This window comes from Durio zibethinus, chromosome 17 (genome assembly GCF_047325235.1).
Source record: "Durio zibethinus cultivar Kanyao isolate XHJ-2024 chromosome 17, ASM4732523v1, whole genome shotgun sequence".
Classification (NCBI taxonomy): domain Eukaryota; kingdom Viridiplantae; phylum Streptophyta; class Magnoliopsida; order Malvales; family Malvaceae; genus Durio; species Durio zibethinus.
In genome coordinates, this window is record NC_143178.1 from 21,291,552 (window position 1) to 21,363,640 (window position 72,089).

Genomic DNA, 72,089 nt, shown 5'->3' on the forward strand with positions numbered 1-72,089 from the left:
ATTTAACTTTTTAGTGTAGGGAATATGGCACTACGCTTACCATATGGATCCATGGCTTTTCCAATAAGTAGTTATAGCATGAGGAGATATCCATCACTTGAAATTTAATATTAAAAATACATGACCTAATCTATAAGGGCATATCAATATCTCCTAAGACCTCATGTCTAATCCCATCAAAAATTCATATGACCATATGGCTACTTTTTATATATGAATAATCAATAGGTAACCTTGCCTAAGTTGACATAAGCATGACATTAATGGTAGAGACATTACCAATGAGAACTTTGGCTATGATATGGCTCTTTCACTTAACAATGATATGCGGAGCCTTAGTACTTCTCTTTCCTTCTGGAGTAATCTCATCATCGCTAAAAGTTATATAATGTGGCACCATCAAAATTTTTGCTAGATGATTCATATATTCTACTAATACATTGTGGGTTACATACACTTAGTTCAATAATCTTCAGTAAGACATTCTAGTGTGGTTCATAATTCAACAATAGCAATAGCAGTAAAATCTGAGTTGGCATCTTATTTAGTATTTAATAATAGAGTACTCACTATGCTTCACCAGCTTCAAAAATTCATAAGCATTTTTCTTTGATACTGGCTTTTGACATTTTTTTTCAGGCACTACTTCTAGTTTTTTTTTTTGTTTTTCTCATATATATGCCTTTCTTTCTCATTTTCTCCAGCATCTTTGAAGTATGGCATCTTTCACTTCAAGTTATGCCACCTACACCAGTTATGTTGGTAGCATCAGTCTTGGACATAGTCTTCATTTGCCTTTGAATAACCACATCACAACCATATCTCCATGGCACATATTTCTCATCTTTGTATGGAAATGAGGTAGGAACTTTAAAAGTTACTGGCTTGGGAATAAGCTTGTTTATGATTGATTTTAGTTTTTCCCCATAGTAGATCATTATTTGTTTCAAAACTGACTTTGATGTTTTATCAATCATAAACACTTCAGCATTTCTTAAAGTCTCCCTCTCTTTATAAAGCTCAATTTGGTATGAGTCTTTGAGTTTCTGCACTTCTTGACGAAACTACCTATAAATTTTAATTGAATGGCTAAAAGCCTCGCTGTGGTGTTTGCATGTCTTATTTGGTACACATCTTTTATGATAAGTATGTGGATCTACCGGCTGTATCATGTCAGCTTCATACAAGGCATCAAATAATTGATTGAGAGAAGTCTTGATCTTTTCCACTTTTTTCTTTACATGATGCTCCTAATCTTCACTCAAAACATTAACATTATGATTGGGCAATAGATTGCCACTAACATTAAGTGCTGCTACCTCACTTGTATCAAAGTTGATCATCCCATCTTTAATCAATCATTACACCTTATGCTTTAGGGCAATTCAATTTTTAATGAAATGACCAGCATTCTCATAGTGATAATCACAATGACTTGTAAGATCATACCACTTGGGATAAGGAGCTTAAGTGGTTCCAAATGGATGGGGCAATTAGGTGGTTATTAGAAAGCACTTGATACAACTTTATATAAGTCACAGGAATTGGGTCAAATGTGGGCTTTTTTTTTTTATTTCGTAGCTCTCACGAACCAACTATTAGGTTAGTAAGATGGATTTGGAGTCTTATAAGGGGTTAGGGGTTGAGACTATATGTGTGAGTCGATGGTCTAAAAGTTGGCTAGTATGTGGGTTGATAGGGTGGTTGTGGGATTAGCTGGTTTGGGTAATGTAGACACCCTAATTTTTATCGAGGGGTTTACTTGTGATTTTTGCTAATAAAAAAAATAAAAAAAATAAGTAGTTGAGTTTGTGTGAAATTATTGGAACTGGTTTGTAAAGTTAAAATTAGGTTTAAGGTTAGAATTCAAAGGAAATTGATATTCCTTTTTGGATTGGAGTTTTCAGATTCATAACCTTATAAATACATGCCCATACAAATCATACAAAGATACACAAAAAATAAGGAAAAAAGGCAAAAATCAAATAAAATAGTCAAAAAAAATTTTCGAAGATTTTTTGGGATTTAAAAAAAAATTTGGAAAAACTCTGAAAAATTTCCAGATTTCGATGACTTTTTTCAGTCTTTGTCTCAAACCGAGCCAAGCGAAGCCACTATTTAAACCATTCTAGCTTTTTCTCCTACAGTCGAGCAGCACTGTAGCCATTCGAGTTGAGCTGCCTCCTATTTTGGGTTTTTTTCACTTTATTTATTTATTTATTTTTGAATATTTTTGCATGATTAAATTTTAGAAAAATAAAAATAAAAAAGGTAAAAAATAAAATAAATTTTAGGAATAAATATTAATTATCCAATGATGAAATTTATAAAAATTTCAAATGATAAATTTTTATAAAATTTCTAAGTGAGAAATTTTGTCTAAATTTATCCCAAATTGTGGAATAATTTAGATAAAGTTTTAATAACAATAATTAATATTTATTTTTAAAAAAAAGAAAATAAAAAATAAAAAAATATTGCTAAAAATTTTAGAATTAAGTACAAATTACCCAATCATAAGATTCATAGAAATTTCAAATAGCAAATTTTCAAGAAATTTTAAATGATAATTTTCAAGAAATCTCTAGGTTAAAAATTTTCTCTAAATTTGTCCCAAATGGTGGAATAATTTAGATGAAATTTTAATAAAAGTAATTGTATTCTTTTCCAAATTTTGTTGAAAATATTTGATAATTATCCAATGATGAGATTTTTAAAAATTTCAAATGGTAAATTCTTAAGAAATCTCTAGATGAGAAATTTCTTTAAATTTGTCCCAAATGATGGAAGAATTTAAATGAAACTTAAATAAAAAATAATTGTCATATTATTTTCCTTCCGAAGACAAAAAAATAAATAAAGAAAAAACATTTCTAAATTAACCCAAATGGTGAAAAATTTAGAAATCCAACAACAAAGGAGAGAATTTCTAAATAGGCCCAAATGGTGAAAATTTAGAAATTTCAAAAAAAAAATTCTAAATTGACCCAAATGGTGGAAAATTTAGAAATCTAATGAAAAAAGAGAGAATTTCTAAATAGGCTCAAGTCGTGAAAAATTTAGAAACTCAAAAAGAGAAAATATTTTTAGTTTGACCCAAATGGTAGAATAATTAGATATATTTTTTATAATAAAAATAATTAATAAATAAATCTTTTTTCGATGATAGAGCCTTTTCAATGAAACAAATAGGATCCTTGAATACTCTTGAGGTAAAAAAATATTTTTAAGAGTTCTACCAGATTGATGGAAGAATCTTATAAATTATTTTTAATATTTAACATAAAAATTTGAAATCATTAGACTCAAGACCCTAGGATAAATTTAAAATAATATGGTACCATCCTTTGGATGGGTATGTGGGGGTACTATAACCTTCCTCATATATAACTGAACTCTCGAACCCTGTTCTGGTTAGTAGACCCAAACCTATTCTTTTAGAGACCCTTAGTCAAGCTTAAAAGTTCCTTAAGATGATAGATTCCCTAGGTAGCCAATCACACCTAGATAAAAAAGATTGGTGGTGATTTCATCTATTTGTTAAGTCTAGCTATAAATTTACATATTTATATCACCCTTCACGTTGGGGGGTAATTTTTTAAAGAAAAGAAGCAAAAGGTCTTAAAGATAAAAGCAAAAAAAAGATAAGCAAAAAAAAAAAATGAATACCACACATGATTTGAGGCAAAGTAAGGAGATGCCTTTTAGGAGGAATGAGATGGATGAAAATGAAAAAAAAAAAAAGTGAAATGATAGGGCAAAATGCCAAATAGTATCAAGTAATGAGAAATGATCCTTTGGTTTTGAACCCTTTAAACACATCTTTTGAGCATATTTTATCCATTTTTTTCATGTCCTCTCACCATAGCCTACATTACAACCTTTAAAAGTTCATTTGGATCAAATATGAATGCTCGAATTGAATGATCATATGTTAGGCTAAGGTATGCTCATGATGGAACAACGAAATCCTACTACATTGTTCTAGAGATTTATGGGTGAGAGATATCACTAATGGATGAAAAAGGAAAAAAGGAAAAAAATAAATGAGAAAAATTAAAAAAAATGAGAAAAATGGAAAACGAAAAAAAATAAAAAAAATAGAAAAAATGAAAGAAAAAAAGGATAAAAAAGAGAAAAAAATGAAGACTCAAATTAAAAACTCGAAAAGATGATTTGGGTAGATAAATCTCTGAGCTAAAAGTTGGATGAACAGTTTAAATATATAGAATATCAAAGATATCTGAAGATCTTCCAAAGCTGGAGCAAAGTTTGATAAGCTCAAAATGATTTTGACAGTCAATGGAATGAGTTTTTAAAAAAGAATCCTAGATTAATGTTCAAAATTGTATGAATATTCATTGTTTGGATACACCATTCATCCCAATGACATGCATCAAACTTGTTTCTTTCTCCATTTCTTTTGGTACCAAACTTATTTCTCATTGATTACCTTTCTTTCAATTCACTCTATGCTCCCTTATTATTGCATCCCCAGTTTAAAATCAAAGAAATGTATGATTGCATTATAGTTATCATGATTTGACATGATAATGAATGAAGGAAAAGGTGTTTAAAATATTCTTGCATTCTTTTGAAAAGAAATCCAAGATGATAGGAGGTAAAAAAATGAAGAGATGGTAAAAACCTAAAAAAGATGATTTGAGAAGGCACATGGTGTGACCAAATGATGAATATGGTGATGGATTGGTCAAAAAAGAAGAAGATAAGGTAAAATTTAAAAAGGTGGTATGACCAAGTGATGGATATGGGGATGAATTGATCAATATAACATGTTAGTTGCAATCGAATGATGAAAATAATGTAAATCAATAGACAAAATTTATTTTGGAATAGCTAGTGCTGAGAAGCCTGTCAATGGTGATCAAGTGATGAACATAATGAGAATCAGTGGACAAAATTTATTTTGAAATGGCTAGTGTTGAGAAGCCTGTCAATGGTGATTAAATGATGAACATAATGTAGATTAGAGGGCAGAATTCATTTTAGAATGGTTACTGCTAAGAAGCCTATGAATGGTGATCAAGTGATAAATATAATGGGGATTAATTGATAGAATTTATTATGAGATTGCCAATGCTGAGAAGCCTGTGATTAAATGATATGGGGCAATGGACGAAATTTGTTCTGAAATTACTAGTGTTGAAAGGCCTATGAATTACGGTCAAGTATTAATTGACAAAAATTATTTTAAATGGTTAGTACTGAGAAGTTAGAAAAGAAATATGAGAGATGGTGGAGTCTTGAAAATCATATTACCATAATTAATTAGAATTTCATGACATAGACATCCGTATTACATGCATTACATTTACATTGTTGTTTGAAGAATATTTGAAACTTTGGTTTTGCTATACATTTGCATTATGCAACAAACATTTGAATCATGGTTGAGCATATGGCATTATGAGAATCTAGATTGTTGCATTTGCATCATTGAGAAAACACTTGCATCATTAATCATGACATTCATTGCATGTATAATTTTGAGTCACTTAAAAAAGAAATTATGAATCTTTTAATGAGAATTTTTAAGTTTTCAAATGAAAATCTTTGAGATGTGAAACCAAAATTTGTTGAATGAGAATATTTGAATTTTAAATGAGAATCTTTGAGGCGTGAAACTCAAAATGTGTCGAATGTGAATTTTCGAACTCAAATGAGAATCTTTGAGGGGTGAAACCCTAAAATTTGTCAAATGTGAGCTTGTGGTCTTGAATGAGAAGCTTTGAACTTTTGGATGTGAATCTCTAAAATTCAAATGAGAATCTTTAAATGTTGGATGCGAATCTTGCAATTTGCAAATGTAAATCTTGAGATCTTGCAAATTTGAATCTTTATGAAACTGAAATTTTGAAAATCAAATTTCAGTGAATTCTTGCGAAGCTGAAAGGTTCTTGCGAATCTGAACCTTTGATTTTTGAACTCAAATTATAAATCTTTGAGTTCCCATTACAAATTTCATAAGATCTGATATATGACTCCTCTAGACATGATTGTCAAGGAGTAATTTTATTTTTTAAAGTTATGGTGCCTCTGTTTAGAGGAGCAATTTATTTTTCTAAAGTTGCAGTGCCTCTGTTTAGAGGAACATTTTACTTTTCAAAGTTGTGGTGCCTCTGTTTAAAGAAGCATTTATTTTTCTCAAAGTCATTGAGCCTCTTTTTAAAGGAGCTTTGTTTACTTTAAAAAAAAAAAAAAAAAAAAAAAAACAGAAAATGGGTGAATATGTTGGGATGATCATCTAAATAGGAAAGGTGTTTACATCTTTGCACAGTTCTTGTTTCACAAAAAATGTGCAAAGAGAGACACCTGTAGACACCCCAATTTATCTGGGAGTCTACTTGTGATTTTTGCTAATAAAAAAATAAAAATGAAAAAATAGGTAGTTGAGTCTGTGTGAAATTGTTGAAACTGGTTTGTAAAGTTAAAGTTGGGTTTAATGTTGGAATTCAAAGAAAATTGGGATTCCTTTCTGAATTGGAGTTCTTAGATTCAAAATTTTATAAATACATGTCCACACAAATCATACAAAGACACACAAGAAATTATGGAGAGAGGTAGAAATCAGAGAAAGTAGTCAAAAAAATTTTTAAAGATTTTTTTTGGGTTTTAAAAAAAAAAATTTGGAAAAAATCTGGAAAATTCCCAAATTCCAATGACTTTTTCTAGTCTTTGTCTCAAGCCGAGCCAAGTGAAGCCACTTTTTAAGCCATTCGAACTTTTCTTCTTACAGCCGAGCTGCGCTGTAGCCATTAGAGCTGAGCGGTCTCCTGTTTTGGATTTTTTTTTCACTTTATTTATTTTTTTTTGAGTATTTTTGCATGATTAAATTTTAGAAAAATAAAAATAAAAAAGGTAAAAAATAAAATAAATTTTGAAAATAAATATTAATTATCCAATGATGGAATTTATAAAAATTTTAAATGATAAATTTTTATAAAATTCTTAGGTGAGAAATTTTGTCTAAATTTGTCCCAAATGGTGGAATAATGTAGATAAAATTTTAATAACAATAATTAATATTTATTTTCAAAACAAAAAAAGAAAAAAAATAAAAAATATTGATAAAAATTTTGGAATTAAGTACAAATTACCCAATGATGAGATTCTTAAAAATTTTAAATAGTAAATTTCTAAGAAATCTCTAGGTGAAAAATTTTCTCTAAATTTGTCCCAAATTGTGAAATAATTTAGATGAAATTTCAATAAAAGTAATTGTATTCTTTTCCAAATTTGGTTGAAAATATTTTATAATTATCTAATGATAAGATTCTTAGAAATTTCAAATGGTAAATTCCTAAGAAATCTCTAAGGGAGAAATTTCTTTAAATTTGTCCCAAATTGTAGAAGAATTTAAATGAAACTTTAATAAAAAATAATTGTCATATTATTTTCCTTCCGAAAACAATAAAATAAATAAAGAGAAAATATTTTCAAATTAACCCAAATGGTGAAAAATTTAGAAATCCAACAAAGAAAGAAAGGAATTCTAAATAAGCCCAAATAATTAAAAATTTAGAAATTTAAAAAAAAATATTTCTAAATTGACCCAAACTGTGGAAAATTAGAAATCCAATGAAAAAAGAGAGAATTTCTAAATAGAATCAAGTGGTGAAAATTTTAAAAATTCAAAAAGATAAAATATTTCTAGTTTGGCCTAAATGGTGAAATAATTAGATATATTTTTTATAATAAAAATAATTAATAAATAAACCTTTTTTCAATGACAGAGCCTCTTCAAGGAAACAAATGGGATCCTTGAATACTCTTGAGGTGAGAAAATATTTTTAAGAGTTCTACCAGATTGATGGAAGAATCTTATAAATTATTTCTAATATTTAACATAAAAATTTGAAACCATTAGACTCAAGACCTTATGATAAATTTAAAATAATTTGGTACCATCCTACGGATAGGAATGTGGGGGTACTATAACCTTTTTCACATGTAACCAAACTCCCGAATCCTATTTTAGTTAGTAGACCTGAACTTATTCTTTTAAAGACCTTTAGTCAAGCTTAGGAGCTCCTTAAAAAGATAAATTCTTTAGGTGGCCAATCACACCTAGATAAAAAAGATTGGTGGCAACTCTATCTATTTGTTAAATCTAGATATAAATTTATGGATCTATATGTTATGACAGGTAAAATGAAGTGTTATTTATAGTGGGGTAGTATATGGGGTAGACATGTGGTTGATAGGGTTGCTAATTCCTGAATTACTGTTTTTCAAAGCTCATAACTTGAACTTTAGTCTCCTTTTACTTAGGTACCTTCTTAGTGGAAGATTTTTTTTCTTCCAACTTGCCATTCTTAATGGCATTCTTAATGATTTCACCAGAGATCACCATGTCAGTAAAATTTTTTATGGCATTCTTTATCATCTTTCATAATAAAGAGATTTTAAAGTGTTTACAAATAGCTTTGTAGTTTCTTTCTTAGTCAAATATGGCTAGACTTGAGCAGCTATATCCCTCCGCCTCTAGACATACTCCTTAAATGATTTGATCAGCTTCTTCTTCATATTCTACAAGAAAAGGCGATCACGAGCTAAATCTATTATATAATGATATTAACTGATGAAGTCGCAAGCTAGCTCCCTTTAAGAGTGAATGTAAGATCGATCAAGCTAAACATACCATCTTACTATAGAATCAACAAAATTGTCTTGGAATACATGTATCAATATCTTTTTATCACTAGTACAGGTAGCTATTTTCTAATAGTACATGGTAACATGAATTATCAAAAACTTGGTACCATAATACTTTTTGAATTTTAAAACTTTAAATTTTGGAGGAATAACAACATTTGGGACTAAACAGAGCCCAGCAATATCATGGAACCATAAAAATCAATTCCCTTCACTATTCATAATCTTTCCTCGATCATATTCATTTTTAGTCAGCTTTTGAGTACTCCAATGACTCGACCACTTTTAACTTGAACTTTTCCTTCTCTTTCGGATCATCCAGATCAAAAACCTGAATTGGTTCTGAGGCTTTCTCCTTAAAGACTAGATTAATATAACTTTGGAACTGACCTTGTGTAGCAGCAGATTGCATTCTTAGGTTTGTGTATAGTTATGCCCCAGGAAAATTTGCTTGTGTCCTTTGAGAAAGCTGGCCTTGATAAAGGCTAAATCTTTGAGGGTACAAAGGATCAATTACATCTTGCACTAAATGCTCTAGCTGACTTAAAGCTTTTTCCACCCCATTTCCTTTTATTCAACTTATTTTGGGCCTCTAAAATTTTATTCAACTCCCCTCTAAGCTTTTCTTGAGCTTTCTTTATCTTGTCAAAATGATTGAAGTTTTCCTACTCAATCTATCTAACTCTGGCTTTAGTGTTGTATTGGTGGTGAGTGGAGTTCTTAGACGGTAAAGCTATCATTCACCTTAAGTACCATAATTTTTAATGATTAGAAATGATATGTTCATGTATAGTACTTTAATGTATGAATGAAATGTATTAATAATATTTGCCACATAACTATCATTGATAAAAGAAATCTCAATTTGAAAATTCATAAATTAAAATTTCAAAGCTACATCTCTAAAACACCAAAACAATATTCTAAAGTCTTAAACCTCAATTGTAATATCTCCTAAACATTATTCTAATGCGTCCTTATGAACTTCCTAGCTTACTGGTAATAGTCTTATGCCTCATCTAGAAAGTTAAGCAATTGCCGCCCATTTGCTCCTACTAGTTGCACTACTACCTTCAATTTTTCCATTTTTTCCTCTATTTTCGATGCTTTGTCTACAACAGTGCATATAGCTAATTGAATAGATGCCTCAAATATTTTTATTTTTCGTGCATATACTTTTCTATTGCTTGCTTTGTTCAACATGTTTTTTGCATTCATTAGTCAAAGTGCCTACTTATGTTGTGCATTGATCCACTATCTCTTGGAGCATCTAGTTGTGTCTTTGCACCCTAGCAACGATCTTTTATCCCTCTTCCACCTCTGCTTGCAATAACTCATTTTCTTTTAAAAGTCAGGCAAAGACTAATGAATGTATCTTATCTAAATCATTGAATAAGGTCTTCCATTGGTCTTTCTGTTCACTGAGGCTTTGGATTTTTTGCTCCTGCAACTTCATATTTTCTTCAATTTTCTTTTTTGATCGCTCATTTTCTTGTTCTAGTTCATCTATTTTAGTTTGGTGTTTCCTTTTAGCAATTTTTACCTTCAGCAAAGGATATTAGGGAGTTGGCTTTGAAGAATGGTTAGCTTTTCGTTCTCGAGAAAGCATAATGTCCTTGCTCCCCCTTACATGTCACACAAAATATTCAAGAGTAATATCATATGTGAGCACCTTTTGATTAACCCTGACAGTCTATTTTAATGCCTTTTTTATTTCTTTAATCTTTCCATATGCCTTTTTTTCAATAAAAAAAAAATTCTCACATGTTAAGTCTACATGCTTCTTAATAAATTGCTCACATCCAAACTGTCTTCATAGCAAAGTTGAGGCATATGTAACAGCACCTCATAAGCCCAACAAAAAAACTCAAGGTTGATTCCTACAACTATATAATATTGGATCATGACTCATCTAAGGTACTCTCCAAATTATCTTTTGGCTATCAAGCATACAAAGATATGAAACCCATTCATCTTTTGACTTTATTTTTGACCATGTGCTATAACAAAACTCCTTGATTGGAATGCTGGAATGAATGTATGATTTATAAAACTTATTTTTTTCACATTCGATATGACTCTTCATTTATACGCAAAGCAGTTGTACAAACTATTGAATCAAACTTTGCATTTTTTATGATAGTAATTCAAGAATTAAATAGTTTCTACCAAAATAGTTGGTGCTGCATTGACTTTATGCTCTACTTGATCAACAAAATCTACTATTGTGACATCAACATATCTGAGGACTTTTGTAAAGATCAATAGTCTATATAGAGCTATAGTCATTGTTGCTATTCCCCGATCATCACCTAAGTGTTCTTAAATGAAATCTCATAGAAAACTCCATGGAATACCCTTGTTCTCACCTTTTGTTTTAACACATACATCAATTTGAAGCAAGTTGAGTTTAAGCATTTGTACAAGCTTTTTATGGTAACTCAACTTATTTGACCAATAGATCTTGTCAGGGTTTGACAAATCAAGGTGAAGTAAAACCATGTACTATTCAATTATTGGCATCATATCTGTTTCATTGAAGATGAAGAACCTATAAGAAAGATCTCAAAATTACAAAATATCTCAGATCAGATTATTGTCCACAACTACTTAGAGCAATGAAGCTATGTCTCCATATCTATTCTCAAATACCTCTTGCCTTATTTTACTCATGCATTTCTAAAAATTGTTTAAGTCAGCCAGGTCATTCTATTAGAGATTGAGATAAATCCTCTCGAGCAATGATAAGATAAACCTTCAGGCAAGCAATTACTCTATTTTTTTAACCTACCTTTGACTTAATTTTCAGTTGGTGAGAAGATTCATAATGAATTGATGCAGACCTTGATTGCATTTGGCTTTCCATAAATATAACCATGAGATTTGGTTTATCAATAATTGATGTGTGGCAAGTATTTCCTATATGAGAATAATGCAAATGCATAAAGTTAAACATGAAAAATTATGGCAAAAAATAAATAAATGGGCAATATGATAATGAATCAAATGCATAAAGTCAGACAAATAAAATGGTTAGATAATCAATATATCACACAAACTATTCCTTCTTGTGTCTTAATTTAGGTTACATCTATCAACAGGTAGGAATGACTCTATCTTAAAGCTAGCCTCTTAAATGTGGATTATATGCAGAGCTAGATGATTTTAACTACTAAAGGTTCCCAAATTATTCCTTATATCATTACCCATCACAGACTAGTAAGGCATTCCAATTCTTACCCATCACAGCCTACCAACAAAAATGATTTAATTTGAGTGGGACTATTTCACTAGCCATTGTTGAGATTATCATCTCACGAGACCATAGGTACTTTACTCCTTCCTAAAAGGGACAAAGTCTAGGTAAAAAGCTCATATAATGCAAATACATGTGATAATCCATGTAAAGGAACATATATAGTTTCAACCCTAATTTTTTGTAAATAAAAAAAAGATGAAAAAAGATAAAAGAGAAAGTGTTGCTAAGCAAATGACATAATTATTACAATTTAAGACCATTAAACCAAAGAAAAGGATAAATTTAAAATTTTATGGCTCAAATCTTTATGTGTTCTTAGTAAAGTTGCCAAATTATCATAACATATAAATACGTGGACCTATAGCTAGATACAACCTAAAGAGTCACCATCAATCATTTTTTAAATAGATGCGATGGTCATTTAGGTGAATCTATCCTCTTAAGGCTTGACTGAATGTCTCTAAAAGAATAAGTTATGGTCTACGTTTTAAAACTAAGTTCAAGAATTCGGTTGCGTGTTGGGTAGGTTATAGCACTCCCACACACCCATTCACAGAACAGTACCATTTATCTTAAATTATCCTAATGGTATGATTTTAATGGTCTTTTATTAAATTTTACTATTAAATATTGAAAATAACTTTTTAGATTCTCTATTGATCTAGTAGAATACTTAAAAATACTTTTTCACCTCAAACGTATTCAAAAATCATATTTGTTTACTTGAAGAGGCTCTATCGTCGAAAAAACTTAATAATTTTTGTTGTCAAAATTTTATTTTATTAAAAATATATTTAACTCTTTCACCATGTGGGCCAAAAGTATAAATATCTTCTCACCTAGAAATCTCTTAAATAATCATCCATTTGCAATTACTAAGAACTTAATCCTCGAAATTTTTTTTTTATTTCTAAAGTTTTTACTATTTGGGTTAAATTTAGAAATATCTTCCAAATTTCATTTCTAAAAATAATATGATAATTATTTGTGAAGTCTCCTCTAAATTTTTCACCATTTAGGTTAAATTTAAAAAAAAAAAACTATTTACCTAAAAATCTCATAAAAGTTTAGCCATTTATAATTTTTCTTAAGATTTCATCATTGGATAATTGTCAAATATTTTTACAAAATTTTTTTTATATGTTTTTTATTTTTTTAATTTTAATTTCTTTATTTGGGAAAGAATACAATTATTTTCATTTAAATTTCATCTAAATCATTCTGTCATTTGAGTTAAATTTAGAGAAAATCATCACCTAAAGATTTCTTAAAAAATTTATCATTTGAAATTTTTAAAAATCTCATCATTGATAATTATTAATTCAATCCCAAAAATTTTATTAAATTTTCTTATGTATTTTTTATTTTTTTAAAATTAAAAATAAATATTAATTAATGTTATTAAAACTTTATCTAAATTTTTTTCTATTTGAGTCGAATTTAAAGAAAATTTCTCACGTAAAAATTTTCTAAAAATTAACCATTTGTAATTTTTAAAAATTTCATCATTAGATAATTATTATTTATTCTAAAAGTTTATTAACATTTTATTTTATATTTTTTATAATTATTTTTCTCTAATTTTTTGTAAAATTTAATCATGCAAAGTATTTAAAAAAAATAAAATAATAACATAAAAAAAAATTTAAAAAATAAAAATAAATACCAAAATAAAAGAACCAGTTCGGCTCAGCTATAGCACTAGCTCGACTGCAAAGTTGATCGGCGACTGAAGCGACTAAACTAAAGCTTTGTTTAACTTCTTCACGACTTAGCAACAAGCAGCTAGATCGAGTCACAAGTTCAGGTTGCACACAAGCCTGGGTCGAGCAAAAAAAAAACACAAAGATCTTGTGAAAAATTAAATGCCAAAATGACATTATTTGGGAGATGTATAAAAGCCCTTCAAAAACCTTTTTCCCTTAGATTTCTTCTTTTTCTTCTCTCTCCTCTCACAGCTTCTCTATCTAGGCAATTCCTGGTCACCAATTTCTACTAATGCTTAGTTGAAAAGTTCACCAATTTCTAGAAAAGACCCACCAAAGTTTGGAAATGATGTCGAAAATTGGGGAAATCACAAGAATAGTCGTTGGATAATGCAAGCTTCGTAAAAAAATTTAAATAGATTTTGGAAATTCCTAAAATTTTCCAAAAATTCATCAAAACCTTAAAAATTCCCAAATCAAATTTTCTACCTTCTAGAATTGTCCAACAATGCCAAATCCAACTTTCACAATCCCAAAAAAAAAAAAAAAGAAAAAACTCCAAATTACTTTTCTACCAAAAAATTCTCTCGATTTTTTTGTTGCTTTTGTGCTTTATCTGTTTTTTGCTGTTTATAATTTATGTGTCCTCTTTTCCTCTAATTGCTGTTGTGTTATAGGAAAGAGTCCAAATCCAATCAGTGTTTCATTCAAATTTAGATTTTTTTGAAAAATAAAAGTTTTATCTTATCACAAGAGAAATCGTTTTTATCCTAAGAAAATTTTTAGTTAAATTTCAAAATTAACATGAATTATCATAAAAAATTCAATCATCCCATCACCGGTTACTCTCCTACAATCCTATCACAGCCCTTTGATTTTGTCTTTGTTATTTGTTTATTTATTTATTTATTTAAAAAAAACAAATAAGATAACATGAAAACTAAAGATACATTAATAAAATCAAAAATAAATCAATAAAAATCAGATAAAATAAAATTTAAAAAATAACTAATAATAAATAATAATTGAATAATCAACATTAGATATATACAAATGACTAAAGATAAAATCTACGATAAAATTAAAAAAATAAACAAATAAACAAATAAATATAAATAAATATATAAAAATAAAAATAAAATGGGTAATTAAGCTTGGATTAATTTAGGCCTAACTGATTTGGCCCAATTGATTTGAGTCGGTTTACATCCAATTAATTTAAACCCCAACCAAATAGGGTGTCTATAACTCTCACGTAGAAATATATGATCCAGCAACTATGGTAATGGCATTGAATATGGTGCAAATATGTCGCCGTATGTGTTGGTGGCAGACTAAGGTAATCGATGGAAATGAAATGAAGAAATTTTTAGGCAAGACACTACCAGCAAGCTATCAAGGATAATAGCTTGAACTACGATGCAAACGAACTCTAATAAACATTATTCACAAAATAAAATACTTAAATTAAATAAGAATAAGCTTGCACTTTAAGTTCTTTTTAACTTGAACCAAAACCAGAAAAAAGAAAATAATAGAGAATGATTTGAATTCTGCAAGAGATTGAATGTAAAGTAGTTTTAAATTAATGTTAATTGAAGTATTGCCCAATCATACATTTCCATAAATCAACACCTCTTAGATCAAAATCATCACTTTTGGAATAAAGCATCATATTCAATAGAAAGACTTTTTATTTTCCAAAAAAGACATTCTACTGCTTCAAGCAAATTTTTACACAGAATGTAAAATTCTACAAAGAAGTCGACTACCCTCATTACAGAACATCCGACTGCTCTAAGCTTCTTTTCAGAAAAAATGTAAATTCCTTCAGGGTATTCGACTACTTTAGGCAAATTAAATACAGAATGAAATTTTCATAAGGAAATCGATACTCTTCTTGAGCATTCGACTGTCCTTGACAAAATTTCAAACAGACAATGTGATAAACTCGAGTGATCGACTGCCAAAGACAATCGGCTACATACCTCCAAAGACAGTCCGCTACACATACTTATTTTTTACCAAAAATTGACCCAAAAGGCAGTGGCCCAATTTGTTCAATTGAGAGAGCGCAGTCCGATTGCTCTTGCCTAACAGTTGATAGGTCAGTCAATTTCTCGTCTAATTTTATTCCAAGACTATTTTTATACTTCTAAACTTTTTTTTTTAAAACACAAATGCATATACTACACAAATATCATGATGACGACTTGATGTTTGGGGGGTTCAATGATCCTAAAACCTTAAGAATGTTTTGTAGGTCCATTTTAGGATGTTGGATGCATTATTGCCTTTAAGAGAAAATCCCAGATGAATATCATGGCCGAACTCAGGTTCATCATGCTTTATGTCCCAGTTTGTCTTTCTCATTCTTCTTCTAATGTTATGGAATCTATATTTTGACTAAATAGAACTCATTCCAGGTCATTCTATGCAATGACTGATCAGAAAAATGGAACTGCTCCCTTCCATTGGCTATATATCACAATGCCCAAACTCTGGCTCATATAACAACATACTTCAATGATTCTGTTAGTATAGAGGAAGTTGAGGTTATGAAAGTAGTTGAGTGTCGCCATATTAGTTTTGATGGCAATTTTGTTGCCTATTTTCGTTTTAGCCCTACCCCATGATAGTATCTAGTGCCTTCTTTCCGCTTGTTGTATATCCATTTGAAAATTCTACCACCCTCGCATATTCTAAATAAAACCAAAGAAACTGATATTCTTGCTATGGAACTGTTTATTCAAGTGATATTTTCAATCAACTGTATTTATTCAAAGATTCTGTTATAAATGTACCCTACACTATCGTAATGGGACATGATGTCTTCTGTTCTATAAATCATCAAAGTAATAATTCTTAAGCATCTCAAGCAAAATCAATTGTGTGTAGAGATTTAAGTTGAATATAAAAGTACAAAAAATCCAATATTTAACAGCATAACATAATATCATTTTAACAAGTCTTATCACGTGTAGAAGAAGACAAAAACCCATCACATGACAAACTTAAAAGAGATAATAGACCGAGTACTAATAGTTAAGAACAACATTATAAAATTTGAGTTCTAATATCATATTAAATATTTAATTTAAAACTAATTAACTATATATGAAAAGATTTAATTTGAATATAAAACTACAAAAAACTTAATATTTAACAGATATAGGATGACACCATTTGTTATTAAATTAATTTTTTGATTGGGGGACGTAAATGATTATATGTTTCTAATGCCATGACCTTGCAAAGGTGTTCATTTAATAAGCAATTATTGGGAAGTTTCTAAACTTTTTTTAAAAAAAAAAAAAGGAATCGTATAAAAAGGATTCATTAAAGACAAGAAATTAACTCTTATTTGAGCAGTGTGAATACGGAATATAAAATCAAAACGCTATAAAGCAAAAGAAAAAAAGGTCAAAATTGTGGAATGTACTATATATAAGATCTAATTAAGGGGAAAAAATAAAAGAACGGAAGTTGCAGTACTAGGCGTTTTCTGGCTGCTGATAATTGATCAGTTGACACTCGTGAGACTGAAGCAAGCAGCAGCACTCTTCAATTCATTCTCTGCAACATGTTCCATTAATTGTGTCGTGTCTTTTGGAGATTCTTCAGAGCTGCAGCGTTGAAATTCACACCATCAATCGTTGAATCACAAACTAATTATGTAGAAATATTTTTTTTATTTGAGTTCGAGGGAACTTATCATCCATCAATTGTTAATATGAGAGTTAATTAGAAACATATATTAATTACCTGGAGTCGTAAGCCTCTTTGGAATCAATATAAGATTGTCTGTCATCGATGGTATCAAAGAAGGGATGAATTTCATCGTAATCTTGGACAACTTCTTGTTGTACAGCTAGTGGCTGTGAGTTGGGAACCAGCAGCTGAGATTGAATCGCCATTGGGCTGCCATTACTATTGCTGCTGTTATTGTTTGTGGCAAGAAACGGGTGTTGAATCCACAAAGAATTATTTCCCACATTCTCCTTAGAATCCACGTAAGAAGAGCTATAACCAATATTATTCCTAGTAGAGTAAGAGTGTTGCATTGAAACCTGCACATTTGACACGGTGGTGTAAGGCTGATGAGGAACTTGATTGAAGAGAGGGAGGGCATTGGTAGGCGGTGCCATGCCTAGTTCTAGTTGTGAAGGCACGTCGTCAGGCATGGAAGAAATCTGATGCTGTTGGTGATGATGTTGCCTGTACATCTCAAGCTGTGCAAGAACTGCATAAAATTCTTCTTCAAGCAGCTGAATTTGATAATAAAGCTGACGAATGACCCCCAAACATCCATGGACAGGAAACCTGTCTCGAACATTGGCTTGGTATTTGATAGAACGCATGGCCTCAGCATGTTGAGCAGGATCTAAACTCCTTAATATCTTGACAATGTTGCTCACACCAAATAATTTGTGAGCATTCTGGAAAACTTTGGTTTGGTCAGATGGGAAATAAGGAGCAAGAAGACATTCAGGGATGCACTTTCGCCTTTGATACTTGCACGCAGCACAGGCACTGGTGGTGCCACCCTTAAGGGTCATGATTGCATATCTACCAGTATAAAAATGGTCAGAGTCAGACGAGAAGAAGAAGAAGAAGAAGAAGCATTTTGGTGAAAATAAAAATTAGAAAGGAAATGTGATGAAATGGTAGGAAGAGAGAGAGAGAGAGAGAGAGGGGATTGTTGAAACTGAAATGGGTAGCATATTTTGAGCTGAACAGGTCTGATATCAGCGGATTTGCTGGATGTAAAAAAGACTGAGTAAAGGAGAGAGATAGAAGAGAAAAGCGGATTTTTTGGGGAAGTTTTTTTCCTTCGAAGTGTGAGATGGTTAGGGACAAATATTGGAAATCCAGGAGAGTTCTAATTTCAAGGGGCTGTCTATGGATCAACCATCGTACCAACCTCTATGTTTCTATCGTACTTTTAAACCCTGTTGGCTGTTTGCATCCTAAGTTTCGGAGCTTTAATTCAATTTTCTGGTTGCTCACCAAGCCATTTTTCCTTGTTTTGTTAATGCTCACCAAGCCAAGTTTCATAATATATATTTGATTGGTATAACATTATAAGTATACCTGATTAATCTCTCTATTTAAAGCCCTTAATTTCGATCACCTTATTTCATTTATTCAGATGTATCAAATTAATTTTGATCTATAATTATAATAATATTGTAAAAAAAATTATTATTTGACATGAAATAAATATGATATGAAATTGATATATGAATTTTTACTTATTTTATAATAAAATAAATTTTTTTAAAGATAAATTACACATACACTTTCATACACCTTCTATGATTTTATAATTTTCCCACTTGCACTCTTACGAAAAAAATTTTTCTCACTTATAATCTTATAATTTACTTTCATTATTAGGAAGTAATGGTGTCAAAAATCAATTAGATTTTAGTAAAATTATAAATATCCTCATTATTATTTTTAAAACTGTTACTCTCTCATAATAGAAGTAAACCCAGAATTATAAACCGAAAAAACTATTTAAAAAATATAAATAAGAAAATCACAAATCACAAGAGGTATATATGGAGTTTATTATATTTTTTATTGATATTAAAAATAAAAATAAAAATAATATTTAATTAAAAATAATTTATTTTTAAATTTCATAACAACAAAAAAAATTTTCAAAAACTTTACTCATTATAATAAATGATTTCTCTTCATGACGTTATTAATTATCCTTAATTTAACATCAATACCATATGTCAAAATATAAAGTAAAAATAGTGAATCACATATCTATTATGCCTTTGACAATTTATTAAATTAATTATGTTGTTCTTTATTAATTAATATGTTTTTTATTAATAAAATCCTTATTAAGTAAACTTTTCTTAGTAGATACTTTTTAATTGAATAAAATATATTAATTATTTTTTATTTCTTGATCAACTTTAAAGATACAAATAGTGAATCACATATATATTTTTTATAATTTATTAAATTAACTATATGACTCTTCATTAATATACTTTTTTATTAATAAAATCCTTATTAATATACTTTCTATTAAATTAAATATTAACTAATTTTATTTATTTATTAACTTTAAAATTCTTAACAAAGTAAAACTTCCCTAATTGATAATTTTTTATTATATTAAATTTTATCTAATTTATTTTTATTAAAAATAGTTATTCAAATCTTAAAATTTTTTCCATCTTCTCTCCCATGTACAACATTACTAACTAAAATCTGTTGTATAAAAAAATTTATTTATGCCAAGTATAAATGCGTTGGAATTAGCCCTTTCAGCATTTGAATTCCATTTCCGAAACATACAAAAAGAATGATACGAGCATCTGCAATACCAACTCTCATAGAGCATTGATATAATTTCTAGGAATTAATCTTAAATTATAATAAAATATTCAAAATAATAATTGAACATTTTAAAAATCTTTAATATAATACTTAAAACTATAAATTTGTTAAGTGATACTCATCATTATCGTGCTAACTTAAAATGAAAAACAAATTACTCTTGGTTAACAAAATTATATTTCAAGTATTATATTAAAAATTTTTAGTTCTCAATTATCACATTATTAAACATTTTACACTAGTTTAGTGACCTAGCCATTTCCACATTACAAAAATGAGAGCGCAGATGCCGATGCCATTGCATGCAATTTTTTAACATCCACAGACAAATGTCATTGAATGCGAATGGAAACAGCCAACAGGGAGGGAAATTTGGATTGGGAAGAGTAGATAAAGAGTAGCAAGTAATGAAGAATGACAATTTTTGGTTTTAAACCGACAAAAAAATGGCATAAATTCACTATGTAAACCCCATCAGCATCAGGATGACAACAAAATTTTTCTTCAAAAGCTGGAATATCAAAGAGTTGAAGAACTAGGGGTCCTGATTGATCCATACATAACCTATTTAGAATAATGGGGGAAATAATCTTGGAAAGAAAGGAAGAAAAACATCTAGCACAGTTTCTGAATCTAGTAACTTCCCCACTAAAAATTGTTGTATCCTCCTGCCAATGTTCGTTGCAGCATTAAATTCTCCGTCAATGCATTCATGGCCAGCCAATCATATAATTTTTCTGTTTTTTTCCCCCTCAACCAAAGCTACATTATTGGGAAGTTCCAAGAAGAAAAAGTACTGGAGGCAGGAGTACCAAAAAACTAACTTCATGCTCTTCCATTATCCAATTTCCTCAGTTGTAAAGAAAATCTTTTTGTGATCATTTCTTCCCTCAAAAAGACCACTTTCTCCTACATAAGCTCATTGTATCCCAAGCTCTTCCTTTTTATTCACATCCGTGGATTTTCTAACAAAGGAACCAACCATCTCAAACTTCCTTTGGAATCAATTTTTGCATGGTTTTACCGTATAAACTGCGTGGTTGTAAGTTGCAATGTGACTATGAACAACAACTCACTAGAGACAGCAATCAGATGCCAAACCCGTGTTAAGCCCAATGCTATCTGTTGTATTAAATAATATGACAGGATTCAATTAAAATTTTTAATTTACGGCTTCGAAGAAAAGAACCTGTGGTTGCAAGTGGCCCCGCTCACACATTGTAAGAACATCAGCCCAGCCACCAATTACCTGGACATCAAAATTCAGTTTGAAATACCAAGAATAAGGGAATACACTGGATGACATACTTCACAATAGAACACATACTTACCTTGACAGTTTTGTCATCATACATAATCCATCTTTCATGATCGTGACTATAGGCAAAACAATGATAATGTTGCCCATAATAGCAAACCTGAGAGTTTCAGAAAAATATGAAAAAAACAACAAAATCAAACCTTACAAACAATGTGCAATAATCACCTCTTTCTGCATTTTAAATTTTGAATTCAAAAATAAAACTCAAACAAATGCAGAGAGAAAGAGACAGATTGCACATACGTACCACTGACATTAAGTTATGCTTATTTTTTGGATCTAGACCATGATAAAGGACACTAATATCTATTTCAGTATTTAAGGCAGCCAGTGTCGCTGCTATGTCATCAGCACTTTCACATGTATTCTGCCAACCTAGAACTGCAAGACCAAAAAGGATAATGATTTTAAAAGTATAAACCACTGAGTGTCTAAGAATAAATTCATTTAACTTCAAGTACAACCTGTAGTGAAAACATGTGGTGGATTTGAGAGAATGTGATGGATAGAGTTGAACTTCCCACAGCCACCAGCCTCTGAATCACAAGCTAATTGATGGTTCATCTCCACAAAATTTAAAAGCTCATCAAAGGAGCTTTCTGCACACATCACCTGAATGGTAAAGAAAAGTTTGTTAGTAACCAAGAAAAAGAAACTGTTCAACAGGAATTCTAGAAAAAAAAATTTTTTTTCCCAATGGACAAATACCTTCATTGTTCGCAGTGCACTGGCATTTATATTATGAAAGAAAGTAGTGTATTTCAAATGTCTGGACTCCAGACCACAACTGTAGCAATTCATTCGCTCAAAGATATCCATTCCAAAAAGAGAATGCACCATACAAGCACTTTTTGCACAATCCCAAGAGCCTGTGCAGTTGCTGTCCATAGAATCAGCATCAGAAACACTCGAACCAGAAGTAAAAGACTGATGAAGGCAATCAAATATTACAGCCAATACTTCAGAAGCATCGTTCATCTGAGCCTGCAAATTACTACTATTTTTGTCAAAACTTTCCATCATCGACATCCATCTAAAATCATAATTATGGGTAATAATTGGATATCTAACAATTAGGAAAGCCAAGTTATACAATAAAAACTCAACCTACCTCTTGGAAAAAGTTACTATCTGGATATAAGTTCCTAAGGGCTATTCTAAGTGATGACGGGGCAACAGGTTCTCTCCGTGCATCAGTAGATGAAATGTTCAGGGCGGTGAAAATTTCATATAGTGCACAGACGACACATGGATCTCCCACGTGAACATGTTCTGATGTCGATCTCCGCAAGAATTCATCACGAAACCGTCTCAAGTGCCACAACGACTGAGGTTATACCAAAGGCAGCAAATGTTTAGCAAGAGAACATAGAAAGCCAAGTTCAACGCAGGTGGGCTGAAAGTGACCATATATCACTCGTACAAGAAAAAACCAACCTGTATTATAACATTCAGAAAGCAATTGTATTCACCAACTTCATTCTGCAGGCCTGTACCAAACACATCAGCTTCATACAAACCTTCACTGGAGACCTCATTTAGTGAGACACCATGGTTATTTACTAGCAAAGGTACCCTTTTTACTGTTCTCGAACTTGAAGCCAAGGGCAATCTCTGTTGTGCTTGGTATGTGTCTGAAAAATGACATAAACACAGTTAAAAAGCTGCTCAAGTAGCCAATCTACTCAAGGGAAGTGAAAAGAAGGATTTTAACACCAAGTCCATGCTTAAACAATACACCCAGTTTCCCGGCCAAGCTGCAATCAATCATAAAGAAGAATGCTATACAACTGAACATAGAAACTACAGCAATGAATACATATATGACAAACTTTGCAATAATTAGGCAAAAAGTTCGTGTCCAATTTATATAAGTAAAACTTATTTCAGCAAATATTGAAGCATTCATATGAAAATATACATGCAACTATGCAGTAGACTACCAAATACACTGATATACATTCACTAGGGTTGAGCCAAAACTACCAAGTTAAATACTGATGCATAACTAGGCAGTTCATCATCCAAAAATTTCTGTGCATTAGCCAATCAGATTAAGCACTCCAATACTTAACCCTTATAACAAATACCCAGAAAAAGAAAATTTTCCCACGTTTGTCTTAAAACAAACTGCAGAGGAGCAGTACATAGTGAATGCAAAATATTCCTTAAATAGATGAAACCAAAATTGTTTTTTTTTTTTTTCCAATAAAAATTCATAGGTGAAATCATTAAATTACCAGACATGCACTATAATAGTTCTTTTACATTCACCAGTACAACTGACTTGTTTCAAGACACCCAATCCCAAACACAACATTTGTAAGAGTAGCATAACAATAAGAAGCATGCATTAGTAAATGCAGTAAGAACACTACCAAGGCTTTGGCGAACAGCCTTCTTGAGGTCAGCTTGGAACCTTTCTTCATCATCTTCCTCAGCTTGCAGTTGTCTTAAGGTCTTTGTACCTTCCTCTCCAGACATAGAAGCAACTGGTTTCAAAGAAGTACCCATGTCAGCTTAGTTCCCAAAACTTGTACAAGAAAATCAGAAAAACAACTTACCACATAAATACTAATAGTAATACAAATTCGCACCAACATATGGTCTATAACCATCATGGCAAGGTAATCGAAAGAGCATGGTCAATGAATGAATCAGATACAAATCTGAAGGACAAACTGCAAAAACTGATACAAATAGCACACTTTATTCCTTGTATTCTAAAGCTTAACTATGCTTTTCCCCTTTATATGGTATAGATAATATGAAAATGTATGTGGAATGAGTTAACACATAATAATTGCTGTAGTTAACAAAATTAAGCAGGAAATTGTAATTCTCCAAAATAAAACGTGGTATGTGTAATTCTAACACAAACTCACACTGAATTTTGTAATAGTAATACATGGTATTCAGGACAACATTTTGAATAAGCAAAACATAGAGAGGAGAATAAATGACATAATGCAAAGATGCAGACACAAACAACATCCGAAGAGAAACTTCATAGAAAATAAACCAATACCATACGAACAATAACATCAGAATCTGCACAAGAATATACGTGTAGACCTGATATCCAGTAAATTAAAAACCTCCAGCTCAAGCACTATATTGTCAAACCATACTTGTAATGCAGTATCAAAATATCAGTTGCTTCAATATGACATCATGCGGCAGGTGACACAAAGTACATGCAGAAACAAAGAAAGCACTTAAAAGATGTCTAGTTTACTTTTCATATATTAATTTCACATAGACAAGGGATTATGTTATGACATAGCAATTTCTCAAATGCCAGAGTTGTAGTGAGCATGAATTTAGAAAAAGAAGCAAGTGGTATGTAAATGAAAGTTATGATTCCAGTGCACGCATAAATGAATCAAAGAAAATAAATGTTCAACATCAAGACAGTATCATCAAAATCCAGCAATTTGTTTCTACTTTGAAGGCATCCATGTAAAAGTCATATGAAGAAATTAAATAAAATCTCTCCCTTTTTTTCATGTCATTATAAATGAAGTAAGAAAGGAAGTACAATTGACCGCCTCCACAGTTTAAATCTAACCCTCTCCCAATCACCATAGAACCCTTTGTCTATTTTCACACTCTTCTTGGAACCACGTAAACATTAGCACAGAGTTAAGCAATGCAAAATATAACATTCTAGCCCATAAAATGAACAAAGTAAAGTTTACCACTGTCCACAGGCACACCTTCAACACATCTAACTTGCTCTTCCACATTGCCATGAGAGCTTCCAAGTTGAATGTTTTCCTTTTCAGAAGACATGACTTGATACTTATCAAGAAATTTGTTGCTACTCTTATGTCGTCTACCCTTTCTTCCTGTGCGTTGAACATTAGGGAAAAGACCATCCTCTGGGACTGCACCATTAACTAATCCTGCTTAATATGAAAAGATGATGATCTCCAAGTACTATGGCACAAACTAGAAAAATTCACAGACCTTGTAATATTGCTAACCTTGTTTAAATTTCACATGAGTTCCAGAAGTATTAGAAGCCACTGAGACAGCTGAACCATTGGCACTGCTCATCGGTATGCTACCCAAATTGTTTGCGACCCTGTTCCTTAGTGCCAAATGTTCCTGACAAGAAAGTTTATATGGTATTATGATTATCTAATTATGGTTCCTCTATAAATAACAGCATAAAGCACATCTCAGCATAACATTGACCAACTTCCATCTCATCATATTGAAGGAAAGAGTCACCAACAGAATGCTTACCTGAATATCTAGATCACCGGTTTCCAAATAAGTATCATGCAATCTGTCAGCTTCTTTCTCTGCGTATGCTTGATTAGTTTTTTTATTTTGCTCAGCAAGGTGCTTCAGTTTAGCCTCATTCTCAACCTGTCTTTGATACTCCAAAGTCTCTTGAAGCTTTCTTTCCTCTGCTTCAAGCTCGATTTTTCGTTTAAATTCCTCTTCTTGTTGTTTTAAGTTATCACTATTCACAGAAACAACTTCAGAATCTAGATGGTTACCATCAGAAGCAACTGCCAAAGAACTGCAAGAATACATACATTAAAATGCACATTAATACAAGACTACCACTTGTCAAGAGAAGAATACATTAGAATAGATAAATGGGAATATGCAAATGCAGAACAGGAGGAAAACATACACTTGCTCAGCATCCTCATCATTAAGCATATGCTTCTCATTTCCACCAGAAGCCTGAAGCAGTAAGAAAACATTAGACCTGAACCATGGAATATGTAACTTAAGTAACAAAAAGTTGAATATTAGAAAAAAAAAAAAAAAGTAAACCATACCTTTGAATCCTTGGATTTTCTGAACTCCTTGCTCCTTTTCTTATCCTTGCTTTTCTCCTGTGAATGTCTGGAATTATCGCTTCCTCCTCGAACACCTTTCTTAGAGTCCCGTGCAAGCTCTGCTAAAAAAGCTTCTCCCGCAGCTTCAGATTTCTCATTGGCATCTTTCTCGGCCAGATCCTCCAAGTGTGCCTGAATTTAAACATAATAAATAAATAAAGTAAAAGGGCATCTCAAGATATATACATTTGTCTATAAGAAATAGAACATCAAACAAAATTCAACTAGTTTAATACAAACCCTCAAGTACGATTTCACTAAAGGCAACATTATTGATCGATAATCATGTGCAGACACAGGCTCAAGTTTGAGTTCCAACTGCTGCATCCCAGTAACATTTTGCATGATTCGTGCATCAATTTTGCTTAGCTGCTTGACAAAACAGAACAGTTAAGAATGGAAGGTTAAGAATCAATTCATTATATTGAAGTTGTATCTAAAGCAAACAACAGACCTCTACTGATAATTGTTCCTTCTGTCTCTGAATGGCAACTTCTATGCAGGTGTCCACTTGATGCAGATAATCCTTAGCTCTCCAGTCATCATCTTCACCAGATTCCAAGTCACATAACTGAGAAGTCACACCAGCATAAGTACCCTCATAGCCAAATTGATTGACATCCAGTGCTTCTGCTTCTTTTAAAACATTTGATATAGCATCTAACTCAAATCTACTGCTCTCACTCTCAACAAGTCCTTCTCTTCGCTTTCTAAGGACAGATTCATAGCTTTGATGAACAAATTCAGTGGCAGTCTCCCTCTTCTTACCTTCTTCAAGACAGAGATCCTCCAGAGACTGCAATGCTTCCTCATAGCTTATATGGTCACATTTTCTCTCACAAAGACTCTGCAGGTGATAAAATTCCTTCTCCAGCATCTGGAGAATTTCCAGTCCTTGCTGTGATTTCTCTTCTTTCATGCGTATCCATGATGCCAATTGATCCCCACTTGAGGGGCCTGCAAAGATCCAGGATAGCAGAGCATCAGCATCCTGTACAGACCCATTTCCATTGCGACCATTAGCATTTGCCTGCGCAGCATCTTCTATTGCTGCATCAGCCAATAAATGTTGATCCAGGAGGAGACACGAAGCATCTGCATTAAGAACAATCTTCTCTTTAAAGTCAAGAATCTGAGTGGCACCATTCACATTATCCACAAGGGCAGTCTTCTCAGAATATCTAACCAGACCACAAGAATGAGATAAGTCCTGCAAGAATTTAAGGATTTTTCTAAGCTGCGTAGCTCCCAGAAAACAGATGCACATGGGAGTTTGACCAACACCATGATTCAGAAGCTCAGAACCAGAAACCAGACTCTGCAACTCATCCATTGTGAATTGTATCACCTTGGTAAGATGGCTTGCAGCAAGGTACTTATGTCTAATAAGCAGTTCAAATGAAGTGTGAATTCTTTCAAGCAACTTTGCCCTCTCGGCATCATCCACTGTTGGCCAACTATCCACAAGGGGATATGCTACAGAACTCTTATTTCCATCACAATCTTTGCACTCAATGCTAGAAACTTTGTCACAATCATTGCCCTCTAGACTACCACAATTGTAACGATTCCCAAAATTTTCCTTATCAGGAGATAAGCCCCATGCATCTTTGAAGCAATCATTACACTCCTCATTATGGTTCCCTGAGTAAAAATCCTCTGAAAACTCCGAGTCCTGGCATTTAGACCGGTTCCCAATCATTTTAACTGCAGCAGAAATATCAAAAGGATTCCAAGAACAGTTAAGGAGCATCTCTATCCACTCATTGTCAATACTCTGTGGCAAAACGTTCTGCATTTCTGGCACGAGGCTCCCCATATGTTCCTGAACAACATGCTGCATGTAAGACTCTGAATCTGCAAACTTTTCACTACACCTACAACAAACCCAAAACTTCCAAGTCTTATTAACCTCAGCAAATGCTAAAGCCTCCGATAAGACATCACTCACCAATCCATCTTTCAACAAACCAAAATATACCTTGAGATCACTAACCCTAATCCTAAGCAAATCTTTCTTCGAATCAGTACTCATTGAATTCCAAAACGATCTAATCCAATCTTTCCTTTCAGCTGTGGAACTCTTCTTCGTCCTCCTTCTATCTGCTCCTCTTTGTCCACTTCCGGAAGCCAAATCCAGTCCATTCCTCTCTCCCTCTCCTTGCAACAGTGTCGAAGAAGAAGCTGCTTCAGATTTCTGCTGCTGCAACAACCTAGCGGCAGCAACTCTAACCTCAATCTCTTTCCTTCTTTCTTCTGGCGTCTTTGTAGCTTTCTTAATCTCATTAGGCCTTCTCGTTTGCACTAACCTAACCTCCATTGGATCCTCAGTAACTCTCCGAATTGGAATTAATCTAAACTTCTCTTCTCCATTCCCTAAATTCTTCATCCAAGTAGAAATCGAAGCAATATTCGATTTCTGTATCAAAGACCTAAGCTCATTTTGCACGTGCAAAATCCTTGCCTCCGCAGTAGATATTTTCTGTTGACTCTCTTCTTGTAAGCTTTCTTTGGCGGGATCCACCGGATTCTCAATGGCCAACGCGCGTTCGCATTCTTGAACCACTTCTTCGTACTCTTTTCCATCGTTGGCCGCTTCATAAAGTAAATTAGCATAAAAATGAGCAAATTCTATCGAGTTCGGAGATAATTCCACAGCTTTTTTGGCTGAATCGATCGCGTTTTTCAAATGCCGGTGTTTGGCGTTAGGGTCATCGATGATGGACGCCACTTTCACGCAGACCGTGCCTTGAACGCGGTGGATTAGCGCCGCGTGAGCCGAGTTCTCGTGATGAGTGCACGATTCTTTCATCAACCGAAGCGCTTTCGTATGGTTGCCACGTCGGAGAGCCGTTAGGGCTCGCTCGCACTCTACCTTAACCGCCGCATGCGAAGACGAATCATCCGATTCAACGGGAACCGCAAATAGCTCGATTTTCGCATTATTCCCAGTCAGCTCGGCTTCAGCTGAATCGTTAAAAGCACCCATCGGCGTTATGGCAGCCACCGGCGGCGACTGTTTTGAGCGGGGAGCAACGTTTTTCTTTCTGTGCCCCATCTATTTTTTATCTCAATCGAATTATCATAAATAAATCTTTTTTGTCCTTTTTTAAATCGCTTTTTTTCGAGATAAAGAGATTGGAAAGGAGGAAAGGAGTAGAAATGGACTTACTGGGAATGGGAGGGGTAAAGTTGGAAATTAAGAGGGAAAGATAACGGAAAAAGATCGGCGGTGAAATCGAAGCGACTAGCTGAAAGTAGGGGAAGAATCGTTTCGTCTTCTTCTTCTTCTTCTCTTTGTGTGTGTGACAGACGGACAGACAGGCACCTACCCATAGAAGGAAGAGATGGTGAGGCTTTGATTTAAGAGAAGCTAAAATGGAGATTAATCATTTTTAATTTATACTAATAATAATAGCTTTTATACTTTTTTATTATATGCTAAGCCCTACTTTTATTTTTATAATATATAATATATGCTAATAAATTATGTTTGGCTTTTTTCTTGTATTTTTTTGTGAGTTTATTAGGAAACATTAGTGAATGATTAGTGGATAAAAAGATATTTTAGTTATTAATTAATGATGAATGTTTGGGATTACTTACATATGCAAACCACGGAAGTTTGATTAATATTTTGTGAACGAATTTGATTTTTATAATTTTTTTATCATTTATTAATGTTAATAAACAATCACAAATAACATATTAAATTAATTAATTAAATAAACAGATTATAAATATAATAAAATTCATTAATATTTTATTCATTTATATTTTTAATTATTGGATTTAAAGCTAAAATTACTAATGAAACTTTGGTTTAGTGATATGGAGGAAATTTTTAAATTATGAGATTTTATATTTAAATTATATTGTGTATAGATACGGTTTAACTTTATATTGAATTTATGTTATAATTTAGTTTGTTTCTTTGTTTGATTATTCATTAATTTTTTATAGAGTTTATATTTGATCCACTTACTTTATATAATGTCAACCACCTCATTAAGTAGCAAATATTAATTTTTAAAATAAATAATACAAAAAATTAATATTTATTAAAAATTTTGTTCATTAACGAAGAATATAAATTTTTTTAATAAATGAATATAATAATTGTTTATAATTATAATTTATAAATTTATAAATTTATAAAAAAATTGAAATTAAAGGACAGAAAGAATATGAAAAGGAATATTTAAAAGGGAAAAGTGGGAATAAATTAAAATTTTTATTAGAGGGTGAAGGGTTTCACACCAACGAAGGGCAGTTGTGAGTAATTTATGTCTTTAAATTGTGTAAATAAATAAATAAAATAATATCTTCTCTAATACTAATTAAATATAATATTTGATTTTTTTTTTTTTTTGTGTTTATGTTTGACTCCTTATATTCTATTGAATATAAAAAAAATGGTTAAGTAAAAATATTACAAACTGGAAAGATGCTTACGTGTTGTGTCTCAAAATTCTTTTGTTTTTTCGTTTCTATTCATCGTATCTTTTTTGTAAAATTTATCTAAATAAAAAATTTTAAAAATAAAACGTAAAAAAAATTATAATAACAAGTAAATACTGTAATTGGCCTCCTATTCGCAAAAAAATTTATCTAAGAAAAAACTCAAAAAAATTAAAAAAAAAAACTGAAAAAGGGAAAAAGCAAAAAAGCAAAAAAATATATCAAAAGCTCATAGATGGTGTCACATTGACATCGCATATTAAATTTAAAATATTAATTTTTAAAATAAAAATAAAAAATATTTTTATTAATATAATATATATATATGTGTAAAACTAAATAAATATTAAAATATATATTTGTATATATACTTCAAAATTGATTGGGATAAAATATCATAAAGATACTTTCAACTTGATCTCATTTCTTTTAAAAAAATTTAATCCATCTTAATTCAATCTCGATTTAAAAAAAAATTATCTTTTATTGAATTGAGATGAATTAAAATTTGTCAAATACGAATTATTTTAAAATTTAATTAATTGAAACTTTTTGTTATAAAATTTATCTAATAAAAAAGTATAAGGATGCAAAATTCAAATAGGGTGCCACGTGGAACCTTTCATTAGCTTTTTTACAAAATTACTTTAACTAAAAAGATATTTGAAAACAAGTAGGAAAAAATGAAAAGAAAGCTAATTGGGGTATTATATAAGCATGCTAATTGAGTAGGGACCCATCGAGTATGAATTATTCTTTCGTTCTTATCCATCACTCCTTTTATTGCAAAATTTATCAAATTAAAAAACACAAAAAAGAAAGAAAAAAATAAGCAAATTGGAATGCTACATAAACACCAACATTGATTTTTTTTCACAAAGTTTATCTAAATTGAAAAAAAAAAATTGAAAAAAAGAAAAAAAAAAAAAAAGAAACATAAAGTAACACGTTAAGAGCTTGAATAAGGATCAAACAAAAGTCAAAATGAGTAAAATTTATATAATTAATTGATGGATAAATTTTATCTTAATTATAAATAAATATAGTATTTTTATTAAATTAAGATATTAAATAATAACTTTTATTAATATAATACATATATAATTAAATAAATATTTAAAATATAATTTAATATAAAACCAAGAGAAAACGAAACACCATAAATCCGCCTCTAACTTGACCTTAATTTTTAAAAAAATTCTCAATTCGATCCTAAATGAAAAACAAAATCAGATCCGAATGAATCAAATTTCATATAATACAAGTTGTTTATTATCTGTATCTCTATTGACTTTTTTAAAAAAAATCAATTATGGATTTCTTTTATTGTTATTTATCTTATTAAAAATAAAAAAAAAAACTAAAAAATGCATGGTATTTTTTCAAAAAAAATCTAATTAAAAATAAAAGAAAATGTGAAAAGTACAAAAAAAAAAAAAAGTGGAATTACCGCATGACATCAACAATGATAAACTTTTCTTACAAAATTTATATAATGGATTTATGTCTCTAATTTTTATTATACTTTACTTTTTCTTTTTTCTCCTTTATATTTAATATTATTTTTTGTTATTTTTTATGTATGGCCAATTTGATATTATTTATTAAAAATATCATTTTTTAATATTCGTTTCTTATACCCTAAAACTAAAAAAAATAAAGGCAAAAAAAAATCAAATCCAAATGACATTAACACCTTCGTTAATAGTTTTTTGTTATACAATTATCTAATTAAAAAGTACGAAAAATTAGAAAAAAATTATTTTTAATTAATAATATAAAATTGGCCCCACTTATAAAAATAAAAATATTAAAATTTTTCATTAAATATAAAAATAAAAAAAAGGAAGAAAAACTTGAAAAAGACAAAAAGTAAAAATAAAAATAAAATTGTAGAAAGTTTGGTTAACACGAACATAAGTAATAATAAGTTTTGTGAAAATTTTATATCATAAAATTTTCAAAATAAAAACTAAAAAAAGAAAGGACCAAAAAATATGGATGTGACATTGGCACTGTAAACACCTTATTTAGTTCAGAGCTTAAACCAAGTCCAATTGTCTAATTTCTTATATTTTCTTTTTATATCTTGTTTGTCTTATTTATTTATTTATCTTTTTTTATGTTTTAGTCTTTTATTTATCTAGTTTTAAATTTTTATCATAAATCATATCAATAAAATTTGTAGAGTAATTTGACCACTAATCAAAGATGATCTCAACAATTAAGACTAAAATATGATCTCTTCAAATATTAAAGAAAAGTTAAAAGAAAGTAAATCAGAGAATCAAAGTCAAATTTACTTTGAAATTTTTTGAGGGATTTTGAAAATCAAGGAAAATCGAGACAATTATAAAAATTAATTAAACAAATTTTAAAGAGAATCAAGAAAAAATCATTTTAGAGCATAATCATATCTAAAATCCTTTTCATTTAATGCATATCCCTAAAATTCCTAGCAAAAGGTCTTATATAAACACCAATCAACCACAAAAAAAAAAAAAAGAGGGGAAGAAAAAAGAAAAATTCTATGGATCTTAGTTTTCTAATTTTTTTTAATTTTGGAGAAAAATCATTCAAGCAAATTCTGAGTTTTTTTTCTTTGGGTTCTGTGATATAATTTCATTTTGAGTTTGATTTGATTTGCTTTTGGGTTTCCTGAATTTGGGTTTTAATTTCTGAGTTTGATTTCATAATCTGTTAAGTTTTTTATATTTTTACAAAGGTTTTCTATTGGCTTTTGATTATGAGATTTCTGTTAAGTTTTCAAGAATCTAAAAGTTTTTTTTTAGGTTTTTTTGGGTTTGGGATGAACTTTTTGATTGAAATTTGAAGTTCTTGCGTGAACCCGATAACTCACGTGAAGATTTATGCTTTCAGCTCGACCCAATCGTAGATTTTCTTTTATTTTTTTATCTTATTTTCTATTTTGATTTTATTCTATTTTACTTTTTCTATTCTATTCTCATTTTATTTTTAGATTTTTTATTTTTACTTATTGTTATTATTATTTTCATATTTAATTATTATTTTACTCATTACTTTAAATTGAAATTTTTATTATTTATTTTTTAAAAATGTCTTTATGAATTTCATTTTATTTATTTATTTAAAAATAATAACCAAAAAAATATTTCTAAAATAAATTCATGAATCCTACCAAATTAGTGGAGAATTTTTTATGAATTTAATTTTTTTATTAATTTTACCAAATATTGGAGAATCTCATAAATCAATTTTTATAAAAAATTATTACTAAAAAAATATTTTGTTTTGATCCTACTAAACTGTTAGAGGACTTACATCTTAAATTAAATCTTACCAAACTATTGAAAGATTTAATACATTTTCTAAAAATAAATTTACAAGGAAATCTCACTAAACTATTGGAAGATCTGCATCAAAGTAAATCTTACTAAACTATTGAAAGATTTTACTAATTATTTTCTTGAATAAAAATATTTTAATTAACTCAACAACGAAGCCTCTTCAGAATGAGACACTATTCTCCATGAATACTCATAAAGTAAGAAAATTATTTTAAATTAATACCACACTATTGAATCAAATTTAGGATTTATTTTCAATAATTAAATGATTTGGTAAAATTATATGAACATTTTAAGGCTTTGATAATTTGAAATCAAACTGGTACCATTCTTTGGATGGGTACTGTAAGAATGCTATAACCTTTCTTATACGTAACTACACTCCCAAACCTAAAATATGATTTCATGGACTAGAATCTATTATTTAAATATACCTAAGTTAATCTTGAAACTCTTATTTAAATATAATAGATTATATTAGATGATCAATTACACTTTAATAAAAAAGATTGGTGGTGACTTCTTTAATCCATGTCTAATGGTAGGTCCATGGATCTATACATTATGATAGTTTAGCAACTCCATTAGAGAGATCGAGAGTCAACTCAGTAAATGATTTCTTGTTATCCAAGCCTAACATAATAAATTTAAGATTTGTTTTCTCTTGCTTGTATTTTATTTATTTAGTCATTTATTCATTTTATATATTTGTCATTCATTTGCATATGCATAACATAATCTCTACCTCTGAGTTCTATCTCTTAGAAGGGAGGAAAGTACATATGCCTTCATAAGATTTAACATCTCCGCATAGCTAGTAAAAACTCAAATTAAACCATTTCTATTTGTAGCCTATAATGGATGAGGATTGAAGTACTTCACTAGTCTATGATGGACAATAATATGAAGAACAATTTGGGAACTTATAGAGTCAACCTTAAACCACATACAGTGAGCTATAATAAACTTAATCCATAAGTAGAGCCATGTCATTTCTTTTTGTAAAAATAATCCAAATTAGGTAACATACATTTTGAGTTATGCACTAACTTATTTTATTTTTTTTCTTTATATTAAGTGCTAACTTTGCTCTTGTTTGTTACTTTCGTAAGATTCGTATTTATTTATTTATCTATTTATTTGTTTGTTTACCTATCTATTTTCATTCATTTCATGCATCTCATTCATTCATTATATGATTGCATAATATAAATCTTTTGCCCATATAGGGTAACAGTTTAGAAAAAGATGAAAGATCAATCAGAAGCACATATCTAAGTTTTGAAACTCAACTAAGAAGAATTTGGGCATGACCTACGAGAAATAAAAATGTAACTTACCAAGCTAGTGGAAAGAGTGAAAAATCTTAAATCGCTCTATTCTCAAGAATTATCATCAACTTCAACTCGTGTGTGCATTAAATAACCATCTTGTCAAGATCAAAAAACCTCTAATAATATTGATGCCGATCCAAGTCATGTTGAAGCATCCTATGGCCTAAAAAAAGACCAAGCCAAGTAAAAAAAGAAGCAAAAGAGAAAAAGCCTTCTAACCTTGCACCGATTTCACAAATTGGTTATACCCATATACTTTTTCAATTATGAATTATGCTTTTCAAAACCCTAGTACTTATCAACCTATCAGCTGCCAAGCTTCCCAATGAACCTTTAGGCATATACATTTAATTTTACTTCAAGATCTGCACCTATGAGTTAAAAAACCACTTAACCTAAAAAATCGTTGAGTAAAAAAATGAGAGAGTCATCATTAATCCAATCCCTGTGACTTACATTGAACTATTCTCACTACTCATTGAAAATTATCTAATCACACCAGTTCTTCTAGAGCCACTAAAACCTTTTATCCTAAATGGTTTGATGTTGAAGCTTGATATGATTATCACTTTGGGAATATGGGCCATTCAGTAAAAAATTGCATTGCTTTCAAATATTAGGTGCAAAGTTTAATCAAAGATGGTTCGTTGAGTTTTAGGGATAAAAAAAAGCCCAAGATTATTAAAAGGGTATTGTCTAGTTTTAGTGGCTAAATAACTTATCCATAGTAGTACCAGGATCTTAAATCTGAAGAATATGATCAGGCAATAGATTTTAAGATTTTTTCTATGAATGTTTTTAGATTTTTAAAATTTTAAATTATAGATTTTCTTTTTCTTCTCTTTCTTATTATGTGATAAAATTTAATGCATGCATCTATTCATTCACATATATATATATATTTCTTTTCTTGCATAAATTTACAGTAGACATTATCCTAATTCTTAATTGTGGCAATAAGGTTCAAGAGCTTGATTGTCAAAGTAATCTCCTTGCCATTTATAGAGCCAAAACAACATAGTCGAGTAAAAAAAATGATAATAGATTTGGCCTAAATAATGAAAATGCTAAAAAAATTTTAATAAAGAGAAAAAGGTAAATGAAGCATATATAAAAGCATCCTAAGAAGCACAATCACAATAAGCACCACCTTTTAAGGCATACTTTTATTCTGGAATACCTTCAACAGTTTTACCAATTTCAGTTTTTACTGATTCTGAAAAGCTAGCAAAATTGAAAGAAAGTTCATTTGAAGCAATAAAATATTTAAGTGTTCAAAAGAAAATTGATCTCATAGAAGAGAAGCTTCGAGCGATCGAAAAAATAGATTTCTTAGGATCTATGGATGCATTAGAGCTTTACTTGGTGCCAGATGTGATTGTTTTACCCAAGTTCAAAGTCTTAAAATTTGAGAAATATGATGAGACTAAATGTTCGATGAGCCATGTAATTATGTACTGTAGAAAAATAAACTGTCCACGCCTGAGATGACAGTTTTATAGGATCTGCTGCTAGTTGGTATCCTCAGTTGGATAGAACTCGAATCACTTTGCGAAAAGAATTAGTTAGAGCATTCGTAACTCAATACAAGCACACTATAGAGTTAGTCTCAGATTAATTATCTTTACAAAGTATGAAGGAAAAAGATGTTGAAAGTTTCAGAGAATATGCTTAAAGGTATAAATGTGCTACTGTTTAGGTTCAACCTTCTTTAACAGAAAAAGAAACTATAATCTTATTTGTCAACACTCTTAAATCTCTATATTATGAAAAGATGATTGAAAATGCAATAAAAAATTTTATTGACATGTTCATATCAAGAAAGATAATAGAGAATGCCATAAAAAGTAAAAGCTTAAATATGATAATACACTTGGCATAAAAGATGTGTATGTACTGAGAATGGAAAGAGAAGATGTTCAAGTCATAAATGTATGAAAAAAATAGGTTGGGAGCTTTACCCCACATATGATGTAGCAACTTAACCACTCTACTATAAATAACCTTTCTCAGAATCCTTATTTTCACCAACCAACCCAACAATCAGCTCCTTACATAAGTCATTATTCCCAATCTGCTACTTGACCATTGAATGGCCAAAGAAGATCAAGAAAAAGTCTGAAGAAAATCCTAATTTCAATTTATGATTTTTTACCTTTGCTAGTAAAGTACCAATACCTCACCCTAATACCTTTGAAAGCAACTTCGATTCCATCAGCCAAGAGTTATGATCTAAATGGTAAATTCAAGAGAAGTTAAGATTATAGTCTAATATTAAGAGAAATCACTTCAAAGATTGACTAAATTCAAGATAAATTGGTTTGGAGAAGCAAAGAAGTCTAAGGAGGTAAATGATCAAGAAATATTCAAGAAAAATAAGTTCTAAAGATTGTATTGTAGTAAAATACTACAGTAAAATGCTATAATCGAGTATTGCAGCATAATAAAAAAAATTACAAAAAAATAAAAAAATGAAGGTAGAATTCAAATCCTTTAAGCAAAAAAACACACAAAATTGCAAAATTTGTCAAGAGATTCTAATGCTTAATGCATGGCATTCGAATGTCTTTGCGAAAAATGAATTTTTAAGCCTAAAATAAGGTGGCATCCTAATGCCCAAGTCATAAGATCCGAATGCCTATGTTGAAATTAATTTTGAATGAAAAATAGCATGTGGCATTCGAATTCTCTCTAAAAAGATGAGTATAAGATTCAAATTTGGATAAAGATCTATGTCATTGACCCACGATATTCTAATGCCATGTTTATGTATTTTATAGCTATATTTTTTAAAATCCTTAAAAGTTTTTAACCCACAACAAGAAAATATTTCTAAACGGTTAAAATCTCATTCTCATTATAAATACACCCAAAAGAGCCGAAAAACACCAAAAAATTGAATTATATAAAAAATCAAAGCATTTTATTCCAAAAGATCAAAGAATTTCTTCAAGTCTAGAGTTTTTAATTTCTATATCTTCAAGTGATGTTTTTATATTGATCTAAATTGTCTTTAGATCAAAGACTGATCATTTACACTTACTTTTAAGCTTGTTGTTTGGCTCAAAGTGTGGGAAACACTTTGAGATTAGAAATTGAACTTGGGATGCTTAATTGATTTTAAGTGTTTAGGAAACATTGGTTTGGGATTTTTAAATCATGATTTTTGACTTTTGGATATCTCACTTTATAATTGCTTGGTGGAAGATATTAATTCCATCAATTTAGTGAAGTTTAAATTCTTGGCAATGCTTGTTAAGATAATTGATGCAAATCAAGTAGAATAGAACCACTATATATTTGCTGCATTATCTATTTCTCTCAATCTCAATTTTTTTCCTTCTCAACTTAAATTATTTAAGATGTTTAGTTTACTATACTTTAGGTTTTAAAAATTTATTTTATTTTTACAAAGTGTTATTCATTGCACTATTTATTTGGGATCGACAAATTCTTTTCAAAACTTTAATTTCACATGGTTAAAAACTATTTTTTTACATTGCTTACAATTTATTCACTTTAATTTATTTAATCATTGCTATTCAAAAAAAAATTTAGAAGCAAAAAATAATTCACGTACATTTTGTATAAATCAAGATAAAAAAAAAAAATCAAAGATCCTTTTGATATATACCAGTGATGAGGACCCGGCTTCACTCGATCTGTCATAAATTTCAAGTATTTTATTGAATTTGTATTTATTTGAGTTAAAAGTTAGAGTGATATATGTAGTTAACCTTTCTTAAATCCTTTGCTAAATCCTTCTGAGAATTTAACCTTGTGTAAATTTAGTATTGAGAAGGTGAAAGCTTTGAAACAATAATCTAGATTATGAACATTGAACTTTTAAGTTAGTCCTATGATACCTGGCCATGACTTAGGGACTCTGTTGTTGGCTTTAAAATTCATGTCTACAATTATTGGTGTAGGTTGCACCTGTAAATCAAACATATCATTCATATTATGCAAAGTCATCAAAGCCAAAATAGTGAGCATTATAATATCTTTACGATCTTCACACTATAGTAAGTAGTCCCACTTCTGAAGAACCTATTCTTTCTTCAGATTTTAGAACTACTACATCTTTTTGAATGTCACATCCTTGCAACATAGATGCTTGTTTGAGCTTTTGAAATAAAAAGAAAGCATGCAAATGTAAAGTTACCTTAGATCAAAGCATTAATGATAAAGAAAAACGTTAGAAACTACATAATGCATAAAACATAAGTATAATTAGATTTATCATTACTTGAAATTCTAAAAAAAAAACTTCTTTAGACAAAACCAAACCTGTAGAACACCTTTGCATTGAAAATTCAACAAAATCACATGATTCTATTTCCAAACAGAGGATTGCAATTCAATTACAATAATTCAACTTTAAGCTAAAATCATAGCTCTAAAAAAGAAAACAAATTAAAGAACAATCTTTGTTCACAAATAAGTAAGATTTTTAGACAAAAACACCAGGAGACTAAAAAAACCTATTTAAGTGAGATGGAAAAAGTTTATTTTCTTGAAAGCTCAAGATCTTTAACCATATGTTTAATGATAAAATGCAAACTCTTGCAAACACCAACACAACTACCACATTCTTTTTTTGAGGCCAACTACTTTTAAGATCTTCAATCCTCAATAGAACTTCCCATAACAATTACTGAGGCAGGTGGCCTGGCAACAACTGCCATCAACCGCCAATTGGTCTGAACATTCCAGTTGGTCTTGAACCACCGAGTGTAACCTTAGCCAAGTAATGCACTTTATTTTCATGAATAATGTTAAAAAGCATAACAAAACTTAAGATTATTTTAGGTCAATTTCTCTGTTTTCCATAGAATGTCATGATACTTGATCTATATGTCTTAGCTAGTTCTACAAACACAACAACATTCCTTAGCCATATTCAACTTCTTGAACTCCATTATTTGGTTATGAACTACTTTTCTTCATTAATTATACATATAAAATACATTTAAAATAAGATATTAAACTCAAAATTTCAAGTATAACCATAATGATCCACAACATGACATAATAAAAGGTGCTTCTCTTGTCTATCACATTCAACTTAAAATCATACGAAACTGACATTCAAAGTCAAGGAAAGAAACCAAATAAAATAATAAAAAAATAGTATACTTCCTGGTAAAACTCTGAACAACTCCTAGTGATTATGAGTTTGAACATCATAACCAAAGAACAACTTGTATGATTTTAAACCAAAAAAAATAGTAAAAAAATACGATACTTCCTAGTAAATGTGAGTTTGAACACTCAAAATTTAAAGTCGAGGAAAGAAACTATACCAAAATCATATACTTCCTAGTAAAACTGAACAACTCCTAGTATCATGAAAATCTAATAGTCAATTTTTTTTGCTATTTAAAATCATACAAAAAGTATCTAAACTAAAAAACAGAGTTAATGAAAACAACTAAAACTTATTTTTATCCAAGATCACAACATGCAAAGATAAAATCCTCCAAAAAATATATTCAAAACAACATGCAAGCCTCATAACCGTAAAACTAAAAACCTATTCAACAATCAAACTCCATTAAATAAAATTACAATCTATAACACCAAAACGATGACAATGAAACTCAAAAGAAAAGAAAAATTGTTATTTAATGAAATAATAAAAGAGAACAAAAATTTATATCCCAAAACAAAAAAAAAAAGAAACAATAACAAAAAAAAAAAAGAGGAAAAACTCACACCAAAAAAAGCCTCTCCTGAATGTGATAATAGCTTTGTTTCAAATAAAAATACAAACAATAGAAAAAAATTTTGAAAATAAAGAGAACCTATGCTTGTCAAACATAAAAGCATAAAAAAATATAACTGTTAAAAAAGCTTCTTCATCCTCCAGCGAGTCATACTTAAAAAGAAGAAAACAATCAAAAAGACCAACCATCTAATAAAAACCTACTTAGTATAAAAGAGAAAAAAAAAATACGTGTCCTTTTCAAATTTTTTTAGAGATCATTTTTATATAAAATTATATAGATATTATATAGTTAAACTCGACAACAAACTCTCAAAAAGAGATAGTTTCATTGATTTTATTTTTATTACTAAGTGATATTATTTAGTTTGATATTTTAGTCCTTGTATATGTTAATTTATTTAGATTAAATTTTAAACTGAACCAATATTATATGTCTATATGATTTTCTAGCTAACTATCTCACCATAGCTAACCCATATTTGTTTATCTTTTGCGACTTTTTGGGTAAAGTGGTCTTATAATTTGTGTTAACTTTGATATTTGAATTGAAATCTTGAATTTTATAGCTCTTCTTGTGCTAACTAGGCTGACAGGATAGCTGCTTTAAAGACTTGGTGCTTCTATCTTGACCCCCACAATTCTCTCCCTATGGGTGGCACCCCCTTACAATTTCCAAGGAAATTCCAAATCCAAACTACGTTTTTTATTTTCTCCCCAATTTTTCCTATGAGCAAGACTCTTGGCCACTTGTCAAAAGAAACCAGTTAAAATATGTAATTAGGGTTAATCATTTCTAAGCAACATTCAAGGCCTAGCATTTGCATTACGGAAATGGTTTTAGCTGGCAGCTGGTTTTTGGGCCATCCTCCAACCAATGCCAATTTATGATTTTTTTGGTAAAGAGAAGATGTTAAGTTTTTAATGATGCTGTTTAACAAACAGCTTCAATCTTAAAAATTATATTCAAATTTCCAGCCTGATCATTTTTTTGGGGGGAAAGGTTTTAGCCACCAACCCATCATGAAAGAAAAAAAAAATCAATTAATGGGGTTTTAATATTTTGACCAATTCATCAAACTAACTGGAAGTTGCAACCAAGCCAAATACTTAGCATCTTCCAAGAAAGATGTACTACCTAAAAACAAGAAAATAAGAATAGTTTAAATAATAATAATAATAATAATAATAATAATAATAATAATAATAATGATAATGATATGATGATGTTACGAAATTAACAAATATTTATTTATAAAAATTAATGTATAATTTAATTATAATTATGTTGAAAATTTTATGAAAGTTAAAACTTAAATTCTCTTAAAGAGAATACATAAATATAAATTTTTTTCATTCAAATTTGTTTTGTTAGGGGATATATCATATATGACTTTCTAAAGCAAAATAGAAAAAAAAGAAGATCAGTTTCGATAGTAAGGTATGTTGCAAATAATTAAAAAAATTTTTTAAATTAATTTTATTTTAATTGATCGCTAATTATTTTTTATTGATTTACCACTTTTTTATCCAAAAATATAAAAAGTGTAAAATTATTTTTTAAAAAGCGCTTTTTACAAAATAAACAAAATTTAAGATTATGACGGATTTCATTATCCACAATAATTTTTAATTATTAAATTATCAATATTACGTCTTTCGAAATTTGGAACTTCTTGTACTTTTGACTGGTGTCAAATGCAATGTCTAGAATCTCAAAAAAAAAAAGAAAAAGAATGAGGATGGCCATACTCTGAGCCAAATAGAAATGAAATTTGTTTCTTAGCTTCTAGATGTATTCCATTTAATAGGTAAACAACTCTCAACAACTTAGTTTTTATTTTTCAGTAAAGAAGTAGAAAAAGAAAATTATTACAAAAATGGACGGCTGTGATTAATGCAATCACTCTGTGGGTCCAAAAATCTTTTGATTGTTTTCCCCACGTACAAAAAGTTTTTAGATAAATTGTAGAAACAGACTAAAGATTTGGAAGATTCCTTTGTTAAAAATATAAAAATATTTTAGCAATTTATATTTGTTTTTATTAAAATTTACAACCATTTAAAAAAAAAAAATTCACAGGAAAGCTGGTGGATATGATAAATCCTCTTGAATTGCACTCAAGACTTTCGAGGTTAGTTTAGTAAATCTACTCAGTATATCTATTTTTTATAATTTTATACATGAAAAAAATTATATATACAAAAATTAATAAAAAAATAAAATAAAATAATCTAAAATTTTAATAAAAAAATATATAAATTAAAAAATTAAAAAAATATTTCTTATTTCAAATATGAACATAAATTATAATAATTAATAATTTTTATATTTTTCATGTATTTAATATAAAAATAAACAAGCTTTAAATATATAAATGACCGTATCTCTTTCACAAGTCTCACCTTGCGAGACGACAAATCATTTCCACCACCTTCCTCAGTCGCTAACCAATTAATCTCATTCAGATAAGAAAAAGATCATTACATTAACAATTAAATAATCATTTTCCAAAAATCTACTAATAAAATATAATATGATCATCAAAATCATACGTAGAAAGAAATTTTTAAAACCTCCAGTTTTTCTTAACTGCCCCGCGTTTTCTTGCTCATCCCCCGTCCACCGCCGCCGCCCCCACCAGCCCGAAACGTTGTAGCTTAGTTTCTGTTATGGGAAACTGTAACGCATGCGTTAGACAGGACGACAGTCGGGAAAATAAACCGAACCGGTCTGACCAGAACCAGATAGTGAAGAAAAAAGCCCGGGAAAGGAAACCGAACCCGTACGCCCAGAAAGTCCCCTCGCCGGCTCCAATCCGAGTTCTAAAAGACGTGATCCCATTGAGTCAGCTAACTCGAATAGGCGACAAGTATATCCTCGGACGAGAACTCGGCCGAGGCGAGTTCGGAGTTACCTACCTCTGTACGGACAGGGAAACGCGCGAAGGCCTCGCGTGCAAGTCAATCTCCAAAAGTAAACTCCGAACAGCGGTCGACATCGAAGACGTCCGACGGGAGGTTGCCATAATGTCAACGTTGCCGGAACATCCGAATATTGTGAAGTTGAGAGCGACGTACGAGGATAATGAAAATGTTCATTTGGTTATGGAGCTTTGTGAAGGAGGTGAATTGTTCGATAGGATAGTAGCGAGAGGGCATTACACGGAACGCGCTGCGGCGAACGTGGCGAAGACGATAGCGGAGGTGGTTAGGATGTGCCACGAGAATGGGGTTATGCATAGAGATTTGAAGCCTGAGAATTTTTTGTTTGCGAATAAGAGAGAACACGCGCTGCTAAAAGCGATTGATTTTGGTTTGTCTGTGTTTTTTAAGCCTGGTATGTGGTGGAACTTCTTTTTTTTTTTTGAGCTTTTATGTAGGTTTTTGATGGTTCGAAACTTTGGCTCATAAATTTTGGATTTTTAAATTTTGGATTGTTAGATTTTTTTTTTAAAATTTTATTCTTCTAGCTTTCCGGTTCGGATAATTGAAGAAGGGATTTTGAATTCATTTTCGGTGTTTTGATTGATTTTTCTACTCTGAGCTTATGGAATAAAAGTTTTTTTTTTATGTGGCTTTTAGCTTGTTTGTGCGATAAATTTTGGATTTTTAACTTTTTGGGTTGTTAAAACATTTTTCTTTATATTTGAGAGCTTTGAAACTAGAGCTGAGTGCCATGGGGAATTCTTTTTTTTTTTTTTTTTTCCTGTGAGTTTGGGCTTTGGTTCTGTTTTAGTGAGATTTATTTATGGGTTTCAGCTTGATTTCAGGATTAATATTTCGAGTTGGATTTATTTTATAGGGGAGAAGTTTACAGAGATCGTGGGGAGTCCATACTATATGGCTCCTGAGGTTTTAAAACGAAATTATGGACCGGAGGTTGATGTGTGGAGTGCTGGGGTGATCCTTTACATTTTGTTATGTGGGGTTCCCCCGTTTTGGGCAGGTTTTCCATTTCTTACTTTGTGCTTTTATATGGTTGTGCAGTTTAAGACACCCCCATGAGGCTGTAGCATTTAATATTTTGTTTTTTTTTTTTGTTTTTTTCTGATTTCTACTTTCCTGTTGCTTTTTTCAGAGATTGAACAGGGTGTTGCTCTTGCAATTTTGAGAGGGGTCATTGATTTTAAGAGGGAACCTTGGCCTCAAGTTTCGGAGAGTGCTAAAAGTCTTGTTAGGCAGATGTTAGAACCGGATCCTAAAAAGCGGTTGACTGCTAAACAGGTGCTTGGTAAGTTCTCCAGTAGTTCTTATGATGCTGAATTTTCAATTAGTATCAAGGACAACACTATTTGCATATTTAGCTAAAAGCATTTGACAGCATTTGAGGATCCAGAGTTCTTGCGGCCTCGATATTATGAATTATTGTTTTAAAGTGTGAGGTCAGGGTAACTTGAGGGATAAAATATGAATAACAATAAAAATCTGATTAACTGTCTCCACTTCATCTTTAGCTTTAATAATCAAGAGGAATGGACAAATTTCTGAAAATAGTAATTGACAGGATTCAGTTTTATTGAATTTTACCAAACGTGCATCTAATATCATTTTTTGTCATCGATTCTGATACTGACATGGCTGAAGATTACCAGAGCCTAGACTGTTAAAATAGTTGTGTTTTCTTTGATATTGATTGTGTTCTTGAATTGAGAAAATTCATGGGTCAAGCCATCTGTCTGCAGCTCTCTTTCGGGCTATTTGTTTTCATCAATCTGTAATTTTCCTTCAGTCTTTGGCTATCCTAGGTTTATGTTGTTATATGACATACCCCTTGGTTAAAGGTTCTTGCTTGGATGGTAATCGTAAAGCCAAATACATGCTTGCAGAAGAAATATGGAAACACTTTTTGCCTCTTTTGTTGTCAATACCTGTCTGAGAAGTGCTAAATCTTGGTCATTTCCTTCATTGGAATTTAGTCAAATTCTAAAGGTTTTTTTTTTATCTGTCCTAAGATATTTTCTGCTTGAATTTTCTCCTTTATAAGTTTGGACCATTGTAGAGAGTTCTGGTTGTAGTTGTCTCCAAGTTAGAGCTCAGTTTTGCTGGATGTTCTTTTGAAATCTGCTGAATTTTCAAAGCATATGTTATCTTGACAAAAGAAATCCCTCCCATGATGATTTTACGCATCATGCCCATTTTATTCTGCAGAGCAGTTGGATGCATAGTAATTGGCATCTAATAATGAATCGTACATTGTTTGTAACTTTGTGTTGTCAAATGCTGTTTGTGTCAAATGTTGACATATATATGCATTCATCTAATCTAAATTGTAATAAATTTTATTTTGAATTGATAAAGGAAATTTATCTTGAAGTGAGTATAGCGGGGTGCTATGATCCATATCAATGAGTTAATTAGTGGGTAAAGGCTTTGTTTGTTGCTGTTGTTGAGGAAGGAAATTCAACCTTTGAAATAAAGTCCATTAGATGCTTACTTGCACAGAAATATTTCACCTTTTAATGTTTCTATCAGCAGAAATCATTTATTTAGCATGCAATATATACTTTGACGTCCTTGGAGAATATTGTTTGACTTTTTTTAATAGTTGTGTTGATTTTGCTCTTTAATCTCTTCCTTTTCCTTTATTTTGGGCACAGAACATTCCTGGTTGCAAAATGCAAAGAAAGCTCCAAATGTCCCATTAGGAGATATTGTGAGAACAAGGCTCAAGCAGTTTTCTGTGATGAATAGGTTAAAAAAGAAGGTGCTGCGGGTAAGTGTTTTTAGGTGGATTATGTGAAATTGTCAGTTCAAGATCTAAAAATGATTGTGCCATCATGCAATTCGTGAGTATCTGCAAGTGATTTAGTTTTGTAAATGCTGCAGGTAATTGCAGAGCACTTATCTGTAGAAGAGGTTGAAGTAATCAAAGATATGTTCACATTGATGGATACAGACAATGATGGGAAAGTTTCGTATGAGGAGCTGAAGGCTGGGCTTCGAAAGGTTGGTTCACAATTGGCTGAACCGGAGATCAAGATGTTGATGGAAGTGGTATGGTCCTATTTTTACTTACATGTTCATTTTTAACTTTGAATTAAGTGCACTAGTTTGCATGTATTTTTTATCATGTTTGAACCCCATTTATGATGCTCTATACTTTGCTGTTCTGCTACATGCTTCCTTTAAGTAGCATGCCGCTATGTGCACTAAACATCCTCTACTAAATAAATGTTCTTCTGTGGCTTAAATATAATGTTGTCAATTGAACACGTTAGCATCATAGCATGCTTAATGAGCAAACATTAACTGTATATATATATTTTTAATGTAGTTCGTAGTCCATCTGTACTATGATCATTTCTTTCATTTCATTGTGAGATTGCCATAATTAGCTTTTAGTTTATGTGGAAAATCAGAGTATTATATTGAAGAAAAAACTTACTTGAATGATACAACCCTTAAGAACTATATATAGCTGTGTTGAGAGATAAAATAAGAAACTAAATCTGCCTAAAACTAATCTCTATGATTGAGGGGATTTCATCCTTAATTTTAGGAACACAAATATTTATAGATTTCCTAAAATAACAATTAGTTATACAATAATGTCGGAACCGTCTATTTTCCTACAGTTTATATAAATTTATTTACTTATTGTTAAGTTATTTTTACCTATGAAATGCCCTGTAATGCCCCATTGATGGTGTGTTTCAATCATTAAGAACTGGTGAAATTATTAGGAAAGTTATACTGTCAGTGGTCCTTGGGTCTTTTTGGAAGCAGAAAAGTTTTTTATCTTACATAAACCAAAATATCAGCTCAGCTCCCTCCCCTCTCTTTTTGTTCTTGAGGAACTATTCCTTAAATAATCTGTTGCTGATTTAGCATCTTTCAAAATTATATTTTTAAATTTTTATACTAGCAATACCACTGAATCAGAAAATCTTGTACTTCCTGTTGGCCAATGTTGTTGACACCTGTTTACACATTCATAATTCATGAACTAGTTTTTAATTCTCAAAACCTACTTTGTTCTTCACGGAGTAAGGAAATGGGATGATAGGTAGCATTTTATGTGTATAGCATATCTATGGTGTTTTGAAGAATTTATTTTCTTGCATACTTTTCGAGGAAGATTCACATATTTACTTGTTTGCAATGCTTCTTTTTCCATGGTATGGAAACTTTTCATAAAGCCATTGTTGGACTGACAATAGGCTTGAAAATTTTTTTTTCTTTACTTTTATGTTTGGAGAGCCAAGCCTAGAGAGTAAGCTCTGCAATTTGGTGAAAAAGAAGATAGATTATGAATGTGATCACATGAATTCCTAATTGGTCTACTGCAAATTCATTAAGAGAAACTCTTATTGGAGAGTTTAGTTTTGGTTGCCATTTCATACGTGATCAAGAGAAACATGCACCATTGAAGTAGAAGATAGAGTTTTTCGCTTTCTTATATCTGCTTATTTTTATTATTAATTACTAAACTGGATAAATGTAGTTGTCTACAGTTTCATATGTTCAATTATCTGAAAGATCACAACTTAACATGGTATATAATTAATTTTTTTTCATAATCTCATATGGCTGCCAAGAATTTGCATGTCAACTTGTATTTTCTTTGTGTTGATCCAATATTTATTCATATTAGGCTGATGTTGATGGAAATGGAGTATTGGATTATGGGGAATTTGTAGCGGTGACAATTCACTTGCAGAAGATGGAGAATGATGAGCATTTCCGCAGAGCATTTATGTTCTTTGACAAAGATGGTAGTGGATATATTGAACTTGATGAGTTATGGGACGCGTTAGCCGATGTTGATGTGCTAAATGACATCATGCGTGAAGTTGACACTGACAAGGTTTAACTTCAAGCCAAACCAACTTTTATCATTTACTATATTCAAGAAGACTTTCATTTCTCCACAAATTTTATTTTGTAAATATCACTTTCATGGTGCTTAATTGAAACAGAAATACCACATCTGAGTAATCATGACTTCAGAAATTTGTCAAAATAGTTTCTGCTTAAAAGGTTCAAATTTCAGTGCACTTGGCAGATTGAGGATTGCTGTTTTTCACTAAAATTACTTGTCTCCTCTCTCTATATATATTTTCTCCTATAAGTTTGTATTTTCACAATATTTTAACAGTTAACCATTATTTTTTGCTTGTCAACCTTTTATTCAGGATGGGCGTATCAGTTATGATGAATTTGTTGCCATGATGAAAGCTGGCACTGATTGGAGAAAGGCATCAAGGCAGTATTCAAGAGAGAGGTTCAAGAGCTTGAGCCTTAATTTGATGAAAGACGGTTCTTTGCAGCTCCATGATGCGGTTACCGGCCAAGCTATTGCTGTTTGAGCTATGGTATCAATGACTTTGTTATGCTTGTACCTGCTGGATATTTCTCTCACTGTTTGTTGTGGATAGACGATTCCATATCTGAAAAGTGGCACCCGGGTGGCTTCACAAAGTGGCATTTGGGTTTAACAATGAGCTCTTGGAGGCAGACAGAACATTCTTTGGTAACATGCTGCACTGCGGGCTTTTCTTTTTTTTTTTCCTTGCTGCATGAAGTGTGCATTAATCGGTTAGAGTTAGTTGTTGGTAGAGTGTGAAGGGCATGTCTATGTATATGTTTTCACGTCATGTTTGATGATTTACTTGGAATTACTTCATTTTCAATGTTGTGCAGAATCTAGCCTAGGGTTGTTCACGAGCAAAGTGACATTTTGAAAACATTTCCAATGTTTGTTTTCTCATCTATTTAAACAAAACACATCTTCTGATTGTTAAATGTTATCAAGCAAAAGCTCTTATTGTTTGTATTTCTTATCTACCTTAGAAGGAAAAGCCTTTATATATATATATATATTGGAGAATGGTGGAATTTAAACCCAAATATTTAAATTGGAAGAGTATATATATATATATATATATATATATATATATATATATATATATATATATATATATATCAAACACTGAACTAAATGTTGATGCCATCTATACCAATAAATATCATAACTTAGCCAATAAATCAAATAAAGACTAAAATATTAAAAAAAAAAAATCTCTCATACTTTCTCAAATCCCTCAAGTTCTTGCCATTTTAGTTTTGTTTAATTAAACCAAAATCGTTAAAATTCGTTATTTTTGTCATGTCGATGTCTGATTGTTATTTGTGTCACATTGGTATTTACATGGCGCATAAATGATAAAATATGATCTATGTAAATATGCCATCAATTCAATAAGAATTTTTTTTATCATGCAGAAATTGAAATGATCAAGATAACATTCACATGGTGACCTGTTGAAAATAACAAATTTAAATGTATTTTTATTTAAAATAAGAGTTTAATTGAATAGAGGCGATACTTTAAGGGTTCAATTAATACAATAAAAGAATGAAAATTTATATGAAAAATTTATAAAAATACAAAAAATATTTTGAAAAATTCTTTTTAAAGCCATAATTTTGCTGGTTGTAGCAAAAAATTTATAATTTTTAATTGCAAAATTATCCTAATAACAATAATAAATTACTTTGATATCCCTAATGAAATTATTGTTAACCCTCCACACATAAATGCCTCATCTTTTCTCTCAATCAGTTCAAGATTTATACTCATTGGAAGCAAATTTATTGTATCAACTACCAATAATATAATTTTATATTTACATTGTGAATTATTACTTTATTCAGTTATCTTTTTATTTTTTTTAATACATTCATTTATCTTTCAATATTACAAAAGACTCATCAATTGTGGATCTAGGAATTTTATTGGGAGTGTTCATTTATAATATCTATAAAAATTTACTGATGAATTTGTCAATTTAATTTTGTTAATGAAAAAGGTGTCAATAGAAAAATGCTGGGGTATCCAATGAAAAATTTTCTTTAAATTTTTTTAAATTTTAATTTTTGAGATGTCTTTCCAATCAAAAATTTTCTTTTCAAACTTTCATATTTTCCAATTTTTGGGATGTCCTCCTTGGACACCACCTATGGGACTCATACTTGAGTATTTCTTTTACAATTAATAGGGTATAAAACAGAAAAATAAAAATTTTAAATTTGTTTCTAATAAATTTACTAACCTTTTTGATATTTTAATAGAAAAAAAATACAAAAATCATTAAAATTTTGAATAACTTACTAATGGTGAAAATTAATTTTCAACATTTCAGTGGGACAGCTGCCTCCATTGCCTTTGCCTTGGATCTTTCGCTACTCACAACCTAACACTGTTTAAACCAAACACCGTCCTTTTTGTGTAAGTCGTCACTTATATCAAACTTCATCTTTTCTTTTAAAATTAAAAGAAAATGAAAGTAGAAAGTAAAAAAGAGAAATTGTCAATGCAAAGAAAATTATGGTGGATTTGATTCAAAGGAAGTTTCAATCACAAATTGAAAAAGAAAAAAAAAAATCTCAATTGTGTGTGTGTGCAGTCATTGGAAAAGTTGTCAATTTTTGTCAATTTTGCCTGTCATCAGGAGTTTGGAAGCTTTTGATTGCGAAAGTTTTTAATACGTGGGTGTATGAGACGTAAGTGTATGATTTTTAATTATAAGGACTATGATCTAAGTGCAAAAATATTTACTTGTTTAGATTGAATAATTTTTAAGAGAGTTAATTTAAAATAGGTTTAAGGGTCAAAAAGCTTTCGAACAAAAAATCATTTCAATCACAAATTCAAAAAGAAAAATAAAATCTCTGTGTTTGTGTACAGTCGTTGGGAAAGCTATCAATTTCGCCAGTCTTCAGGAGATTGGACGCTTTCGATTGTGAAAGTTTTTAACATGTGGGTGTATGCGACGCGAGTGTATGATTTTAATTATAAGGACTATGATCTAAGTGCAAAAATATTTACTTGTTTAGATTGAATAATTTTTAAGAGAGTTAATTTAAAATAAGCTTAAGGGTCAAAAAGTCCTTGAACAAAAAATTATTTATCAATTAAACTCTTTATTTTAAATTTTTGATCAATTAAATCCAAATTGAATGAAAAATGATTAAATGACTGTTAAATCTGTTATTGTCGTTACAATAAAACACACATGGACTTTAAATGCAAACATCGCACATGACATGACAAAAAAATCCACTATGGCAATAGAATGATCAAGGCAGGATATTTCCTTCCAACAATTGCACATGTGATAGCAAACTCTTGGTTAAAAAACGATAAAATTTATTCAATGATATAAGACTTTATAAATGGTAACATTTCATAAAATCTCAAATCAAAATCCCAAATTCCTAATTGAACCTGAAATCCTAAATCATTGAAATCCAAAGTTGAAAATTATTTCTTCCTCCATTTGCATCTTCATCTTTCATCTTTCCATGTGTATATGCTTTTTCCTTTCACCTTCGCCCCCCACCTACATCTTCCTCTTTCATTTCTAATTGATAATCATCTTTTTCCTTTCACCTGTATCTTCATCCTTTTTTTTTTAATATAGGATTTGCTTGTTTTCAATTGATGTTGTCGTTGTCCTCTTTATCATCTATAACTGGTCAAAGTAATGTGCATACACAAGTACAGTAGAAGTATGAGGGAGAACCAGTTGTTTTGTCATAGTCGACTGAAAATGCCCAAGGTGGACGACAAGGAAAAGAATGAACATTGGAAAAAGATTCTACAGTTGCCCAAATTACAAGGCTATTGATTGTGGGTTTTTTAGGTGGCATGATGATCGACTAATAGAGAGAACATTCTTATATGAGTTAAAAAAAGAAAATGATGAGTTAAGAAAAAGCGTTTAGGTTTGAAAATTGAAACTGAAAGTGATGAACAATGGGTAATTGAAGAGCTGAAGTCATAAACGAAATAAAGAAGCTGAATTTGGTAATGGAAAAAGCAAATCAATTGAGATGAAAAAAAATATGTTTATGTGTGCAATGTTAATTTCTTGGGTTTTTACTTTCTCAGTTTTGGCAAGTTATGGTAAGATATAACTTAGGGTATGAATTTTTATTACAGAAAAAAGTTGTAACCCTATTTGAATATGAATGTAACTTTGTGAATTTATTCGGTTGCTATGAATTTATGGTACCATTTTAATACTTTGATATGAATTTTCTTGGTTGATATGAATATCATGTGTTGTTATGAATTTTCTATGTATACAAAAGCTAAAAAACTTTATATTAGTCTAAACAACTAATTCAAAAAGCATAATGTATATATTTATAATACAGACAAGCTAATTCATTATGAATATGTCATAACGGTTTTGAAAGCCAATAGATGAATTTGAAAACAAAATTGAGTTGTCATCAATCTTTTTTGGTTAAATGTGATTGATTACTTATTAAAATTTACTATTTTAATAAAATTTTAAAATTAATTAAAATTTATTAAAAATATAATTTTAGGGTGTACGAAAATAGTTTGAGTTCGTGAATCGATTACGTATGGGGATGGATTAGCACCCCCACAATGCCCCGTTTAAAACAGTATCAATTAATTATGTGTTATTCTTTAATTATGACTAAAAAGTCTTAATTTTGGTATTTAAAATTAATTTTTTTAATTTTTTATTGTAATAAAACATTTTATTTATTTTTTTAGTATTTTTATATTTATGAAAAATAAATAAGAATTTTGCATATTGAAATTTTTTTGAAAATATTCTAATATTTTGCCAATATTAATAGGAACTTTCTTATTTAAAATTTTTTTAAGAATCACTACTTGAAATTTTTAAAAATCTTATTCTCGGCAGCTCATTTTTATCATCAAAATTTATTTTTAATAAACATATTATAAAATATGATACCTATAACTTAAAATCAAATAATATTTTCTAAAAATTCATTTCTTATGCCATTTTAAAAAATGAAAAAAATATTTATAAAAAATTATTCTAAATGCTCAAATACATTAACGGCATTTTAGATAAATTTTTTCACCTAAAAATTCTTGAAAAATTATTACTTGAATTTCTTTAGGATCTTATCCTTGAAAATTTTATTTACTTTTATAATCAGTATAAAAATATAATGTACATAGATTAATTCATGATGCTATTGCATGAAAATTTGTTTTTATAAATGAAAAATAAACGAAAATTTTTTCGTATTGAAAATCATTCTAAATATTCTAATTCTTTGGCAATAATTTTAAAAAAATTCTCTTTTCTAAAGAATTTTTGGGAATCACTCTTCATACTTCTCAGAGTCCTATCATCGAAAATTCTCTTTTAATTAATTTTGTTATCAATTTTTTAAAAATGCAAATTCTCATAAATATTTTGTATTTTTTTTTATCTTTTTTAAGAAAATTATTCAAATTAAAAATAAATAAATAAATAAATAAATAAATGAAATCTTTGCATTGAAAAGAGTTTCAAAATATTTCAATACTTTGATAAATTTTTAAAATTTTTTTCACTTAGAAAATTTTCAAGAATCATTGCTCAAATTTATTAAAGTCTCATCATCGAAAGTTTTCGTTTAATTAATTCATCATAAAACTTCATAAAAATATATATATGTCCATGAACTAATATATTTTTTTGAGATTATATTCAATTATTATTATTATTATTATTATTATCATTATTATTATCATTATCATTATCATCATCATCATCATCATTATTTTAACATACATACATGAGTAAATGATCATATATGGTAAAATGGCCTAAAAGAATTAGTAATTATACCTTATTACACCATGGTGTTGAGCCTAAAAACAAAATCTAGAAAATGGCCTAAAGCCAAGTCTGCTGCAAATTGGCCAGACAAACCGACGGGTCATAAACTGAGTTAAAGGGCACTGGGTCACTGATCCAGTTTGCGTAACAGGGTCGGGTTAACTAGCTTTCCCTTTTTTTTTTTTAACTTATAAAACCTAAAGTTTTTTTTTTTATTTCATTCTATCTTTTGTCTTAAAGAAAAACCCTCAAATTCTCGTAAGATTCAAAAGTAAACCCCAACAGCTGCCCCTTGTTTTCTAGAATTCGATGAGTTGTGATCTCGTTGCCACCATAAGCTGTTGCCTACCACCATCGTGTTTCACAGCTGCTGCTTCTCCTTTTTTCTTTCTTTCTGTTTTTTTCTTTTTTTTTTCTCCCTTTCAAAATTTTGTCACTCATTCTCTCACCATTGGTTAACAACGTCGAATCCTTCCTTTTCCAATTTTTTTCCTTACCTAAAAAATACAAGTCAAACTTCTAAAAAAAAGTCTTAATAGAATCCCTTTCTTTTTTTGCTTCTGATGAATGGATTGTTTTTTGGGTTTAATGTTGCGTAGGCACTGTATACCCTGTTCCAGAGGTTGTGTGATGATATTTTTTTTGGTGCTTGTTGCAATGCTCATAGTCTTGGGTTTTTGGAGGCTAAACATGGGTTTTTTTTCTCTGTCTTTTAGATTTTGGATAGGGGTATTTATAGAATGGGTTAGTACCTTCTGGTTGTGGAGAATGGTTGGTGTTTGTTGATAGTTTGGGCTCATAGGGGTTGTGATGGTGGTAAACTATGGGAAGTGGGTGGTTTGTTAGGAAAAGATAGTGGCACAGAGGAAAGGGGTTTCGGTTGGTGCTTAGTATTTAAGGGTGGTTTCAATTGGTGGCTAATGTGGCCTAGGTTGTGTTAACAACGTTGGGGCTTAATGGGTAGAGCGTGGGTCAAGGTTTTGGCTAGGACTGGTGGGTGGAAGAGAAGTTGCTAGTTTTTAGGGCTTAGACTATAATGGTTAGTGTTTGATTATATAGAAATAAATGGGTTGTTGTGGGTAAGAAAGAAGATGGTGATAGAGGTGTAGTTCGAGGACTATTGGGTGTGCGAGTTTCTGGTACTAGTGAGGGTTTTGGCTAGGTCCAATAAAAGTGATTGATTTCAGTTTAAGGAAGGCTTGGGTTTGTATAGTGTGCTGGGTGGTCGGCAGAGGCTTAATTAGGATTTGTTGTGAAGGCTGGGAAAGGTGCGAGACTAGGAATGGTCTCGCAGTTGCACAGGTAAGGGCACAGGCTTGATGGGTAGAAGCGTGGGTCAAGGTTTTGGCCGAGATTGGTGGGTGAAGGGGAGAGTCTTGTGCTTGGAGCTTGGGTTTGGTGAGTGGGGGGAGTGTTCCTAGTCACATAGGTTGGTTGGGGCTTTGGTGATGGGGTCTAGAAGTTTGGTGTAGGGGTTGGTTTTTTGTGGATTTTTTTTTCAATTTGGTGCGACAAGGTTGCAGGAAAAATAATGTTGGAATCCTTTCCACTGAGGTTTGGTCTCTATGATTTTTTATTTATGAATAGTTGTAAAACAATCCAAAATGTTCAAAATACAAAGTAATGAACCTGGGACTGGGGACTATGGAGTGCAGGATGGTGAAGCAGTGGGCAGGATAGTGGTTGGGCAGTGCCAAAAGTTGTCTTTTGGTGTATTTTTGTTGTTTTATGTTTTTTTACTTTTTAATTAATTTTTCCTTTGTAATTTTTTGATTAATTTAATTAATCCTAAATGATAATAATAACATTTAAATTAAAAACAATTAATCCTAAATAAGTTCAAAAAAATTCAATTCAATTTAATGCTTAAATTAACTTAAATAAGAACATGCAAATTGAGCATAAAAAATCAAATAAATTTGAATTAATTCAGATAAAATTAAGTGTTTACATTATATTTTAGGGAATATAAGAAAGAAAATCAATTTCGAATGATCTATTTTAGAGAACAAAATGATTACATTACATCGTGTATAGTACTACCGGCATTACTTAAAAGTTTTCTTTTTTTTTGGTTTTTGTGTTTTTGTGTTTTTGTGTTTTTTTGTTTTGATTTTTGTTTTATTTTATTTTATTCTTATTTTATTGTTTTTTTTTGGTAAGTTAATAAATTTGACCATTTAAAAACAAATTTTAAAACTCTTTTAAATAAAAACTTAACAACTTTTGAAAATAAAATAAAAAATCATACATGAAGGTCTTGCAAATCTCGAAACTAAAATAGATCTAGCTTGGAAGACTTATGAATTCTGCCCAAAAAATTTTGAGATTACGCTTGAAGGTCTTACAAATCTTGAAATCTTTGAATGCTCATTGTAATAGAAGTGTTAAAACTTTAAGAATTTAAAATATTTTACACAGAGGTCTTATAAATTATGTCCGGAGGTTTTAGAGATTATGCCTAAAGGTCTTACAAATATCAAAATCTTTTACTGCTCTTCATAGTAGAGGCATTGAAACTTTGAAAATTTAAAATGCTTTACCCAGAGGTCTTGAAAATTATGCTCGGAGGTCTTAAGGATTATTTCTGAAGGTTTTACAAATCTTTAAATGCTCATTGTATTAGAGGCATTGAAATTTTGAAAATTTAAAATATTTTGCCCGAGAGTCTTAAAAATTATACCCATAAATCTTAAAGATTATGCTTGGAAGTTTTACAAATATTTGAATGCACATCGTATCAGAGGCATTGAAACTTTGAAAATTTAAAATGCTTTGCTCAGAGGTCTTGAAAATTGTGCTTAGAGGTCTTAGAGATTATATATAAAGGTTTTAGAGATTATGCTAGAAGGTATTACAAATCTCAAAATCTTTGAATATTCATCATATCAGAGGCGTTGAAACTTTAAAAATTTAAAATGTTTTACCTGGAGGTGTGGAAAAACTAAGAAATAAATCAGTGTAGAAACTGAATGTATATTGAAAAACTGGTCATATATAATTATACAAGAATCTTAGGTTTATATACAACTAACTAGGGGTTAAACTTGAAAACTAAATCTTCCTAAAAAACTAATCCTATAATTGAGGGATTGTCTATCCTAATTTTTTATCCTTAATTCTAAGGATACAAATACTTAATTCTAGAGATACAAATATAAATATACAAATTGCAAGATTACAACTAGCTGTAAATAAGTGTTTTCCCACACTCCCCCTCAAGCTGGTGAATAAGTATTTTCCATTCCCAACTTGAAAATAATTTCTTGAAATATTGCACTGCTGAGACCTTTAGTCAACACATCTACAAGTTGACCTTCGGTGGATACATAAGATGTATAAATCAACCTACTGTCTAGTTTCTCCTTTATGAAATGTCGGTCTACTTCAATGTGTTTTGTTTTGTCATGTTGCATAGGATTGTGTGCAATGTTTATTGTAGACTTGTTATCACAGTAGAGTCTCATTGGTCTATCCCACTTGATCTTCAAGTTTTTTAAGATAATCTTTAACCATAATAGTTTACAAATTCCTTGAGCCATTGCACTAAACTCTACTTCAGCACTTGATTTTGCCATCACATTCTGTTTTTTACTACTCAAAGTCACAAGATTACCACATAAGAAAGTGCAATAGCTTGAGGTGGATCTTTTATCAATTACTGAACCTGCATAATCAGCATCTGTATAAGTTTTGAAAACTAGCTCCGAATTTCTTTTAAATAAGATACCTCTTTCAGGATTGGCCTTCAAATAGTGCAATATATGGTAGACAGCCTATAAGTGTACTGCTTTAAGACTATGCATAAATTGACTTACCACACTCATAGTATATGCTATATCAGGTCTAGTATATAAGAGATAAATAAGTTTTTCAACTAATCTTTGGTACATCTCTCTATTTACAGCAGCATCTTCATTAACTTCTCTAATTTTATGATTAGAATCTATAGGAGTATTTATAGGTTTACATGCGAGCTTTCTAGTTTCCTTCAGAAGATCCATCATATATTTTTATTGTGAGATGAAGATACCATATCGTGAGTAAGCTACTTCAATTCTTAAGAAGTACTTCAATCTCCTTAGCTCTTTTATCTCAAATTCTCTAGCCAAACACTATTTTAGAGATTCTCTCTCTTTTTCATTATCTTCAGTTATAATTATATCATCAACATACACTAATAGAACTGTGACTCTCCCTATCAGAGTGCTTGATAAACAATGTGTGATCTCTTTGACTCTGTTTATATCCCATTGCTAGCATCACTTTGACAAATCTCTCGAACTAAGCCCTAGGAGATTGTTTGAGGCCATATAAAGCCTTTTTCAGCCTACATACTTTGTTTGCTTCTAGATGACCTCCAAATCTCGGTGGAACCTTCATATATATTTTTTCTTCCAAATTGCCATGTAAAAAAGCATTCTTTACATCAAATTGTTGAAGCTGTCAATTGTAATTTGCAGTCAATGATAACAAAATCTTAAATGTATTTATCTTGGCAACTAGAGCAAAAGTTTCCTGATAATCCACTTCATAGGCTTGAGTGTAGCCCTTAACCACTAACCTAGCTTTATATATTTCAACAGTACCATCTGCTTTATATTTTACAGTGAAAACCCATTTACACCCTATTAAATTTTTTTTAGGTAACTTTACCAGTTCCTATGTCTATTTTTTCTCTAAAGCCTTCATTTCTATTTTCATGGCTTGCCTCTATTTCTCACTGGATAATACCTCGATAATGTAGTTGGAACCGAAATAGTGTTTAGGCTCACAAAAAATTTTTTTTAGGATGGTAAGAATTTTTCAAATGACACAAAATTATAGATTGGGTATAGTGGATGCTTAGTACATTCTCTAGTTCATTTCCTGATGACAATAGGTAGATCATAATCACTAGTTATAGTTTTAAGAGATTCATGCTCATTTTGAGAAACACAGTTAAAAACTGTAGTTGCCTTATTTCCAGAGTTAGGATCAGGTTCTTAGACTGGCACTGATTTAGGATCTGGAACTTTTCTTTTTGAGTACACCTGTAATTCTTTCATAGAATCAAGAACAATATTATCTTTTATCACATCTTTTATATTTGGAATGGGTTCAGACTCAAATTCAGTGTTTGACTTGGGCTAAGTAGAAACAGGTTTTGACTTAGAAGAATTAATGGGTGTAAATGTTGAAGAAGGAGACAAATCAAGCAAAAAAAAGTCTTTATCCTTATCTTCCATGAATAAAGTCTCTCCCTGAAGATAAGGTTGAGAAAAAATGGTTTACTTTCTTTAAAACTGACATCTGCAGACATATAAAATTTTTTGATAGGAGGATGATAGCACTTATATCTTTTTTGAGTTGAGGAATACCCAAAAAAAATACACTTAATTGCTTTTGGATCCAACTTTTCCTTGTTATGACCGTGAACATGAACAAATGATGTACAATCAAATATCTTAGGTGTAAGATTGTTTGTGGTATTAAGGTTGAGATAAAATTGTGAGAGTAGTTTCATAAGAGTTTTAAATCCTAAAACCCTTGAAGGTAACTTATTTATAATGTGTGTGGCAGTGAGAACAGCTTCCCCTAATAAGATTTAGGTACATTTACTTGAAAAAGAAAGACTCAGGTTGTGGCAAGTAAATGGCTATTTTTCTTTTCTATCACTCTATTCTGCTGTGGAGTATTAACATAAGATGACTCATGGATAATCCTTTCATTTTAGAAATAGGTGGATACACTTTGGTTGAAATAGTCTCTTGCATTATTGACCTAAATCTCTTGATTCTCACCCCAAATTGATTTTGGATCATGTTTTGGAAGCTTAAAAATATACTATTTATATCTGATTTAGATTTAAGTAAAAAAACTCAAGAGACCCTGGTACAATCATCTGTGAATGAAATAAACCATCTTGCACCAAAAATATTAAAAATTGTAGAAGGACCCCAAATGTCACTATGAATCAAGTAAAAGGGAATAGAACTTCTTTTGTTACTAATTGAAAAAGGCACATGTCTATGCTTTGCAAGTTCGCAAATATCACAATGAAAATCTTCGACATTTAATCCTTTCAACAAAGAAAGAAACATGTTTCTCAAGGTTCCAAAAAAAGGATGTCCAAGACAAAAATGATAAAGCCAGATTTTATCTTTATTGAAAGATTTTTCAAAAAAAAATGACAAAGGTAAACTATTCTTGATATTACTTGTGTTATTTGATGTCTCAAAATAGTATAGTCCATCTTTCTCCTTAGTAAGTCCAATCATCTTCCCCGAACTTTAGTCCTGAAATTTACAATAAGTGAGATAAAAAGTCATTTTACAGTTCATATCTCTGGTAAGTTTTTGTATAGATATCAAATTAGTAGACTATCTAAGAACATGAAAAATATTTTTGAGAACAAACGAGGGATTAACTTGAACATCTCCTAATCCTACCACTGTAGTAAGTGAACCATCTGTAATAACAAATTTTCTATTACTAGGACACAGGGTATAGTACTAAACTTTTGTAAGGAATGTGTCATATGGTCTGTGGCTCTAGAGTCAATGACCCAAGAACTCATAATAGGCTTAACCGAGATATTTAATCCATAAGAACCAGAAGTTTTATCTAAACTAGAGATCTTACCCAAGGAACATACCACAGTAGGCTTTTCAAAGATTTTCAATAAGTTTTTCAGCTTTTCAATCTCTTCTCTGTCGAACTCTCATTGTTTTCGAGACATCTGTAGTACTCTAGTGATTTTTTCAGTTGACATTTCCTCAAATTGGGTGGTAGTGATATCTTTCTTTGAAAAGGTTCGGCAATGAAAGCCTAAATAGGATTCGACAATGAAGGCCTAAAATAGAAGTCAGCAATGAAGGTTGAAAGTTTTACTTCCCAAAAAGAGCCTAAAGCTCTGATACCACTTATCATGGGTCGAGACTTAAGCTCTGAACTCACGCGACTCTGAGACCCGGACATCCACTCATCCAGTGTCTCGGATCAGCCTACTTGCCATGGTTTACACCATTGTAAGGTATTGTCTGCTCTGACCCTCATAGCATCACAGTTTTATCTTACAAAAGGTGCCTCACAAGGAAGAAATGGTGTGAACCCTTTTATACCCCAGTGACCCTCCTTTTATATTCGATGTGAGATTCAAGACTCCTCTTTAGGTCTGTGACATTCTCCCCTACCCAACCTCGTGACGCCCTCATCACGAAAACTGGCTACCCTGCCTACTCCCTTTAGAGTGCTTGACGTGGATCGAATGGTTTAGGGTTGGCTCTGATACCATGTGAAAAAATTAAGAAATAAATCAGTGTGAAAACTGAATGTATATTGAAAAACTGCATATATATATTTATACAATAACCTTAGGTTTATATACAACTAACTAGAGCTTAAACTAGAAAACTAAATCTTCCTAAAAAACTAATCTTATAATAAAGAGATTGTCTATCCTAATTTTTTATCCTTAATTCTAGGGATATAAATACTTAATTCTAGAGATACAAATATAAATATATAAATTACAAGATTATAATCAATTGTAAATAAGTGTTTTCTCATAGGAGGTTTTACAAATTATGCCTAGAAGTCTTAGAGATTATGCTCGAAGGTCTTACAAATCTCAAAATCTTTGAATGCTCATTGTAGTAGAGGCATTAAAACTTTAAAAATTTAAAATGTTTTGCCCAAAGGTCTTAGAGATTATGCTTGAAGGTTTTCAAGATTATCTTAAGTGCCAGTTTGATTGTGCTTAGTGTGCCAGCTAAATTGGGTTCAAAGTGCTAGCTAAACTAGGTTTAAAATCTTAACCGTGCTAGCTAATCTGGGCTTAATTTGGTGGCTAAACTAGGTTTAAATCTTATCTTGTATCATTTTTTTTTATTTTTTTAACAACCCTTCCACTTTTTTACAAATTATTTTTTTTGTAACTTTTAAAATCTTTTTGACATTTTGGTCCATTGTCAAACTATTTATCTTTTTCTTACTTTTTCATGATAGACTTTTTTCTTTTCTTTTGCCTCTTAATATAGGTGATTTTTTTTCATAATGCAAATACCAATGTTCCTTTCATATGGATGCCTCTACAAACACTTTTTTATGATGTAAATACCATGATTCAAATGTAAATGTTTATCTTATAATATAGATGCAAGCGATGCAACTATGAATGTTTTTTTCATCATGTAAATGCAAATATCTTTCTCATGATGCACATGCAAGTGTGAATGCAAGTAATGCAAATGCGAATATCCCTTTCATGATGTAAATGCCAATGTGAATGTCTTTCTCATGAAGCATATGTAAATGCGAATGCCAGTGATGCAAGCATGCAAATCAAATGTCTTTTTGATGATGGACATGTAATTGAGGTAAATGCAATTTTTTTTTCAGCATGTAGGTTAAATGTCTTTTACAAAATGATGCAAATGTGAAGACTCTTTTTGTTTTCTATTTTTTGAAAGAACTTTCTTCAAATTTTCAATGTTTACTCTTTACCATAATGATCTCAATATTATGTACAAAATGCTAAAATAATCTCTAAACTTTTCAAAAGTGATCACAAAATTATCTCTCATAAAATATCTTTACAATCAATGAGAAAAGTTAAAAGCTCATGACTTTTGAATCTCTAAAAAATTGATGATTACTATTTGGAATGCTTGGGGATGGAGGTAATCGACAATTCAATTCTTTTCACTGGTGTACATATATCAAGAAAGGTTGGATAAAGGTTGCAAGGATTACTCTTGGGCTCACAAAAAAAGATTATTTTTCTAAAAGACTTATTTTATTGAAAATTCCTTGAAATTGGTTTCTTGAATATATCCTTATTTTGTCCACTGGTGTAAAAGATGATCTTTGACCAGGGTTCATTTTGAAACAAGAAATTTAATAGGCTTAAATAGGTAATAAGTGGTAAATTTTTCTATATATGAAGGATAGAGAAATATAGCCATTCATCATTTCAAACATGATCACTTAGTTAGAAGAGCAAGTTATTTGAAAAAAGAGATAAATTTTTTTTTTTGTGTTATAACCATTAATCATTTTTGTGTGACTGATGTCTCATCTTATTTTTCCTTTAAGGTTCTTATAATGGTGAAAATCAGGTTGTGTGGGATGTCCCAAATTTGATCACATAGTTCATAGAAAGGCTCATTTTGGTTCTAAATTGTTTGGCATTTTTGGTAAAATGAGGGGAATATGTATTAATGCATGAAACAAATTATCTTAGGCAAGAAGAAATTTTACTTCTTTTAGTTAATATGCCTTAAAATGTGAAACAAGGGCTACTTAAGAAAAAAAGTTCAGGTATTTTCATGTTTGTAGTCATCAAAAGAATTTGGATGGTTCAATCATATTGGTAAAATTTGACACATATTGAATTACCAATTAAAAATTTAAAAGAATATCTTGCTTGGTTTTTGAAATTCAAAATGAATTTTCAAAATTGACTTCTTTTGTTCATTGCCCAAAAAAAAAGATTATTATCTCAATATATCAAAGGATGACAAGGTTCGCAAATTGAAGTTCATGCCCCTTAAAAGATTATAAGCGGTGAGTGAAGTTATTTAAAGCATGGGAGTGATCAAGGAAAAATGTGAAGGTGTTGGATGGGTTTTTTTTTAATAGTAATTACCAATTACTTTGATACTCTCACCGCTTAGCAAACGTATATTTCCCTTTGAAAAGGCCTATTTTTTTCAAAAAATTTTTATTTTTTGTTTTGATATTGAAAACTGCTTATATGAAACTTTATTGCGAATCATTTTTTTTCGAAGCACTTTTCATTTTATGATTTTGAAAATTAATTATGTAAGATTATTATTCAAACAAATACATAAAGATAAAATTTTATAAAAAAATTGAAAGCATTCATTTCTTCCAAAATAAAGTTCAAAATGATTAACTTGAATAACTTCTAAGGACATCATACATATGTCATACACAATAGGTCAAAGGTTCCAAAGAAAATCATCCTATCTTGATTTTTCAACACTCGAGGCCTTCTTTCACATTTCAACACCTTACATTTTGTAGTTAGATAGCGTTAACTTTAATTGTTCCATCAATTCTGGAATCAGAATATCACTTTTGATAAGATCTTCAACCTTTTTCTTCAGCTATTTACATTTTTCAGTTGAGTGACTAATTACCTTTATATGATAATCACACTTGCCATTAGGATTATAACTTCTTGTTGATAGATTTGGTGTTACTTTTGAAGGCACTAGAGTGAGGTACTGGCCTTCTATTAGTAAAGGTAAAAGTTATAAATAGGGATTAAAAGTTTTTCTTGGTGATTTTTTTTCTTTTTTGAGTTTTTGTTAGTCGGGTAGCAGGCTCAAGTGTAGGGACAATATCATAAATGGTCATTTAAGGATGGAGATTTGCTTGAAGACCTAAATGCTGGCTTGGTTGATAAAGATATAAGCTTTAAGAGATACTGCTTAAGATTGAGAAGTAGGGTTGATGAAAATAATAAAAATTGCATAGGACAAAGTTTTTGGGTAGATGCCCCTCAAGTGTGACTGCTTACACTTTTCCTTCCATTTTTTTCTAATGTATCTATTTTTTCAACATTAGTTGTATCTTTCAACTTAATCCTACCATTCTTGATTGTATTTTCTATCATTTCCCTAGCAATCACTATGTCAACAAAGTTTTTGAAATATTTTCGATCATTCTTTCGTAGTAGGGAATGTTCAAAGAATTGACAAATAGAGCAGTTATTTTTTTTCTTTGATAGAGATAGTTGTACTTGGGCTGTCATGTCTCTCCATATATGTGCATATTCTTTAAAAGTTTATGTTATCTTTTTTTTTTTTATATTCTGCAAGGATAATCTATTTGGCATCATATCTTCAATATGCTTATATTGTGCTAGGAAGACCCTAGCCAAATCATTCTAAGGGTAAATCTTATTTTGGTCTAGCTGGGCATACAACCTTGTTGTAAACCTGGTGAGACTATCTTGAAAGAAATGGATCAGTAACTTATCATCATGAATGTGGCTTGTCATTTTTTGATAATAAATGATGATGTGTGTTGAAGGGCATTTCGTTCTATCATGCTTCTCAAAATCTGAAGCTTTAAACTTTGACAGAATGACAAGATCAGGCAATAGACTAAGCTCATTAGCATCAACACTTCTATACATATCATGGCCTTCAATTGCCTTCAGTCTCTTTCTAACAAATCATATTTATCTTTCATTACCATATCTCCTGATGGATCTAACACCCTTTTTAATTACTCCCATTTTTTTAGATCATCCAAATTAGGCACATTAATAAAGTTGTAAGGAGTAAGTAAGGGATTGATATTTATTTGAATTAGAGGCAACTTGGCAGAAGTATCAATATAAGGTTGATCAGTTGTTGGAGGTGCTTGTGACATATGTGGGTCTTAAACTTATGGATATGAAAATCTAGGTGGACATAATGGTGCTTCAACAGCTATTTCCTCCCTGCGAACATTTGTTTTAATTTTGCCAACTGTCTATCCATATTTTGTTGTATTTTCGTAACTATTTTCCTAATCTCTTTTTGGGCCTTTTTCATTCAATCCATCCGACTTGTATTTTCATTCTCCATGATTCTGGTATAGGCTTGAGCATTATAAGTGCGTATATTTAACTATTCTTGTTTCCTAGGATGTGTTTTCCTTGAACCTTTTATTAATTACAAAAAGTCAGAAATGCATGACATGAATTCTATTATTAAAACTTTCACAAATATCTTTTTACTTCAAAAGTTTGACGAACGTATATTCACAATCATCATTCCTTGTCCTTAGCTGGCATGAAAAACAATGAATTCAAACAAATGATGCATGATATACAAGTCAACTTTTATTATTGAGAATGAGCTCAAATTCCCTTATATATTCAAGTTGGGTTATTATAAATATTCTTTCCCCTTCAAAAGTTCGATGAAAGCATATTTACAACCATCTTTTTTTTTTCATGAGCTTTTTTAGGTATACCATTATTTAAAAATGAAACCTAAACAGAGATGTTCATTCATATAAAATTCAAAAGTTTTCATTTATTCTCAAAAGTTTCAATTTTACACATCATGAACCATCTTAGGGCAAAGGCTAAAAAGTGCTAGACTAGCTCTTTTTCCCCCTTGCTACACCTAAGAAATCTAAAAGAAGTTGACTATGACTACTAATAAGGATAGCCATTAGCTTTAAGGCTTATACTTTTTTTCATTATCTTGGCTAGTTTAATTACTACCTACAACACTGCTTGCTATCTCAGCATGGATCGATGAAGGTTTCTTGTAAATAACTGGCTTTATTTTGACGTCAAAACTAAAATATCTGACTTTCATCAATCATTGTACCTTATATTTCAAAGACATGTAATCTTTCAAAGATAGGCTGCGATGCCAAGATGGTATTCACATTGGGCATTAGGGTCATACCATTTGAAAAAAAGGTGGTTTGAGGGGTTTAATAAGGACAGGGGCAATGAGGTTATTTTTTTTTAAGTAGTGGGTATAACTCTGTATAGGACATGAGTTTTGAGTCAATAGAGGCTTTTTATTTGGTGTTGCGAAAGTTTTTTTTCTTCTATAGTTGGTTTGTTTTGCTGAAAAAAAAGTGGCATAGTTGGACTTGAGTGAATTGGAAAACTCTAGGTCAAAAATTGGGTAGAGAAAATGGTGATGAGATAACATGTTGAACAAGTGATTATGAAATGTGAGGTGGTGAACATGAATTCAAGTGTGAAATTCTTAGAGGTTGCATGAAGTTTGGGGGATGAAGCCTAAGCGCTTTGAAAGAGAAGGATTTAGGTATAGGTTTGGACTTGGGATAGTTGGTGATAGTTGTTTGAAGCTAGATGACTTTATTTTGGAAATCAAACTTTTGAGTTCAATCATTTGTGTGGCCAGTTCACCCATTCCTCTCTTGAGCTTGCCCAAACTTTGATCACTGTTTGAATCACCCAATGTCTTAGTATGTTCGAGAAAATTGTTGAAATTAATAAGAGCCAGTTGATCTTGATTTAATGGAATTGAAAGTGACAACAATCCTTAAAGAGCACCAAACTTAACCCTACCACTACCTTTAACCATTTCTATTAATTGAGCCATCTATTGTTCATCTTTTGAAGCTCGTGCTAACATTATTTTTGATTCAACTCCAATGCACTAATTCTTACTTCTAATTGATCTCCCATTTTCACTATTCTGATTCCCATTAAGACAAATTTTATTTCTGGACTTAGACCAAAAATTTTATATTATTACCCTTATTAAATGAATGCCACAAAACAATTTCTAACTTATATGGCACACGGAATATGTTTATGAATATGATGAGGATGTAAAAAAAATATTATAAAATGTATATATGCCTAAGACAATGAATTTTTATATGTACAAGGCCCTAAATGATAATAATTCCATCACCTATGAATATGTATGCAAGAAGTGTAATATTCTGTTACAGGGATTGTGGGATATGAAATGTAATGCATGTTCTATAAAATCCTATCATACATGAATCCATGTGCATAAAATGCTACAACATACTATATGAATGATGAGATATATTCCTATAACTAATGCAATATACTTGTATGAAATACATTGACCTATCATGTGCAAGAGATATGTTTACATGGAATGCAATGCATGTGTTGTGTTGGCCTAATGAGGTTGATACTGCCTTAAAATATGTAATGAGATAGAGTGCATGCACTATGTATTAAGATGTGCATGGGATGTATGTGTCATTTATCAACTGGTGTATGCAATGGAATGCATATACTATCAATTGACGTGGATGAGATGGAATGCATGTATTATCTTATTAGTTTCATTATTTTTTAAAAATTGATAAAAATATATGCAAAAAGATCAAATGAAAATTCAAAAAATGAAACAACATTCAAACTTAAAAGTCTTTTTTTTTTCTATATTTTGTTCCTTATTAGGAAAAGGAAAAATTCAAGAATGCATTTTTTTATTACACACAATAACTAGAATTCAAAGTTTTATTTTTTTTATTAATTTTTATTTGGCCAACAAACAAAGAATTTAAGAAAAAACTTTTATTTTTCCTTGAAAATTTTTGGTTTTTGTTTTTTTTATGTTTTGTTGGATAATGCTAAAAAATTCCTTCATTTTATTTTAAAACCTTTTCTGAAAATGCAAAATTTTGATAACCACCAAATGAATGAACTACATGTCAAAAGAAAATTTTCTTTTTTTTTTTACTTAAGAAAATAATTGTATTTTATAATGTATTTTTTTTCAAAATTTTAATGCATATTTAGATTATTTCTACAAAAAGTTTGTTAAGGCTCTATCCAAGGTCCCTTAAGGTTCATTATATGCTGTGTGAAGATTCATTCATTTAAAAATTCCCAAATTGTTCCTCATTGCCATCCACATAGGACTAGTAAAGCACCACAATCCTTATCCCTTATAGGCTATGAATGGATATGATTTAATTTGAGTGGGAGTATTCCCTCACCATTACTAAGGTTATCATTTCACGGGAGTATAGGTACTTTACTCCCTCCTAAAAGGGATGGAGCTCGAGTATAAAGCTTATGCATAATATGAAATGTGTTATCATGTGTATGAGAGAAAATGATATCGCAATTTCTATCCTACATGCCTCATAATTTATTAAGAATAATATATATATAAAATAAACAGTGGACAAATGACACAATTTAAATGAAATGCATGTTAATTTTTTATTATAATTGTTATTTTTTTTAAAAAAATCAAAATCAAAAAAATTAAAGTTAAATACCAATTATGACAATTAAATTAAAATTAAGGATAACACCTAATTAATTTTGGGCCTAACTCTATAAAAAAATAACATCCACAATGGAGCCGCCAAGCTATCATAACAGTTTTAAGAGTCACTAGATGAATTTGAAAACAAAATGGAGACACCACCAATTTTTTTTGACTAGGTGTGATTGAACACCTATTTAAACTTATCATTTTAATAAAATTTTAAAATTAATTCAAATTTATTAAAAAGATAATTTTTGGATCAATGAAAATAATTTTGGTTTGAGAGTCGGTTACGCGTGAAAAATGATTAGCACCCCTCACAACGCTCGTTTAAAACAATATCAATTAATTAAGTGTTATTTGTTAATTATGATTAAAATGTCTTAATTTTGGCATTTAAAATTAATTTTCTTAATTTTTTTATTGTAAAAAACATTTTAATTTATTTTTTAGCATTTTTTTTATATTTTTGAAAAATAACAAGAACCTTGTGTATGAAAAAATTCCTGAAAATATTCTAATACTTTGATAATATTAATAGGAACTTTCTCACTTAAAAAAATTTTAAAAATCGCTACTTGAAATTCTTAAAAATCCTATTATTGGTGGTTTATATTTATCATCAAAATTTATTTTTAATAAATGTATTAAAAAATATTATACCTATAACTTAAAATCAAATAATATTTTTTAAAAATTCATTTCTTATGCCATTTAAGAAAATGAAAAAATCTTTATAAAAAATTATTCTAAATACTCCAATACATTGACAGTATTTTAGATAAATTTTCTTACCTAGTGATTCTTGGAGAATTACTACTCGAACTTCTTTAGGATCTCATCTTTAAAAATTTTATTTACTTTTAAAATTGATATAAAAAATATAATGCATATAGATTAATTCGTGATGCTCTTGCATGAAAGTTCGTTTTTATAAATGAAAAATAAATTGAAATTTTTTCGTATTGAGAATCATTCTAAATATTCCAATTCTTTGACAATATTTTTAGAAAAATTTTATCACCTATAGAATTGTTGAGAATCACTACTCAAACTTCCTAGAATCCCATTATCGAAAATTCTCATTTAATTAATTTTATTGTTAATTTGTAAAAGTTATATAATAATATAATTATTTATAAATATATTTAAAAGAATGCATATCCTTACAAAAATATTTTGTATTTTTATCTCTTTTAGGAAAATTATTCAAAATAAATAAATAAATAAATAAAATCTTTGCATTGAAAAGAGTTTCTAAATATTCTAATACTTTGATAATTTTAAAAAAAAAATTTTAACTTAGAAAATTCTCAAGAATCACTATTTGAACTTTCTAAAGTCCTATCATTGAAAGTTCTCATTTAATTAATGCATCATAAAACTTCAAACAAATATATATATATATATATATCAATAAACTAATTTTTTTAGATTATTTTCAATTTAAATTATTATTATTATTATTAGTTTAGCATGTATGCATGAGTAAATGATCATATATGGTAAAATAACCTAAAAGAATTAGTAATTATAACTTATTATACCTTGGTGTTGAGCCCAAAAATAAAGTCCAGAAAATGGCCCAAAGCCAAGTTTATTGTAAATGGGCAAACCGAACTTACGGGTCACAGGCCGAGTCAATGGGCACTAGGCCACTTGTTTGATTCGAGCAACAGGGTCGAGTTGACCTACTTACCCTTTTTCTCTTATAAAACCTATTTTTTTTATTTCATTCTATCTTTTATCTTAAAAAAAAAACCTCATAATTCTCCTAAGATCCAAAAGTAAACCCCAGCAACTGCCTTTGATTTTTTAGAATTTGACAAGTTGTCATCTTGTAGCCATCATGGGTTGTCGCAAGCCATCGTTGCAAGCCACAGCTACTACTTCTCTTTTTTTTTCTTTTTTCTTCCTTATTTTTTCTTCATTTTAAATTTCTGCCACTTTTTCTTCTCGCCATTGGTTAACCTCACTAACTCCTTCCTTTAGTTTTCTTCCTAACCTAGAAAAATACAAGCCAAACTTCCCAAAAAAAAGTCTTAATAGAAACCCTTTCTTTTTCTGCTTCTAATGATTAGATTTTTTTTTATGGTTTAATGTTGTGCTGGCACTATGTACCCCATTCCAAGGGTTGTGTAATGATATTTTTTGTTTTTAAGTGCTTGCCGCTATGCTTGTAGTCTTGGGTTTATGAAAGCCAAAACGGGTTTTTTTCTCTCTGTTTTTTAGTTTTTGGCTGGAGTGTTAGCAGAATGGGTTAGTACCTCTCGATTGTGGGGAATGGGTTAGGGCTTGATAGGACTGCGATGGTGGTGGACTGTGGGAAGAGGGTGGTTTGCTAAAAGAAGATAATGACATGGAAAAAATGGGTTTTGGTTGGTGCTTCATATTTGGGGGTGGTTTCAGTTGGTGGCTAATATGGCCTAGGTTGCATTGATAGGGTTAGAACTTGATGAGTAGAGGCGTGGGTTAAGGTTTTAGTTGAGACTGGTGGGTGGAAAGGAAAGTGCTGGTTTTTAGAGCTTGGACTATAACGGTTGGTGTTTTATTGCTTGGAAACAAAAAGGTTGCTGTGGGTAAGAGAGGAGATGATAATAGAAGCATAGCTAAGGATTGTTGGGTGTGTAGGTTTCTAGTATTGG

General features: G+C 30.3%; 3 protein-coding genes across 11 annotated transcripts; 1 reads left to right on the top strand and 2 right to left on the bottom strand.

The window, feature by feature from the left end:
* Nucleotides 1-16,962: 16,962 nt before the first annotated feature.
* LOC111289263 (LOB domain-containing protein 27-like) lies at nucleotides 16,963-18,482 on the bottom strand. The gene is made up of 2 exons (XM_022880156.2): nucleotides 17,407-18,482; nucleotides 16,963-17,267 (listed from the first exon to the last, which is right to left on the bottom strand). The coding sequence occupies exons 1-2, from the start codon at nucleotides 18,198-18,200 to the stop codon at nucleotides 17,165-17,167; spliced, it is 897 nt and encodes a 298-aa protein (XP_022735891.2). The 5' UTR covers nucleotides 18,201-18,482; the 3' UTR covers nucleotides 16,963-17,164.
* Nucleotides 18,483-20,431: 1,949 nt separating this feature from the next.
* LOC111283379 (uncharacterized) lies at nucleotides 20,432-29,571 on the bottom strand. 9 transcript variants are annotated; one of them, XM_089746609.1, is made up of 16 exons: nucleotides 26,651-29,571; nucleotides 26,437-26,565; nucleotides 26,137-26,328; nucleotides 25,986-26,038; nucleotides 25,586-25,868; nucleotides 25,321-25,444; nucleotides 25,051-25,221; nucleotides 23,710-23,823; nucleotides 22,769-22,965; nucleotides 22,443-22,658; nucleotides 22,040-22,315; nucleotides 21,796-21,943; nucleotides 21,579-21,712; nucleotides 21,342-21,428; nucleotides 21,200-21,259; nucleotides 20,432-21,085 (listed from the first exon to the last, which is right to left on the bottom strand). In XM_089746609.1, the coding sequence occupies exons 1-16, from the start codon at nucleotides 29,252-29,254 to the stop codon at nucleotides 21,083-21,085; spliced, it is 4,791 nt and encodes a 1,596-aa protein (XP_089602735.1). In that variant the 5' UTR covers nucleotides 29,255-29,571; the 3' UTR covers nucleotides 20,432-21,082. The 9 variants fall into 9 exon arrangements, 7 of the variants coding, with proteins under 7 accessions (XP_089602735.1, XP_089602734.1, XP_089602733.1 ...); XM_089746608.1 differs by having other exon boundaries at nucleotides 25,051-25,239; XM_089746607.1 differs by having other exon boundaries at nucleotides 25,033-25,239.
* Nucleotides 29,572-43,445: 13,874 nt separating this feature from the next.
* On the top strand, nucleotides 43,446-49,827 carry LOC111283402 (calcium-dependent protein kinase 10-like). The gene is made up of 7 exons (XM_022871933.2): nucleotides 43,446-44,388; nucleotides 44,854-44,997; nucleotides 45,130-45,282; nucleotides 46,649-46,764; nucleotides 46,878-47,045; nucleotides 48,646-48,858; nucleotides 49,187-49,827. Exons 1-7 carry the CDS (start codon nucleotides 43,722-43,724, stop codon nucleotides 49,358-49,360), a joined length of 1,635 nt encoding a protein of 544 aa, XP_022727668.2. The 5' UTR covers nucleotides 43,446-43,721; the 3' UTR covers nucleotides 49,361-49,827.
* The last annotated feature ends 22,262 nt before the right edge of the window (nucleotides 49,828-72,089 follow it).

Bases quoted from the DNA above. Each gene is read 5' to 3' on its own strand.
- LOC111289263 (XM_022880156.2), bottom strand. From the start codon at position 18,200: ATGACCCTTAAGGGTGGCACCACCAGTGCCTGTGCTGCGTGCAAGTAT. The intron at 17,268-17,406 runs GTAATTAATATA...TCAACGCTGCAG, and splicing joins AAAGAGGCTTACGACTCCAG to CTCTGAAGAATCTCCAAAAG.
- LOC111283379 (XM_022871892.2), bottom strand. From the start codon at position 29,254: ATGGGGCACAGAAAGAAAAACGTTGCTCCCCGCTCAAAACAGTCGCCG. The intron at 26,566-26,650 runs GTCTGTTGTTTG...TTTGTCAAGCAG, and splicing joins AGGAACAATTATCAGTAGAG to CTAAGCAAAATTGATGCACG. The intron at 21,260-21,341 runs GTAAGTATGTGT...TTTGATGTCCAG, and splicing joins ATGATGACAAAACTGTCAAG to GTAATTGGTGGCTGGGCTGA.
- LOC111283402 (XM_022871933.2), top strand. From the start codon at position 43,722: ATGGGAAACTGTAACGCATGCGTTAGACAGGACGACAGTCGGGAAAAT. The intron at 44,998-45,129 runs GTTTTCCATTTC...TGCTTTTTTCAG, and splicing joins GGTTCCCCCGTTTTGGGCAG to AGATTGAACAGGGTGTTGCT. The intron at 45,283-46,648 runs GTAAGTTCTCCA...TTTTGGGCACAG, and splicing joins GACTGCTAAACAGGTGCTTG to AACATTCCTGGTTGCAAAAT.